At 38.5% G+C, this 55248-nt stretch overlaps 1 long non-coding RNA gene across 2 annotated transcripts; it reads left to right on the forward strand.

Moving 5' to 3' along the window:
- The first annotated feature begins 22557 nt into the window (after positions 1-22557).
- On the forward strand, positions 22558-49528 carry LOC124994457 (uncharacterized). 2 transcript variants are annotated; one of them, XR_007110499.1, is made up of 3 exons: positions 22558-22670; positions 24596-24754; positions 49379-49528. It is a non-coding gene; the product is annotated as an uncharacterized LOC124994457 (long non-coding RNA). The 2 variants fall into 2 exon arrangements; XR_007110498.1 differs by lacking the exon at positions 22558-22670 and adding an exon at positions 22971-23162.
- Positions 49529-55248: the final 5720 nt, after the last annotated feature.

Raw genomic sequence — 55248 nt, forward strand, 5'->3', positions numbered from 1 at the left:
GTCCTCTTTCCTTTCCAAGACTGTATATTGAGTTTTTGGGGTACCATCTTTCTCAGGTTACCCCTGTGAGCCCTACAACAACCCTGCTGACTTCTTCCTGGATGTCATTAGTGGAGACTCTTCTGCTGTGGGATTAAACAGAGAAGAAGAAGACTGTGAAGGTATGTGAGTCTCTTAGATTCATTTCGCCTAATTGATTTGGCTGAAGTTTAGTAATGTGATGGCTCATTAAAACCTGACTTTGTGAAGTCACATTAATGCTGTGTTCTGATGTTAGTCAACAGATAGACTTTGTTGTTCGTAAGAGCTGTGGGAATTTTTATTTTAATTTGTAATGAGTATTTATATGATACTGTCAGTTGGAAAGGGGTTCCCACTAAGAAATATTCTCATTTTATATGGTATTTTTGAAACAAACTGGGCCCTTCATGCATTTGTACAGAGTAGAAAGGAAGGGTCATATTTCTGTATTAGGAATTGTCCCTCTGTGTGGTAAGGAGTCTATTTCCTGAAATAGGGAAATAGGAAAAAATCAGTGAGTTTGCCATACCCATAGAGTATACCATATCTGGTTCACTTACTGTGTTTTTCTAATATATAAAGTAATGACAAGGCTAGTAGTTTATTTTTTGTTGTTGTTGTTGTTGGTTTTTTTTTTTTTTTATACAGTCAAGCGTTAGAATTAAAATGTTATCCAAGAAAAGAAAGGAGTTACAGAAGAATGGCTTAGTTTAGTATTAATCTGTTAATAATGTTTCCCTTCTTTACCCACTTTTATTCCAAAGCCAATGAGACTGAACAGCTTTCCCAGAGAGAAGAGTCAGTCATAGAAACATTAGTTGAATGTTATGCCAACTCCTCCTTCTGCAGAGACACAAAAGCTGAGTTAGATGAACTTTCAGGTGGTCAGAAGAAGAGGAGCTCAGCCTTCAAGGAAATCACCTATGACACCTCCTGTCATCAGCTCAAAGGGATTATCAGGCGTTTGTTCAAATATTTACTGGGAAATCCCTGGGCCTCTATAGCTCAGGTAACCTGACAGATTCTTTTCACTGGGCTGTGAAGTACTCACGTGGGAGCTCTTTGGTTCTGATGTGGTCCACTTCTGGATTATGTGTTTCTTCTGGCCACCCTTCCATCCACCTGTCATCCCTACTTCATTTGGGTTATAGAAACAGTTAATAGAACAAGTGAAACACAATCAAGATTTTACTTATGTAAAGCTTTAGTTTTTTCTTGGACTACCTAACTCAGAATTGTTGATGATTAAAATAAACTGTAATGGGTAATCTGACTGGAAAAATTTTTAATGTAAAGGGAGTATCACCCTGTTTTGGGATATTCTAGTAGCTGTCCACCATCATCCAGTGATTTACTCAACAATGTCAACACAAGATCACATGCTGCATTTTGGGACTCTGTTACAATAGTGAATAATGGGTGAAAATTAAAATCTCTGTTCTCATGGGGCTGACTTATTTTCTTATGATTGCAGAAGTCAATGATAACTGAATAAAGAAGTAAAATAGGTAACATGTCAGATGACAGAAGGGACTATGCAGAAAGTTTAAGCAGAGAAGGGATGGAGGTGGGGGAGGGAGAGAGAAGAAATAGGGAGATGAGGGTTGGTTTACAGCTGAAATCAGGCAATGAGGGAAACCTGGAGTTGTTGAATATTCCTGATGGTGGTCTGGACTGTCCACTGTCTGAAGGAAGAGCCTGCATGCAGAATGCTATTTCTTATTGTCGACCTTCCTACTTAAAGATTCTCAGCTTTGGAAAGCTCCAGATACCTCAGAGTTTACGATTTATACACAGGTGATAATCAGGCTTAAGGCTATTCACTGTGAGGCTGACTCCTTCAACTAGGATGGGATAATGTTCTTTTCTGCTTTTGTCTGGCTCTGTGGTGGTTATTGAATATCACTCCTTGAGTTTTTTCTGTTATTCACAACCTGTATGTCACACAAAACACTAGTTCTCCCAGTTCTTTGATTCATCATCTTTAAGTCACCTGATTGTTTTTGCTTGAACATTTTGAAGTATGAAACTTGTGCATGTTCACTGTCACAAAGGTTGAGAGTTCAGTTCAAGTCTAGACCACTTGGACTTTGTTTTATTTCCCAAACAACTTCCCCAGGTGCCTGTGTGGCTATGCTACCCTGTGTGGCATTTGTAGACTCAGTTCCTGAGCCAGATTAAACCCTGCACTGGCAGTGCCTGGTAGCTATTGGGAGGAATCTTAGTTTGTACAGTTATCTGCTGTGTTGTCTTGTCAGTTCCCCAAACAACAGATATGTTAATTTTCAATTTAATTTAGAAAGCATTAATAACATACACTGTTTTATATTCTCTCAGGAGCTCTGGCCAACCCATTTAAAGTGTTTATCTCAATGGAGAAATTTGATTATGTAGCCATATATCTTATAGTGATATAAATGATAAGCAAAAATTTTTACCTCTCATTTAAACTCTTTCCTTTTGCTTTCCAAAAAGATAATTGCCACAATCATACTGGGATTGGTTGTAGGTGCCACTTTCCTTGGACTGAAAAATGATTGTACGGAAGTAGAGAAAACGCAAGTAAATTTGGATCTTAATTTTGAGAAAATGTTGTTACTTTACTTATTCTTGTAGACATCAATCAATAATTTGAATTTCTAAGTATGGGTCAAATGTTATTGTTTTGTGGGGTAGAATGAGTTAGTGCATCAAAAACTGAGTTTATTTTCTTCTCCCCATATTTATACGTATGTGTGTAGTAGTAAACTACAAACACCACAAATCTTACCCTTCAACCTCTTTTTAAGCACACTGTTTAGTGAGTGGCATCAAGTGCATTTATATTGTGCAGCCACCACCATCCAACACCAGAACTTTTAGTTTTTGTTTTCTCAAATGGAATCTCCATCACCATTAAAGAGCAATTCCCCATACACACCTGTCCCAACCCCTGGCAACCACCTTCTACCTTCTGTCTTTGAATTTGACCACTATAGGAACCTCATATGCACAAATTCAGGCAGTATTTGTTTTCATGGACTGGCTATTTCCTTAGTGTGTCCTTTAAAAAAAAAAAAAATATATATATATATTCATACCCTATTTTTATTTGTTCTTTTAAAATATCCATGACAGTAGAGTGTATTTTGACATACAATACATACATGGAGTATAACTTATTCTAATTAGGATTCCATTCTTGCAGTTGCACATGAGATGGAGATTCTCTGTGATGTATTCATATATGGATATAAGAAAGTTATATCTGATTCATTCTACTGTCTTACCTATTCCCATCTCCCCTCTCTTCCCTTCATTCCCCTTTGTCTATTCCACTGAACTTCTCTTCTTCCCTCCCCAGTTAATTGTGTGTTAGCATCCTCATATCAGAGATAATGTTCAGCCTTTGGTTTTTTGAGATTGACTTATTTCACTTAGCATGATAACTCCAGCTCCGTCCATTTACCAGCAAAATTCATAAAATCATTCTTTTTTATTTGTTCTTAGCATGTCCTTAAGTTTCATCCAAGTTGTAGTATATGTTGGAATTTCTTTTTCAAGTTTAAACATTTTATTGCATGTATAATACATTCTGTTTGTCCATTCACCTGTTGATGAAAATTAGGGTAGCTTCTACCTTTTGGCTGTTGTAAAAATGCTGTTATGAGTGTGGAACTATCTCTTTGGGTCCCTGTTTTCAGTTTCTCAGGGTAGTAGAATGTCTGGGTCATATGACAATTCTGTTATCTTTTGAAGATTTGCCATGCTGTCTTCTACTGTAGCTGCATCACTTTTATTCTTACCAGCAGTAGGCAGGAGTTCCATTTTCCTCCACATCCTCACCAGATCTTGTTACTTTTTCTTTTTTTAAATAATAAAGATTCACTGAATCTTTGGGCAAATCTCTGTTCATTTGCCATTTTTAAATTGAATGTTTTCACCACTCTTTGACCCAGTTATCCCACTCCTTGGTTGGTCCTATACCCAAAGGACTTAAAATCAGCGCACTACAGTGTTGCAGTCACATCAATGTTTATAGCAGCTCAACTCACAATAGCTAACCTGTGGAACCAATCTAGATGCCCTTCAATAGATGAATGGATGAAGAAAATGTGGTATATATACACAATGGAATATTACTCAGTCTTAAAAAAGAATGAAATTATGGCATTTGCAGGTAAATGGAGGGAGTTGGAGGATATAATGCTAAGCGAAGTAAGCCAATCCCCCAAAACAAAAGGCTGAAATATTTGATAAGTGGATGCTGATTCATAGTGGGAGGTGGGCAAGGGAAGAATGGAGGAACTTTTGATAGCGTAAAGGGGAGGGAGGGAAAGGAAGAGAATATGGGGTGGGATGGTGGAATGAGAGGGACATTATTACCCTATGTACATGTATGATTGCACGAATGGTGTAACTATATCATGTACAACTAGAGAAATGAAAAATTGTACTCCATTTGTATACTATGAGTCAGAATGCATTCTGCTATCATGTATAACTAATTAGAACAAATAAAAAAATTGAATGGCTTCATTTTTGTTATCATTCACTTGCAGTTCTATTTCTGTTTTTTTAATTTCTCTCTGATATATTTGCTGTTACTTTTTAGAAGCTTTTGGCCTATGTGAAAGTGGTGTGTGTGTGTCTGTGTCTGTGTGTGTGTCTTGTCTAATCCCTCTGGGGATGACTGATCAGTGATTAATTCTTTTGATTAGAAAAAAAAAATCACTGTGTCATCTCTGGAACCAGGTTGTTAGACCTTTCTTCAGGGGTAAATATCAGTGCTGTATCATTTGAGATTGCTGGGGAGGCCAACAGTTCAGTTCTGTTTTGGGGATCAAATACTATCTTTGTACTTTCTCTATCATGTGTAACTGAGAAACTGGATTTAAATCCTGTGTAGAGTGTGAACTTCTGTGAATACCCTTTGGGGGTTGTGGTGACAGCTAAACAAATTAGGAAAAAGGCATTTAAAAATAATTGTGTCCTGTAATACCACTTCCGAGTATTTATGCAAAATATTTGAAGTGGGTTTGTGGAAGAAGTTATCTGCGCTCCCATGTTCTTTGCAGCACCCTCCACATGGCCTAGCTAGGAATCAGTGAAAGTGTCCACCAGCAGATGAATGGATAGGGAAAATGTGGTGTGTGGACACAATGGAGAACTGTTCAGCCTTAAAGAAGAAATTTTAACATTACATTTGTGACGACATGGATGGATTTGGAGAACATGATGCTAAGTAAAGTAATCCAGACACAGATAAATAAACGCCACATGTTCTCACATATGTGGATTGTAAAGTAATTGAACTCTTCAAAGCAGAGAACAGAATGGTTTTTGCCAGGGTTTGGGAGTGAGGATACTGAGGAGATGATGGTGGACAGGTACAAAGTCTCAGTTAGGATACATTTGCTAAGAATAATTTCAGATGTTCTTATGATAAGAATACTTATTCAGGGTGGTGGATATCAAACGAATCAGCTTGATTAAGTATTTCACATTATATTCATGAATTATAAAATCATTTTGTACCTCATAAACAGAAGTATAATTTATCAATTTACAATTAAAAAGTACCACCTTGAAAAGAATTTAGGATGTTTTAAATTCTTTAATAATGAACACTATTTAATATAAAATAAATCCTATGATTTATAAGAAATATCAATACTTTTATAGATTCATGAGCATTACAGTATTGTTAGATGTGAGACAACAAAGTAAACTTTGCTACATTCTGTATTTCTGAAATTAGCTTCAAACTTGATATTTAGGTTTATTCCTGGACTAAAGTTTTGTATCTGCTTGTATATGAGACCTGTTTTCCATTCATGTTAATTATCATAAGAACATATACATTTAAAATAGCCTATGCATTTGTTTCTTCATTCTTTAGATATCAAGAAAAGTTATTGTCATATTTTTCCTTTAAAGTAGTTTGGGTTACTGGGGCTTATGTTTAAAAAAAAATGTTCCGTTGTTTTTATGTCATTTAAATGAGGCACCATGTCATCTCTTCTACAGTAGCTTCAATCAACCTTTTCCATGCCGACTAAATTGTTTAGTTACAAGGGAAACCTGTCTCTTTCAAGGCTGTTGGCATGCTGTCATAAAGTCCATATTTCTTTTGAAGTGTAGATTAACTGAGCACTTCCCTTTCTACATCTCAATTATTTTACAAAAAAATAAGTGTTAAAATTCTTACTACTAGGCATGGTGGTGCACGTGTATTCTCAGAGGCTTGGGAAGCTGAGGCAGGAGGATCTCAAGTTCAAAGCCAGCCTCAGCAAAGGTGAGGCGCTAAGCAACTCAGTGAGACCCTGTCTGTAAATAAATACACAATCGAGCTGGGGATGTGGCTCAGGGGTTGAGTGCCCCTGAGTTTAAACCCTGGTACCAAAAAAAAAAGTTCATCCTTTTCACACAGGTGCACAAAAATTACTTTTTTACTTCATAAATAAGCATAACCTTGATTTCTTTTCTGAGCACCTTGGAAACCTTGAGCAATAACTTTGACTTAGAGGGTGGCTAAGTAAAAGTTCTTGGTCAGGGCTTTCTGGTGGCCTTGTGCTGGGTGTCTGCAATAAGGAGCCGAGTGGGATTCCCACTGTCTGGCATTTCCTTCCATGCCTTACCCTCTTTGCTCCACTTGAAAACCAAACGAGCTGATTAAATGTTTTTACCCTTTTGAACTTTATTTAGCTCACTGTTTCTGTGTTTATACATGGTCTAATTCTGAGGTCTTTGATCCATTTGTGTTGATTTTTGTTCTGGGTGGGAGATAAAGGTCTAGTTTCATTCTTCTACAAATAGATAACCAGTTTTCCCTGTTTGTTAAAAGACTGTCTTTTTTTCCATGTCTGTTTTTGACACTTTTATCAAACATCAGATGACTGTGTCTGTGTGAGCTTGTCTCTGTGTCCCTATTCTGTTCCACTGGTCTATATGTCTGTTTTTATGCGAGTATCATGCAGTTTTGTTGCTATAGTTCTGTCATAATTTGAGGTCAGGTATTGTGATGCCTCCAGCATTGCTTTTTTGGCTTAGAATTGCTTTTGGAATCTTGACTTTTATATTTGAATACACTGTGAAGATTGCTTTGTTGTTTTGCGTTCAGTTGCCATCACACTGTTGTCTGGTAACAATTATTTTAAGCAAAAAAATTTACAAAAATCACAATAAACTGAATTATTTGTGAAAGAACTCAAGCCCAAAATGAATGATATTATGTGTCACCAGATGAGATCTGAGGAGGTCTCCAGAAGAGAGAAGTGGCTTCAACTCAACCTGGCAGATTTTTACTTACACCACAGAAATTAATTTCAAGATGCGTCAAAAAAGACACATGTAGAGACTTGTTGAGGAAAGCCAGATTTATTCAGGAAGGCAAACAATAGCTCAGGGTACCAACTCAAAGGGAGAACAAGTATGGGTGCTGAAGAGGGAGACATATTTTGGGAATCTCAGGCTTCTTCTTTTGAAGTGAACCTTGCAAATGGTGAGCATGATAAGCATAAGGGGGTGGCGTCTGCTGAATGAGCTCGAATCTTTTGATTGTGGAGCACAGAATAGGCATGGTGTCTGGTCTTCTTAAACTCTTTAGGCTGATGTGATCTAGTTAATATGTAGAACTTGGATTGTGCTCATATCATGGGTCTTTAACAATCTCTCTCTCTAGCTTCTTTTTTTCAGTCTAAAAATATATTCCATAACCAAAACACACAAATTAACTGGACTTATGGTACTCTAAGATTTATTGGCCCTTTTGAGAATTCAACAACCGGAGGAAAATAGGCCTGGGGGTGAAGGCTAGGGCTTTCATGGAGTTCTTAGATTTAAAGTTACTGTCCCACTTTCCTTCTCTCTTGGTCTCCTTTTAACCTATCCTTGTGTCTCTGTGTGTGTGTTTCCTATATTACCTATATATTGTATATTAGTTCATTTCATCAGAAAGTAATCATGGGGAGGAAGTTCACTCTAATATATTGACCTGAAAAAGGATAATGGAATTCTAAAAATCTTGACTAGTTACTAACATCTCTGACATTAGTTTCCTCATTTCAAGATGAATAAATAGCTTTAGGACCTTTAATAGTCTACCATTTATGATCTGCTATTATTAAATAAATAACAAATGTTTATTGTATTAGAAGTATAAAGTCTAAAACATGTTGTAAAAATCAGTGTTATTTCTAGAGTAAAATAGTCATAGTGACAGAAAAACATGTCTGATGAGCTTCCTAAAGTGTTTTGGTCAGCTTTGTTGTTGCTGTGACTAAAAGAGATAACCAGAACAACTGTAGAGGAGGAAAAGTTTATTTGAGGGCTCACAGTTTCAGAGGTCTTAGTCCATAGAAGACCGGCTCCATTCCTCAGGGCTTGGGGTGAGGCAGAACATCATGGTGGAACCATGTGGCAGAGGGAAGCAGCTCGCATGATAATCAGAAAGCAAAAAGAGAGGGGTCTCCACTTGCGAGATACAAATATGTACCCCAAAACCACACCCTACCACTTCTGTAATCACTGTTAATCCCTCTGGGGGGATTAATTCACTGATTGGGTTAAGACTCTCACAGCCCAATCATTTCTCCTCTGGACCTTCTTGCATTGTCTCACATGTGAGCTTTTGGTCATACCTCATGTCCAAACCACACACTAAGTGAGGTTGGCAGGCGTTACTGGTACTTGGAGTACCAGGAGTCTTAGCTGGGGGTTATGAGCTTAAGATGGAGTAGAGGGCCAGGGCTCTGGGGATGTGGCTCTTAAGCTATTTCTGGGACATGCTTTTCTGAAGCCACTTCACTCTCCAGGATGGCTCAATTGTATATAATCTGGATGCAACAGAATCTCCTGAGGAGCTTTGCTACGACACATGTCTGGCCCTCCTGTCCTACTACAGCAGTATCTGCAAAGCCACCTCCATGAAGAACTCACCAGGGTTGGATTTTGCCATTTCCAAGGTCTTTCACCTCTAAAATCTTTATACTTTATGGTTTAGTAACTATCATATCTGTCCCTGCTCCGAAGTCAGCAAGGACTGCTCCATCCACTGGAAGAGCTAGGGAATTGCTACCTTTGTCTCAAAGTAGCTTAACAAAAAAGTCCTGCTTCCTCAGGAGGGATAATTCTGAATGGCGTGTTCTACACTGTTTTCCAGTTTCATCGTAGGAATGGGGTTTCAGCAGCTGACAGGTTGAGCCAGCTTGACAGCCTGCCCTTCATGACACCTGCCCTTTCCTATCTTTTCCAATCTACTCCTATCACCTCCACCTCCCAAATAATCTACTTGTCTTGCCTCAAATACTTGTCTTGGACTGTACTCCTTAGGAAGTCATAAAAAAAAAAAAAAAAAAAAAAAAAGACATCAAGCACGGAAATCCTGTGTTGAAAGTTTTTGAAAGTTTTGTTGGTTACCTGAAATGTGTGTTTGTGGTAATAAACATGGAAATGTGTCATGTGTTTTTGGACATAGAAAAAGAAGGTGTCTTTTTCATAGTCTATACTGATAAAAGACAAATTATTCAACTATTTGTACTGTGGAAACTAAAAACTCTTAGATTTGCTATTTTATCAAATCTTTATTATAAAGTAGAGTGCTCAGTATTGCACAATTATGAAATTCTTGATTGTTGAGAGAGACTTGCATACATAACATCTTGTACCAATCCAGAAGGGAAATTCCTCAGAAAGGGATAGGTTGAGAACTGACTATTCCATGTTTAAAGAAGAAAAATACATGGAATTATGGGTAAAAAAGAATTTTACAAAACTTTGCAAGTGAAATGAAAAAAAGTGTCAAGATAAATATCATTAAAGAGTTTCCAGTGACCATTATGTATACATAGCACACAGTCAATACATATGCTTACCACACAACGATTGCACTTCAAAATGAAGTTTGTTTACATGAAATAACATGGTACACATACTAAAACCCCTAGGATGCAAACTTACATACCTAAGAAAAAGAACTTTACACAACATGCTAAAAACAGTAGAGATGAAACGATGGGGCATGACTGTTAGAGAAACTTGATATGTTCCATTTCTGTAGAAGCTAAACTAAAAAGGCCTGTCTGCTCATCTTTCTAGTAGAGATTTCACTGACAAGGTACCAATTAAATGAACAACCTATGAATTTAAAACACAGACTAAAAATCATGACTTCCTTTTATTAGTTATTCATCAACACTGCATTATCTATTTCTTGTCCCATTAGCTCCTAATAATTGGTCACTTTAATGAATTTTTTTCTTATAATATTAGCTTTTATGTTTACTTATGTAGTTACTTTTCAATTTTTTTCATTATCAATGAAGCTTTATTTTACTTATTTATATGCGGTGCTGAGGATCAAACTCAGTGCCTCACACATGCTAGGCAAGGGCTCTTTCCCAGCCCCTTTAATGAATATTTTTGAAAAATAACATTTTAGTTTTTTATTAAGAAAGAGATTTCCCCAGAAATTTGGAGAAACCCTCCCCCAAGGATAACAACTTATGCTAACTCGAATTTGGTTGATATTTTCTGAGAATGGATGAATGTTCAATACCAAAGTCTTTTATTAAATTGAACTTCATTGAATTATAATTCCAATTTTGACAGACCTGATTAGGAATATTTGAAAACTATATTCTTCGAAGAGTGTAAAACCAAACCTTTAGTTTTAGAATGCTTTATCAATCTTAAAACTTCCTTAAAAATTTCATTACAGTGAGCATATTTGCTGATTTAGAATTTTGAGTGCATATTAAAAAAATTGTAAATGGCCCTACAAAATTAGTCATGACATTGAATTCAGTTGCAGATAAGTTGAGATACATGAGAAAGAGAAAGTGGAGACATCTTTATATTAAATTATTTAAAAGATCCAATTTAGTGACAATTTAAGGCTCCTTCGAACTTTCCTATGGTTTGGTTAGAAACACTATTTTGTAATTGTTTTAGATGGTTTGCTCAGTTTACTTCAAATAAGTGTTAAAATAACATACAAATTAAGCTATTCAGTTAGTCCCACACACATTAGGTATGAAAAAATAGTAGCAGCACCAACAACAAAAAACCCCATAGCACTTAACATTTATCTTAATGATTCATTCACATTCTAGAATGAAGGCTACATGCCCATTCTATGATTTGGAGATCTTTTCTATTTCTCTTTTTGAGAAAAGTTCATTCCAGGAAGGTAGTTGAAATCAAAGACTCTTTTCTAGGACTGGGGTTGTAGCTCAGTGGTAGAGAGCTTGCCTAGCACATGTGAGGCACTGGGTTCAATCATCTGCACCACATAAAAATTAAATTAAAAAATAAACTTAAAAAATCTATTTTCTTAAAAGAAAGCTATGTATGGAGCTCATGACCTAGCATGCATGAGGTCATGGGTTCAATCTCCAGCACTGCAAGACAGAACATATATATATTTCATACTCCTGAGTGGAAAGGGATGCCCTACTTCCCCTCCTATATTGGACACAAAAGACAATACTAATTTTTCTGGTTGCAAATCAAACTTGGAAACCCTTTGAAAGTTCTGTTTTTCTCTAAAAGGCTATCACCTTATTTCACCACATAATTATACAACTGTATGATATTCACATCCTGGTTATTTCGGTTCAAAACCAGGTTTATAATCTTTCATTGCAAAATTGTCACATGGGATAATTCTGTTGTTTGGCTACTTCTAAAGGTGAACAAAACACCAATGCATTCACCAGTGGCTTATGGATGCCCATGTGTTTTCTTGCACTGTGAACCACAAGTTTAGAATTCTCAGGGTATGTGCATTTGTCAGTATATTTCTGAACAGACTTGCATGGTTTGTTTAGAGTGCTGTAGTATTGACAGTAAACACATCTTACATGAGTGGTGCTGAAGACATGCAAGAGATAATGAAATCAATGATAACATCACAGAACAGACCCAAAAGATTAAATTTCAAGAGCTTATACTTTGCAATACCATGGTGTATTTAAGTGTAATATTTTGATAATAATGCACAGATCACTAACAACTAATGTTCTGACTTTTTTTTTCAGACTGGAAAAATGTTCCCAAAACTGTTACAAAGAAATGATGTGCATTCATGTGGACGATTCAATTTTAATGTGTATCCACAAGTATTCTATGCATCCTAATCAGCACAAAAGATGGTTTAGTAATGAATGATTTTAAAACTATTTATTACTGCATTATAGTTATACATAACAGTTGAGCTCTTTAAAACATATTTATAAATGCATATATATGATTTATTCCATTTCAATCCCTAGTACTGTCTCTTTCCCTGCTCTCTTCCCTAGCCCTAATCTTCTTCCTCTACTTTACTGGTTGTCTTTCTCGTTATTTATGTAATTATTTTTATTGGTGCATTATAGTTACACATGAAAACAGAATGAATTGTAATATATTCGTACATATGAATAGCATAATTTGCTATTATTTTCAGGTCTTCCCCTTCCTACTCTGCTAATATGCTTTTATTTTCACAAGATTCTCCTCTTTTTATTCCTTTTTTCTCATTTTCTTCCACACATGAGAGATAACATTCAACCCTTGATTTTCTGAGTCTAGCTTAATTCTTAGCACTTACCAGAAAATGGCATCATTTTATTCTTCTTTATGGCTGAGTAGGACTCCATTGCATGTATACACTGTTTATGGAAACCTAGGCTGGTTTGATAACTTGGCTATTGTGGATTGTGCTGCTATAAACATTAGTATGCATGTGTTATCATGTTATGCCGATTTTAGTTCTTCAGGATAAATATCACCAAGTGCGATAGCTGGGTCATAGGTTGGTTACATTTGTAGTCTTTTGAGGAATTGCCAGTGCTTACCAAAGTGGTTATACTAATTTTCATTCTCCCCAACAAGGTCTAAGTGTACCCTTTCCCCTACAGCATCACAGGAGATTATTGATATTGGTATTCTTGAATGATTGCCGTTCTAACTGGTGTGAGATGAAATCTCAATGTAGTTCTAATTTTCGTCTTCTTGATTGCAAAGAGTATGGAACATTTTTCATATATTTAGTGGCCATTTTATTTCTTCTTTTGAGAAAAGTCTCTTTAGATCTCTTGCCCATTTATTGAGTGGGTTATCAGGGTTTTTTTGGTGTTAAGTTTTTTGAGTTCTTTATATATTTGGGTTATTAATCCCCTTTTGAAAGAGTGACTGGCAAAGACTTTCTACCATTAATTGGACTCTCTCTTTACACTCTTGTTTCCTTTGCTGTGCAGAAGCTTTCGCATTTAGTGCCATCCCGCTTACTGATTCTTGACTACTGACTTATTGATTCTTCAGCTTTGGGAGTCTTATTACGAAAGTGCCTGCACCAATTGTTGGAGTGATGACCCTACACTTTCTTTTAGAAGTTGTACTATTTTTGGTCTAATTCCTGGGTCTTTGATATATTTTGAATTGATTTTTGTGCAGGATGAGAGATAAGGATCTAGTTCCATTCTTCTACATACAGATATCCTGTTTTCCCAGCACTATTTGTTAACATAGCTATTTTTTCTCCAAATGTATGATTTTGGTGCTTTTGTCAAGGATCAGATGACTATACTTTTGTGGATCTGTCTTTGTGACTTCTATTTGATTCCATTGGTCTTCATGTCTATTTTGGTGCTAATACCATGTTTTGATTACTATAGTTCTGTAGGATAATTTAAGATCAGGTATTATGATGCCCAGGGTCTTGCTCTTGCTTGCCTTTTCTATTCTGGGTCTTTTATCCATCCATATAAATTTTAGAACTGTTTTTTCCAGTTTTGTGAAGAACATCATTGGTGTTTATTTATTTATTTTTTAGTACCGGAGATTGAACTCAGGGGCACTCAACCACTGAGCACATCCCCACCCCTATTTTGTATTTGATTTAGAGGCAGGATCTTACTGAGTTGCTTAGCACCTCGCCATTGCTGAGGCTGGCTTTGAACTCCCCAACCTCTTGCCTCACCCTTCTGAGCCACTGGAATTACAAGGGTGCACTACCACACCCAGCATCATTGGTATTTTGATGGGGATTGAATTAAATTTGTGAATGGCTTTTGGTAATGTGACCATTTTGATGGTATTAATTCTACCTAAGAATATGGTAGAACTTTCCATCTGCTTGTGTCTTTCTTCAGTGTTTTATAATTTTAATTGTAGAGTTCTTTCACCTCAGATTTATTTATAGGTTTTTTTCTTTTTTTGAAGCTATTGTGAATGGAGTAATTTTCTTATTCCTTTTCAGTAGATTTATTATTGGAGTATAAGAAAACTATTGATTTCTGTATATTTATTCTGCTTTCTGCTACTTGGCTGAATTTATTTATCAGATCTAGAAGTCTTCTGGTGGAATTTTTAGGGTCCTCTATTTATAGAATTATGTCATCAACAGATTGTTTGCCATTCTTCTTTTCCTATTTGTATCCATTTAATTGCCTTCACTTGCCTGATTGCTCTGACTAGAGCTTAAAGGACTCTGTTGAGTAGGAGTGATAAGAATGAACATTTTTGTCTTGTTCCTGATTACAGAGGAAATGCTTTCAGTTTTTCCTCCGTATGATATGATGTTGACTTTGAGTGTGTCATATATGAACTTTATGATGTCGAGGCAAGTTCCTTCTATCCCTAGTTTCTTCAGTATTTTTTAACTGAATGTTGTCAAAGACTTTTTCTGCATCTGCTGAGACAATCATGCATTTTCTGCCCTTGATTCTGTTTAAATGATAAATTGCAATTATTTCTTTAAGTATATTGAGTCAACCTTGCATTGTTGGAATGAATCATCTTGGTCATGGTGTACAATCTTCATAATGAGTTTTTGAGTGTAGTTTGCTAATATTTTATTAAGGATTTTTATATCTGTGTTTATCAAGGATATTGGTCTATAGTTTTTTCCCTTTATGTGCCTTTATCAGGTTTTAGTATTAGGGTGGTACTTATTTCACAGATTGAGTTTGGGATATTCCCTCCCTTTCTATTTCATGGAATAATTCAAAGAAGATTGGTGTCAGTTCTTTGAGGTCTGGTAGTACCTAGTGAGAATCCATCTAGGCTCATTTTTTTGGAAGGCTTTTTATTATTCTTTCAATCTCCTTGCTTGATATTGGTCTGTTTAGATTTCCTGTATCTTCCTCATTCAAATAAAGTACCCTATATCTGTCTAGAAATTTTTCAATATCTTCTAGCTTTTCTAATTTATTGATATATAAGTTTTGAAAATAGTAATCATCCTGTGGATGTCAGAAATGTCTGTGGTGTTATCTCCTTCTTATTTCTAATTTTGTTGATTTGGGTCTTTGCTTTCATTCTTCTGGTTAGTTTAACTAGGGGTTTATCCATCTTGTTTATCTTTTCAAAGAACCAAGTTTTTGTTGTATTGATCTTTATATTATTTCTAAACTCCATTTTATTAATTTCATCTCTGATTATAATTGTTTCCTATATATTGCAGGTGTTGGAATTAGTTTGTTTCTGCTTTTCTAAGGCCTTGAGGTGCAGCATTACATTGTTTATCTGGGACTTTTCTTTTATAATTGTGAACACTTAATGCTATAAATTTTGGTATTAGTACCACATTCACAGTATCACAGAGATATTGGTATGTTGTATCACTATTCTCATTTGATTCTAGGAATGTTTTTATTTCCTCTAATTTGTTCCATGATTTGTTCCTTATTTAAAAGAGTACTGTTTGATCTTCATATGTTTATGTGCTTTCTGTAAGTTTTATTGCTGTTGAGTTCTTATTTTAATACATTATGATCAGATAAAATGCATGGGATAATATTGATTTCTTTGTATTTGCTAAGACTTGATTTATGTCCTAAAATATGATCTATTTTGGAAGAGTTTTTATGAGCTGCTATGAAGTAAGTGTGTTCATCTTTTATTGGGTGAAATATTCTATAGATTCTAAAGATTCCATTTAATTTTTGTATCATTTAGATCAGAAGTGTCTGTCTTCTTTCTTTTTATGCCTGGATGAGCTGTCTCTCACTCAGAGGGGTGTGTTGAAGTCATCAAGTGTTATTGCATTTGGGTCTATCTGGGACTTAAAGTCAAGAAGTGTATGTTTTATGTAATAAGGTGCACTGACATTTGGGACATAAATATTTACTCTAGTTATATCTTCTTGTTGAATTGCTCCCTTTAACAATATGTAGTGACTTTCCTTGTCTCTTTTGAGTAATTTTTCTCGAAATCTGTTTTGTTAGATATGAGACTAGCTACTCTTGCTTTTTTTAAGATTTCATTTGCTGGGATATCTTTTTTTTTTTTTTTTTTCATCTTTTTACTTTAAGTCTGTGGCTATCTTTACTTCTAAGATGAGTTTCTTGCAAACAGCATTTTGTTGGGTCCTGTTTTTTAATCCATTCTGCAAGTCTGCGTCTTTTAATTGGAAAGTTGAGACCATTTATATTCAGAAGTTCGTGGAGAGATGTTTATTATTTCTAGTTATTCTGGTTTGTCTCATAGATTTAATTTGTCTTTACTTTTCATTTGCTTTAGTGCTCTTCTAGGAGCTTCATCCACTTGAGAACTCTGGGGTTTGTTTTTTAGTTCTTTGTGTACTGCTTCTTTAAATATTTTCTGTAGTGCCGGTTTAGTGATCATGAATTATTTCAGTTTATCATTATCATTGAAAATTTTTATTTCTCCTTTGACTTTTAATTATAGCTTTGCCGTATGTATTACCTTGGTTGGCAATTGTTTTCTTCCAGAGCTTGGATTTTTTCATTCCAAATACTTCTGGGTTTTAGAGTCTGAGTTGAGAATTCTGAAGTGATTTTTATTGGTCTACCTCTAAATGCGTTCTGATGTTTTTCTCTTATGGCTTTTAATATTCTATCCTTATTCTCTGTGTTAGGTGTTTTAATCATAATGTGTCTTTTAGAGGTTATTTTTAAATCTTGTTTATTTGGAACTCCATATGCATCCAGCATGTAGATGACCATCTCATTCCTAAGGTTTGGAAAATTTTCAGTTATTTCACTGAAAAGGTTATTAATGCCATTAGCTTGTTTTTGTAAAATCACCTCTCGTATTCCAATGACTCTTAGTTTTGGTCTCTTAATGTCCCAGCATTCTTATGTATTCTGATCATGATCTATTTTCCCCCATTAATATCTATTGAGTGTCCCAATTCTAATATTCTTTCTTCAAGGTCCAAGGTTCTGTTTTCTGTGTAATCTAGTCTGTTGGTTACACTTTCAAATGAATTTTTATTTGATTTCTTGAGTCTTTCATTTCTAGGACTTATGATAGGTTTCATTTTAGAATTTCTATTTCTTTATTGAAATGGTCTTCAACTTCCTGTAGTTGATCTCTTTAATCCATTCCTTAGATAATCTTTTAGTGCATTAATCATTTTAATAATGAAAAGTTCATAGTCTTTGTGTGAAATTTTATCCCCTTCTATGTCTGTTCGTTCTTTTATTGTGAGATTGTAACTTTTGTTTGCTGTTTCCTCATGTTTCAGAGGTCTTGGATTTGCACATCTGTTGAGATGGCTTCCTCTTCCTCTTTTGTGAGGATCTTCTTTGGTGTATAGTTATCCCTTTTGTAATGTGGTCTCTGTTGGTGGTATCTCTTAGGCTCAACATGAATGCTCAGTGTAATTGAAATATTATTTTAAACTGCTGATCTCAGTTTACCATTGCAGAACTGCCGATTTTACTTTTTTTTAGAGCTGATGCAACACTGTGGGTTTTTCTGAGTCATTGTTTTTTAAATCTATCTCTGATTTTGATGTAGGCATTTATATCCAAGGGTGGAACTTCATGTTCCCTTCTAGTCATTCCTACTTGGTGCCTAGTTCCCCTTTTCTAGGTGCTAAAGTATTTTTGAAGGTTGAGGAGGTTAGTTTTTGTGCAGATGTATTGCACTGTCACTTTGCTGTGTTGTGTTCAGCTATGGAGTCTCTCTAACATGTGAACTCATAATGTCCTGGTTGCTTCCCAGCCCCCTCAGGAAAAGGGTAAACAAGCATAACAACAATAGTAATGATCAACATACAGCATTAGAATAAATGGGTTTGTGCCTTCTGTGGCATGTACACTAGTAGTTACCATATAAAGAGGAATGGTGGGGTCAGCATTTAGCATCAGCAATAACAATCAGAGAACATGAACTAGATCTTGCATTAAAATACAGCAGATGTCAACTATGCCCTCCCCAGTAGGAATAACCATAGCAACAAGGATGATGGGGACATGAATTATATAAATTAAATCATTCTTAAATATAGTAAAATTATAGTTCCTCAAGAGAGAAGAAGATGGGATAGGAAGGAAAAAGAAAGTTTAAAATATTCAAAAACCAAACAGAGATAATCAGGAAAAGGTAATTAGTGATGTCTATAAGGACGTAGGAAGAAATAACAAAAAAAAATAAAATAAACAATGAGAGATGAAGGAAAAAAGCATATTTGGCTATAGAAGGGGCAAGAGAGGAGAGAAGGAAGAATAAGAGAAATGAAAACAAGAACCAAAACAAACAACAAAAAACCAAATCAGAGCAAACTAACAGCAACAAAAACAAACCCTACCCCTCTAGAGTGAAAACAAGGTGAAATAAGATTGAGCAAAGACAGAGAAAGAGGGAAAAAGTAATACAAATGAAGAGAAAAAAGTATATATATATGAATATCTATAAGCCAATCAGCACAGGTAGTACACACACACACACACACACACACACACACACTCACTCACTCACTCATAAAAAGGAGATGAAAAAAGGAGAAAGGAAGAAAAAAATAAAAACAATCTTAGAGGCAGGGAATAGAGGAGGAAGAAGAGGGATGGAAAGGGGAGGAACAGTGGAATGAAATTGATGAAGTTATGCTGCATACATATTGTGTCTATATCACTGTGAATTGCATCTTTATCTACAAAGCAATTTAAAAAACTATAAGTAAATAAAAGGAAGACCAGTAGAACCGAGAAAGGGGAACAGGGTGAAGGAGAAGGGGAGGGAAAGGGGAATTACTCGAGACCAAAGTGGAACAAATTATATTTCATGCATGTAAGGTTATGTCAAAATGAACCCCAACATTATGTAGAACTAAAATGCACCAATAAAAGCATAAAAAAATGGAGGGATTATTTCTGCCGAGGTGGTCAAAACTGTTGACAAGAATGGATATTCACTGCTTATGCCTTACTATCCTTTCTGTTTCTTCTTGGGCTGTGTACCGCTTTTGAAGAACAAGCACTGTGAGTTGTTAAGCCCTTTTTCTGTGAGTTGCTTATAACTGTCAGTTGGAGTGGCCCAGGGCTGTAGGTGTTTTTATTGACTCTCAACTTCCCTTCTCACCAGTTTAAATGTGGACAAAATGGAGGTATTGATAACTGGAATTTTGTCCACTCAAATTAGATAGATGCCCTTCCAGGGTGGGGCTGATGCTGGCAATAAAAAAGACAGCTGGTCTGGGCTCCATGACGCACACCTGTAATTCCAGTGGCTCAGGAGGCTGAGGCAGGAAGATCGTAAGTTCAATCAGCCTCAGCAACTTAGTGAGGCCCTAAACAACTCAGTGAGACCCTGTTTATAAATAAAACACGAAAAAGGACTGGGGATGTGGCAAAGTGGTTAAGTGCCCCTGAGTTCAATCCTTGTTACAAAAAAAAAAAAAAAAAAAAAAAGAAAAAGAAAAAAGAAAAAAAACCAGCCAGTTCTTGGCAAGATAAGTTTTGTAATAAACCAGTCTTTCAAGCTGAGTAATGTGCTTGACATGGCACTTCATATTGAATTCTCATAAGTCATTAGCCCACCATGAGCTTAAAGAGGTCAATTTTGTTCCAAAGCTAGTGAGACTATAGTCAAAACCTACTGCATCACGATCTACACACAGAGCCTGTGTCATCAGCCTGAGTTCCCACAGCTGCCTTCCCTGGTCACTGTACTCAGAGACTACATGACTGGAGACTGCCCAGTGAATATTACAGCCAAAGGCGTCTCACAGTTCAGCCTTCGTTTTTCTGTATGAAATGGGCATGATACGATTTTCAGGTGTTTTGAGAGGAATAAACGAGATAATACATGTGTGAACAGGTAATTTATCTGGCACACAGAAGTGGCACAAAGCAGTGGCTATGAGAATGATGTAAGATTTTGGAAATGGTACTAGAGATTAAAGGTGTGCTTATGCTTTGAAGAAACAAGAAAAAGGGGCATAAGGAAGTATAATCACTTTCAGAAACTGGACAAACATCTTTCATTATTATTCAGTCTTTTCCTCTTAATACCCTGAATTTTCTATATTTGTTTCTAAATCTAGTACTAAGTAGAGTGTACACAGGGTGGCAGGTGAAAGTAACTACAGTAATTCTGAAAGTAATAATTTGTCCTTAATTAATACCCAAGATATTGAGGATATGGGTAACAAAGTATACCCTAAACCCCTGAAAATATGCACATATACTAATAAAAACTTAAAAATCATAAATATACATTTGAGAAGTATTGACTTTAAGCCAGACAGAAAGCTGCCTCAATAGGTAGCACCTTTTTTTTCGTACCAGGGATTGAACCCGTGGCGGTTAACCACTGAGCAGCATCCCTAGCCCTTTTTATTCTTTATTTTGCGACAGTCTCACTAAGTTGCTTAGGGACTCACTGAGTTGCTGAGGCTGGTTTTGAATTTTTGATCCTCCTGCCTCAACTTCCCAAGCTGCTGGAATTACAGGTGTGAGCCACCACACCCAGGAACAAATCACACTTTCAATACTTACACTTTATATGAGGGTTCTCTGAAAAAAAAACAAAATAGAACTACTGTATGTATGAGCCGCCAATCTCACTAGGTACATACATGAAGGTATTGAAATCAGTATATTAGAGAGACACTGCATTCCTAAGCTTATTGCAGTACTATTCACAGTAGCAAAGATGCAGAACCAACCTACATGTTTGTGAACTGGTATATGACAAAGAGGCAAGCTTTATCAGTTGGGGACCAGTTCTTTTAACACATGAACTTTTGGAGGATATTTAAGATCCAAATCATAACAATAGGTAAAAGAAATCAAGGTTTGACTCTTGATCATGTTCATTACTGCCTATGTGATCTGAGCAGTTGACTTAAACTTCATGAACTTCATTAGCTATCCCATGAGATTAACATAAATAAAATAACTAAAATTCATATAGTAGAGGGGGTGACATTTAACAAATGTCCAATAATGGTGCTACTTCCTATCTAACTAGGTTGCTACAAAACAACTATTGAAAATTTGCGCTCTTTAACAACTACTGTCTTATGGTGGAACCCAGTGGTTATAGGTGTAATATGCTACAATTCCTATGATTAGGATCAAATTCTTCAAGGGCAAGGGATATATTTGACATTTCTTTTGGCCACAATGCTGTATTCCATCAGGTTATTAATACTTACCTGGTTCTATAACAATATTCAGATATCATAAAATGCATATTAAATCCTGTATTAAACCAATTTAGTATTAAATAGTATTTATTTCTCTCTCATAGAGCACTTTTCCATCTTCTAATATGCAGATAATTAGAATTAGTAAAGGAGATGGGTAGGTAATAGTGATCCCAACATGTGCATATTGAATTGTAAATATACATAATACACACAAGTTGTGTAATGTATCAGGAAAAGTAAGAATGATTTTCAGTACTCTAAGTTTGGTTTCCTTAGCTGTTACCCTATGATCCTTTTAAAATAGGACAAGAACAGTCTTCTTCACGTGTTACCTGATCAACCACTTCTCAAACTATATTGGACTCAAGTTAAAGGTTTAGAATTCTAATACATTCACATTCATGGAACAAATACTGGAGATGAAGAGTATCTGGAGGTGGTTCCAGAAAAGGAATTCACATTGTCCCCAGGAAGTCTTCTCATCGTCCACCAAGGGGTGGGCACAGGTCCAATTCCAGAGCGAAATTGATGAGACAAAGCTGATGTGGAAGAGGAAAGTTTGATGCTCCCAGAGCCGTTTAGACAATTAAGTTGATCGCTTTCAGTTAACGTGAAACTAAAATGTACTTTGGATGGATTGATTAATATAGCCCCTTCTGTTTTTGCTTTTGTTTTTCCTATTATGCTTATTACCCCATATATTGAAAATTTCAGTTTCGAGATTCTCAGGATCTGGGCTATCATCCCTTCGGTAAAAGGGAAGCAACAGATTCCCTTGGTGTCAGCACCACCTGCTGGACAGACGGCGAAGCAATGCCTCCCCGTTTTGAACTGTGTTTATAGAACTTTAATTAGCAAACGTGATCTCAGTCCTCTCCTTTGCCAGGACCTGGGCTGTCTCAGATGTCTTTGAGTGACAGTTGTGCATACGCTAGGAGTCAGCGCACCTTGAGTTTCTATAGAAAATCTGGTGGTCCATTTTCAGAATGTGGTATTAAGCCTTAATTGGATCCAATTATAGCCATTTAAATTATAATCCTTCCTTTTGCCACTGAATCAGCCAATCACATAGATTGTAATCAAGGGCCTCCAATCAGGGTGAAGGGCAATACCACCTTAGGGTTATAAGCGGACGCGCCCGCTAGCCAGATGTTACTTTCTCTTCTGGCAGAAATAAAAAGTTTTGCCTTCTTCTGAGCATGCGTTTGATTTCTTGCGGGACTCCGTTCTAACACAACGACCTCTAGTTTTGGAGTCAGATGATTTGTGTCAATTTCAGGTTTGTTCCGACCTTTAAAAATCTGCCTATGGTGTTCGTGAGTATAAGTCTTGGGGTCTTGAGATTTTGAATAGCTGAGTTTAAATTCTTTTATCTAGGAAACGAGCACAGCTAGGGCTTTTATAAGACCGAACTAAAGAATTAAATGGGAAGACTGTGCACACTGCAAAATGCCATGGACGGGTTGCAACCATCTCTAGTTCACACGCGCGCGTTTGCGCACTTTCTCTCTGTCCCTCCTTCCTTCCGCTCTGCTCTGGTCAGGGCTGGGCTGGGGTGGTGGTGACTTCTAGCCTCGGAAAGGCAGCGAGGCGCTCTGGTCCCCGCAACCCCAGTCTCGCGGTGAGTGCCCCGCCCCAGGGCCGCGGGCCTGGTGACATCTTCCGGGTCCCGGGAAGGGCTTCGTCGCGGCTGCGGGCGGTGTCCAGGGTGGGTACACATCGTGTCCCCGGAGCGCAGGAGGGAAGGGGAACCCCGTACGCTACGACTGAGGTAGGCACGATGCTTTGACTTTTTGTCTGGAGAATCAAAAGTGAATCAAGAGATTTACACATGGAGGCTGTATTGGGTCCTCTCCTGAAACCAGAAGGTAGATGAAGCTCTGACCAAGGGTTATCAGGCTGGCTCTTGGAAAAAGGAAAGGGGCCAGTTTTTATCATGTGTAGGGGTTGCAGGCATGGGCTCTGGGGAGTCTAGGAACTGTCACTGGTTTTGGGCTCAGTTTCAAAGGGTGTTCTTTTCCTATGCAAACACTGGGGCCTGGAGGTTTGGAACCAGGGGCATTCCTCCAATCTCCTGCACAGCCTGTACAAACCTTGTGGTGTGTGTGAAGTCCCTGAAGCTGTTAAGAGAACGCGCAGATGGGGTAGAAGAGCACAGATCATGCTGAGTAACAGGTTAAAGGCGCTGGGAGTTTCTTTGCCTTTAGCCTTTTGTGGCTAAAGTTTTCAATTTTGAACCAACAGTGTCCAGCGGTTTCATTCTTTTGTGCTGTTTATTCTTGGAGATATGATGGAGAAGGATCCTGACTTTAAAGCATTTGGAAATGGTGGCAGTGCTGTGGAGGGAACCCAGGGGCTCCTGCACATAGCAAGTGTTCCACCACTGAGCTGCACCCCCAGCCATGCATCTAGTTTTTGTGGTCCATAAGATTGATTGAAAGAATTGTTAGGGAAGAACACCATACTTTTAATGGCTATGAGTTAACGTCCCAGAGTGTTTTTTTTTTTTTTTTTTTTGGTGGTCATGGTGGTGGGGGTGTGACTGTCTCATTTCCATCCTCAGAGCTTCTACACCTTTAACTCTTAAAGTGCACTGTTTATCCTGGGGGTTGATGATTGTCTCAGGGAGACTCAGAAAGCAGGCAACCTGGAAAGGAGCCAGGGTTATTTGGGGAAAGATCTCCAGGAATTGCATGGTGCAGATGCTTGACATCCTTGTGGAGAAGAAGCTCCTTCTTGGGGCCTGTTTGGAAGGCCTGCGAGATTCCTCTCAATGCTTTTATCAAGGACTGTTAATGCTCAACCTCTGAGCACACATCCTGCAACTGGAACTGGAACCGTGCATAATTAAGCTGAGTGAGGAAATTTGTGTGGCTGGAAAGGTGGGAGGTATTGTGTGCACATATTGTTAGAAAATAACACGTGGAAAGATTAATGGTGAAAAATAGGAAAGTAACTTTAATTAGCATAGCTATACTGGAAAAGCAGAGAAGACCAGCATTTCTAGCCCTGCTTTGGGTACTGACATGAGTTTCTAGATTGTATAGACAAGTCCTGGTCACACTGTGGTCTGGTTGATCATTATCTCAGGATTGGTCAGGTGGACCAATCCTTACCTTGTCTGAGATACGAAAGTTGCTGTGCTGGGGGAGTGTAGTTTCCATTCATTGCAAGACATTTATTGTTTAAACCTCTTGTTCCCAGAATCCACGGTGACTGACCCAGAGAAAAGGCACAGATACAAGCTGGAGGAAGAGATGCCAAGATTTTTATCCTGCTTTTAGTTGCCTATTGAATACTTTCAGGTGGAAAGGAAGTCTAAGTGCTTGTTATATCTGGAAACTCTGGCAGCTTCTATTGAAAGTGAGTATGAAATACAAACTGATAGTTCAGAGTTGTTTTTCAGAAAATGATGTGGAGGTGCAACTGATTGCCATTCTGGAAGTGTGTTATGAGTGACTTGGTGAGGGTAAAAACCTTGCCTATCTCCAAATTTGGGAAGATAGAATGAATATGGGATGGATAAAAACTTCCCAAGCATAGGTGTTACTACAAGTGGAGGAGAAATTTTGTTAATATTTCCTTAAAGGTATTTGAGGAGAATCCTGGGGTGTACCAGGCATGGATCCAAGGTATGGACTGGGCTTGAGCACAGAACACTGAGCTCTCTTCATGTCACATGAGAACACTGTGTGATGACCCAATGCCTCTTGGGCCTTCCTGGTCCCCAGTAGAAGTCTGTTGTTCCCTGTAGTACGGTATTGTAAACATGTAACCTGAGTAGTGGCCTGGCTATCTCATTAAAATGATTGGTTCTCACTCCATATATAAACTATTGCATTTCCTGAATAAATTGAGTCTGCGTCACAGAACCTGGCTCCTGGTGTCTGAGTTAAGGGGCACCGTCGCACTCACTCCCTTCCCGAGAGGCCAACCCACATTTGACAACAGGTATTGATGAATGTATTCTGGTTATTTTAACTTAGAAAGGTATTGAAAACTAAGATCTGGATACTAGGAGTGCTGCTTGAAGTTACTTTTGAGAGACCCCCGCCCAGATCCTCAGATATGCTAGGCAAGCACTCTACCCCTATGCTGCACTCATAGCCAGTGCATCTCTGGGAAGACTGGTATTGCCTTTAGTTTTATACACCAAAGAGACCCGACTGTAGTTGCCAATTTGGATTCCATCTTTTATGGAAAAGAGTTTACATTGGCAGGATTTAGAGTTTATTTGTTTTCTTCCTCATATAATAGTACACATATGAGTATGTATTTATTAGGCTCTGATAAGAAACCAGGACAATTTTATTAGCTTAGTAGTTTAATTAAACTGTATTCTGATTAATAAATGAATGCATGTGTTGGGAAGATATTTCAAACATCTTTGAGATGTTTGAATTGCCCTGTGAATTACAAAGTTTTCTCCCCTTACTGTCATCTCAGGGCAAGTGAGCCCTGTTCTAAATATTTGTGTTTCCCATTTCTTAAAAATTTAATTAAAAAAATTTTTTTTTTTTACTTTGTTTAAACTCAAAGTAGCCCTTAATATCCAGAATATTTGGGACACTCTTCCTTTATTTTAGTTAAAATTTACTTTCTGCTGATTGAATTCACAGTTGTAAATGGGTTCAGTTGAATTTCAAATCCATATTTATGTTAGTCATGAGTAATAATGTTATTACCCGGCAGTGCTACTAACACCTGGGGAAAGAGGTCAGGCTGCACCAATACTCAGAGTCAAATTGGTAGGGAATTAGCTTTCATTCAAAACCAGTTTTGAAGGAAGGCAGAAAAAGCTTTTTTTGTTTGTTTGTTTCAGATTTCCATCTTTCGTAGTCTTCAGGGTGAAGAAAGATTAAGAGAAGAGGTGGCAATGTGAAAAAAGGCAGGAAATATAAATATGCAGATTGGGTCAATCTTGTGCCGGACAGGCCTGGGCAGGGGGACAATTTCCGTACTCTACTTCCTTGGTGCCCCCCAGGCCAGGGGTGGGGGCAGCCCCTCAGCCTTTAGTCTCAGTATGAGGAAGTTGTTGTCAATTTTAGAGGAGTCCCTGACTTTAGACTTTTTCAAATCCCCCTGATTAGTTCTCAGTCTTGTGGGAATTGGGCTCCATGTGATCTGGCTGGCAGTCTAGTTTTGAGTCAGTGTGTAGAACTTGAACATTAGGATTCAGATCTTATTCCTGCAGGATGCCAGTTCTGAAATGTTTAATAGTTCATTTATGGGAAGAGCCTTGGCATTTCTCTGTCTAAGAACTCTTTTCCATAAGTCTTTGACTGTTTATTTTTAGTGCTGTTTGGCAAATGACTCCATGGATTCCCCCATCTCTGAATGATTTCCTCTGAAGTCATAGCTGCTTATTTGCCAAACATCTTTTTTCCAAAAATGGGGACCTCGTTCTGTTCTTTGATCTAAGAAGTCCCATGTAAGTGATACAGTTTGAGTCAACATCAGAAGACCCGTTTTTAGTTGATTTTAAGAAACAAATGGTTTTGGGAAAGATTAGCTTTTAGGCCAGAAAAACAAAAAACAAACACCACAAACATTAGTAAGAGCAAAGAAATGCAGTCTGTACTAGATACTGTACTGTAATAGATGTGAACTAATAAACACAATATCTTTAGTTCTATCACCTTCATCCAAAGAAACAACTTGTCTATAAAAAGAAGTCCTGTCCCATCTGCAGTAGATAGTGCTTGTCTGCTGGAATCCTTCATATGGAAATCAAGGTTAACCACTATCTGCATAGAAATTTTAATTCACATTCCATAACACATTTAGAATTTAGGTGTATTTTACAATATTGTTAAAACTTTGAACACAGCCTACATAAGTTAATGTCATGACACCAATTAAGAACATACATATATTCTTAGAGGTATTTCGTACCTGTCACAATGCAAACTTTACAACTGAAAAAAAATTTAAATTATCTAGTCTTATTATCATGTCCTATATCAAAATCTTTAATCTCAAATTTGTCTTGAGATGAGAGATGAATAAAGCAGAATTGCTTCATATTGACCAGAGATATAGATCACATATCTAAAATAACTACAAACAATATATAAGATATTATTAATTAGAGAATTTAGCAACTTAGTGAGACAACTTAGTGACCTCTATGATATGCAAACAACAATTATAATGTAATGATATAAAACAAGTCCTCATCAAGTTCACATTACTTTGAAACGGCAGTTATTTAAATCACATATTCATTAAATCTTGTTATTGATAGGAGAGACATGTCAAACCAGAAAAAAAAAAATCCTTCAAGGTAAAATTTTGACTTAAAAGCTCTCATTTTTGTCCTATTTCTTTAAGTAATTAAAAATGGAGAAAATAAAAGATTTAAAATAATATAAATCCTGAAGGAACAAAACGAGGTATGATGACATATTAGAAAGATAGATCAGACATATATTATCAAAAGAAATAATGCTTTTAGTGTAAAAGGTTCTACAGTATTTTATTGAAGCAAACTAGACTTTTGACATCAAACATAGTGTAAGATCCATTTAACAGCTCTTCGAGACATCTTAAGAAGTCAGTCAAGCATCTTGCATTTTAGAATACCATATAAATTCATTTTAACAGCTATCTTTAGATTACCCATGGACATATAGAGCATTGCACTATTATATCTTAAATATCTAGAGACAATTATATCAATTGGTTAAAAAAAAAGAAAAAAGAATCACCAGATTTTAAGACATCCTTATTATTAACAAGTTCAGATTACTTGTCCTACATTTATTAAAGTCATGTGGATCAAAAGGGAGCTGTGATAACTTAGCAGGTTATAAGTTATGTCTTACTTATCCACAAGTAAATTTAGTACCATGCAAACAATGTATAATCATGTAAACACATAGGTGCATACAAGAAGATTTTAAAAATCTTATATTTATTATTTGCTAGTTTTGAAAGTGAGATTTTTTTATCTGATTTAGGAAACAGTTTATAAGTCATAGAGTTACATGTTTAAAGTTGAGTCCCAATAAAATTATTGAAAAATTTTCATCTGAATTTCATCTTATTAACCAGTAAGTACTCCAAAAGTAAATGACTTTGTCCTAGCCCCAAACTGCTCCCTGAAGCACCAGACGGCTCTCAAACCCAAATGATGAATAGAAAAATGACCCATTTAGGTTCAAAGCTACACATGGCAGAGATAAAATCCTCAGTGTGTACGCGTGTGGGACAACCCAATATGGCTTATGAACCTCAGCCGATAATCTTATTTTCCTTACCAATAAAGCAATTTAGGGCTGGTTAAGATGGCACAGGCCTGTAATACCAGTGGCTCAGGAGGTTGAGGCAGGAGGGTTACAAATTCAAAGCTAGCCTCAGCAACTTAGTGAGGTCCTAAGCAACTCAGTGAGATCCTGTCTCTAAAAATATAAAAGGGTTTAGGGATGTGGCTTAGTCGTTAAGCATCCCTGGGTTCAATCCCTGGTACTGGGGGAGTCGGGGCGGGGTGGGGCAGCGGGGGGAGCATTTCAGGTAGTCAAGGTTGAGATAGGAAGGAAAGGATAATCCCCAAATTCCCAAGGTTCAAATATCTCTAGCAGCTGCTGCGGTTTTCCTTAAGACCCCTGCCATAGGTTCAGCTAGGTGTGAGTATTTGAGCTGCCTCTTCCTCAGAGATGGCTGCCAGTTTGAGTTATGTTGCTCAAGGGCAGGATATTTCCTCCTGGAATGACTTGCCAAAAACTGTCTATGAGGAAACTTCCAAAAGAGAAGCGATGACAAGGCGAGACAAAGTCATCTCACAATATATGTATGCAGACTCAATTAGCCCATGCTGGGTAGGCCTAGGTGGGGGTCAGGCTTCATTCTCCGCCTCTTTGGCTTCCCCTAGGCTGGGGCAGGGGCAGGGGCAGGGTCAGCATTTCAGCCTTTACTCTCAGTATGAGCAAGTTGCTGTCAAGTTTAGAGGGGTTCCCAACTTCAGTCTTTTTCATTGTTAGTCATACTAGCAATGATATGGTCCTTTGTATATAATGAGACACCATTTGGCCTGAGACAATGCTGTGCTCATTTCAATAATTATGAGCCCTCTATGATTCTATGGAGCATATGCACACACACACACACACACACACACACACACACACACTCATACACGTTCTGTACTTTTATATCCTGGGCTATGATGGAAAATCTATTTCTCACTGCAGGTCTCATCAGAATTTTTGAGAAGTAGTGTTACTATTCCACCTGTGATTTCTGTTCACAATTGTTAGTATCTGATTGTGATTATGATTATTGAACTATAAACTAGAAGGAAAGAGGAATATTGACCTTAATGTGGTAGATATTCCTTAGAAACATATTACACCCAGTGCTGTGTGGTTTCTAGTAAGTTCTGAGAGATTCAACTTGACATTTGTTTTTTCTTGGACTTCTGGATTATAAAATTCTCAGATAACCCCTCTCCCCTGCTATTCATCTTCCCACAGTGCCAATTTGGTAGTGCTGGCCTTGTGATGGAGGAAATAAAGAGTGGTGACTCTCCTGGGCCCCTGTCCACCTCCACACCTCACTTTACAACCACCCTCAAATCCTGTTTACCTACTACTCTTTTTTTAAGTTCATTGGAGTTCCTTGGTCAGTTTGCTCTTAAATAAGCTGATCTTCAGTTTCTCTGGTCCTGAAGGAAATCATTATTCTTTTCCTGTTTTTCCCAAATGTGTTTGGTTGGGAGAGCTGGGGAAGTGGGATTGTTTGAGTCCACTTAAAACCGTCAAGAATTCTTGGCAGGCTAGGCGTGCATGTATCCTTAGCATGCATGGGCCCTGGGTCCAGTCTCCAGCAAGTCCCACCCCCACAGTAAAGCAACCCTTACAAATTTCAATTTGGTTTTGACCTTGCTTTCCTTGCTTTGGAAATGAGGATCCTCCTCCTGCTAGAGTCCTGTGCCGACTCCACCTCCACCCTCACCTTCTCAATAAGGAGTCCAGGAGCTCTCACGTGTGATGGAGGAGGGGTTCAGGACAGTGTCCCCGTCTTACCTCTTGGATTATTACATTAGTCTTCTATATGGTCTCCTTGCTTCACCCCCATCCCAACCTAAATCGTGTGATTCCTTTTTTTTTTTTTTTGGTGGTGCTGGGGATTGAACCCAGGGCCTTGTGCTTGCAAGGCAAGCACTCTACTGACTGAACTATATCCCCAGCCCTTGTGTGATCCTTGTAAATGTAATTACATCACTCAGAACTTTCTGGTGCCTCCCAGTCTCATTTGGAGTCAAAGCCGAAGTAATTATGGTGGTCAGTTGTGGGCTGTGCTTAGCTGTCCTTCCTCTGACCTTATCCCCTGTCCTCTTGACTTCCATCACTCTTCAGGCCCTCTGGCCCCTTTGCTGGTCCTTAGACTAGCACTTGGACTTGCACTGCTACTCCACATGGCTACCCTCAGGTGACTGCTCAAAAGCCTCACTTGACAACCCTTTCCTGACCACCTACCTGTACTCTTGATATTTTTTCCCCACCATTTTATCTTTGGCTGACATTTTTCATAAGTAATCTTAGGACATTGAATTTAAGGACAACTTCCTGCTAAGTTTTTCTGCATCCTGTATGTCTCCATAGTGAGAGTGAAGCTGAGTGCTGCCCTGCCCACACCTGGAGGTTGCGACCGAAGCTGAGAATGAAGATTTCCCCGTTTCTAGACTGGTCTAGCCTAGGCTAACTAGATCTGCAGATGTGTATTTCTCACCTTTTGTCTAATTTTGCTGCATTTTTTCCTTTAAAATCATTCTTCACCTGAGTCTCCAAAGATGGAAATTTTGAAACAAAAGTTTCTCCTATCTGCTTTCAAAGCTGAATAAAACCAATTTTCCTGCCTGATTGACCCCATGCATTTATGGGGTGCTGCGAATGGGAAAGCCTAACCTCTTCCCTGCACCCTTCATAGTGTCGCCCTGTTCCAACCACATGGACTGCTGGGATGTTTTGTGTTGTTCATTCCTGTACCTCCAGAGCTGCCGTGCAGAGCAGGCATAGTATATTCTAAACTGGTTTTATAGGCAAGAAGTAGATTTGGAGAGGCTCAAAGAGGTAGGCTTCTTGCAAGGTCACTTGCCTAGTAAACTTAAAGGACAGAAGAAACTCAAACCCCAAACCTGGTTTAGGTAGCATTTTCTGAGCAGCTTCAGGAAAGGAGCATCTCAGTGTCCTCTGGAGAATCGCTGACCAAGCTGTAGATGAGATTAAGAACATTGGAGGTGCATCGTACATGTAAACTGTGCTCGGTCTGAGGCCTTTTAATTATAATTGGACTATGTATTTTCTGAAGTTTTGATTTTCCTAAAAGGAAAAGGAAAAGGAAAACAGAATAGTCGTGGAATGTTTTGTTCATTTGCATCTATTTAAAGAGGTGATATAAGTTAAGTTGAAAAAGGGACAGGAAAGAGACCAGTCATTTTCACAGACTGTGGTAGAAAGAGGTGTTTTCTTTTTCCTTCACCTTCTTTTTTTGTTTTTCTTTCATTTTTTAGTAGATTTTTTTAATTTTTAAAATTTAAGATTATTTTCATAAATAACATCGCAACATAAATGTTATACATGTTAGTGGGCAAGAAGATGAGGTTTCAATACGTGGACATGTTGTGTAATGTTTAGATCAGGTTAAACATGTCCATTTCCCTAACATTTATAATTTTTTGTTGAAAACATTTAAAATTCTAACTTTTTGAAGCACACAGTGACCATGTGTTGTCTGTGGTCTCTGCACTGCACCTTAACTGGGAAAGGGGTTTCTTTGGGGTGATGGCAATGGTCTGTATCTTGATGATGGAACTCACGTGACTATTGTCCAAAGTTGGAAAACTGCACTTGAAGAGGGTGAATTTTACTATCTGCCGTACTTTTTACTGTTGTTATATTTCCAATAAACATGACAAAAATAGTAAAGATTAATCTAAACTGTGAGTAGAGGGCATAAATGCCCTACAAAAACACACTTTTATCTTCTTTGATAATAAGTCCTCAATGTATTTGAGTCACCAATTTCCCATAGGTCCTCTGCTGGCTCTCTTGAGTACATTGTCAGTGCTGGAAGGATCAGGTTGTCCTGGTTGTGTGAGGAGAAGGTAGGGATGGACCTTGTGGTCCAGGGCCAATGTCAAGACTTAGCTCCTGGGCAGGCATGCCACCCTCGGTAGCCTTTGCTGACCTCGATGGCCTCACTTTCTTACTATCTCTGAAAACCAAACTCCAGCATGATGAAATGCAGGCATTTCCCAACATTTCTTTCACTTTATGAACTTTGCACTGATTTACTGCATCAACCTTATCTCTTCTCCTTTCTCCTCTTTCTTTCTATTTGCTTTGTCTCCTCTAGAAAGTGTAGACACTCCTGCCACCCAGGTTTTGCGCTCCACCAGGAATGGAACCGTGTCTCCATCTCTGTTTTTAAATGAATGTGAGGTGGTAGGAATTGAGATGGGTAGGATGTTCATAGCTGGAAGTGATGCAGGAACTTTGATTTGGTTTTGATAGATATAAGAACAAGTTAGCCTTGTACTTAGAGAAGAGAGACACAGCACTGACCAGAGTGTCAGACTGGCTCCCAGGACAAAGGGAGGGAGTTAATTTCATTCATGTGAATAAAAGGACCCTACTTGGTCCTTTCTGGATCTGTTATAGCAATGATTCCATTCAGGTGGGCTCCAAGTTTTATTTAATAGAAAGAGAGAGAGAGAGAGAGAGAGAGAGAGAGAGAGAGAGAGAGAGAGAGAGAGAGAGAGAGAGAGAGAGAGAAACACAGGCACCCCTCTGAAGAGGAGGGATTCAGATGTGCCCGTGGGAATGGCCGGTGTTGTGTCCCCCTTATAGATTTTAGGTTTTCTTTCTTCTCATGCCCCCTCCTCCTCTTATTTTGCCTATGTGGAGACCAAAATTCAGAAAGAGAGCCATCCAGGGGTGACTGCTTGTGTTGGAAAGTGCGATCCTCCCCCACTCCCAGAGGTTGGTAGTAACTGGGTGACAGGGGTGTTACCTACCCATTTCCTTTTTGGCTAATCAGCTACCTGTCCTTTTGCCTCATCTTACTATGTCTGTAAACCCTCAACCCTCTGGAGCTGAAAAACTGACTTGTGAGCAAAGCTGCTTCTTCTCCTTCTTTGGCCACTGAATAAAGCCTTTCTTTCTCCCCAACACTCATCTTTAGGACTTTAGTTTTTCTGGGGGATGTGCTTCCAAGCCTAGGTTCAGTAACACTACCAGAGTTGAACACCTGCAGAGGAGTTTTAGAAGTGTACTCCTTAACATGATCGCTAGTGACTTCTTGCTAGTGATAATAAAAACTGTGAATTATCATGATTTAATTTTTCTCTTTATATGAATCATTCAGAATAAAGTATGAAGAGATCTGAAGGATTGAAAAATAGTGGACAATATGAATGCTTTTATGATAGCTGACATCTGCTAGCACATTCAATTTTCAAATGCTAATACAATTTTTTTGAAAGTATGTTTTTTTGGTAAAATATATGAATTCTGTTCATAGACATGGTTTAATTTTTGGGGAGTCACCTCATTTGTTTTGCTTAAGGAAAAGATTGTTTAGCTAATAAAGGACAGTTGTGCAAAAACAGAAGAATTTTCTTTTATACTTTGCCACACTTCCTTTTTTTATAGATTTATTTTTCCAAAACTGAAGCATATGGCACTTTTGTTACTGATCCTGCAGCCTTTTGTTTTCTCCAGAATAAGAATCAAGCGGGAACACTCTTGCAGGAACAAGACTTTTATTCTTATGCTCAAAATCCAGGGAAGCAGCAGGTGGGGACAGAATTTCCAGGCAGAGCCCCTCAGAGAAAGAAGTGCCCAGCTTTTATAGCATCTGTAGGGCAGGCAGGGACTTGGTCCTCATTGTGGCATTACATGCAGATGTGGAGTCTCAGTTGCACCTGAGCTCACTTCATCAGGGTCTTCATGAGAGATTTGTGTCATCATCACTGTATGTCTCTGTACCAGGATGTGCTTTTTACTACACTAATTAAGTAAGGTTCTCATAGGTTATTAATAGTGAGTACTTTGTGTGTGCTTTCCAACTTGTAATCAATATAGCCCCCAGAATTGCATTAGAGGAAGATAAGCAATTCTTCATAAGTCTTCCTGTATTTGACTGATAGTTAATTAATGATCATTTCTTTCAGTCTTTTCTGTTGTGATATGTTTGTTGATTGTCTTGAGGACTGGCCTGACTTTCTCACTTTTGTAGTTTATTTTATTTTCTTAGCACTTTCTTATTTTTGAAAGAAAGATTATACTACTGCAGTTTTGTGCTCTTTTGAAACCCAGAAAAGAATTTGTTACAAGATATGACAAATGTATATATCTTTTATGTCTTTACAAAATGCTTTATTTATAAGTTACCTGATAATGAGTACAATTTAAAATTGTCACCAGCATCACTAATATGGTAGGCCCAGCCATATGTGAAAGTTGAATTGAAATCAAGTTATGTTAAAATTTGAATTGCTCCATCACATTACCTACATCTCAAGTGCCGAGGATCTATTGAATGTATCTAGGTAGTGAACAGAACCTCGTTTCCCTTATTTTCTTTCCCTATTGTTTACTGAAGAAAGTAGAAAGGTGCACAGGTACTTTTTATCCTGACACATAACATTATGTTGAGCTGGTTTGGCAGTTATTTTTTATAGACTCTTTTACAAATAAAGAACCATATTATTATAAGTGATTTGTTGTGTACTTTGTAGATAGAAGGGAATTGATAATTTTTAACTTTGCAAGTTCCATACCTCTAGCAGGGGCTGCCTAATCTCTATAGTTTCAGACTTAGCTCACAGACTCAGTCCTTGACCTTCTTTGTCTGTACTGCAGTACAGAAAAAAAAATTGGTTTTTCCCTCTTGAGAGTTTGTAGGCATGTAAATTTAACTGACAGAAACCAGGTTGCTTCCACGTTATGGATCCCTCAGTTCTTGTCTTCCTGAAAGAAAGATTTCACTCAGGAGATACAGCAAGAATAAGCAAGTACAAAGGTGTGGGGAGCCATCCATGTCTAGTGGAACCAGGCTTGGCTGAGCCATGGAATACAGAGGTCTGACTCCCAGGAACTGGTGGTCATCAGAGACTGTTTCAGATAGCCTAGGAGGAAGTGGCCCTGTTTGAAATGGTTCCCTGTCTGAGGATATGCTAGTTCCCTAAGCAAATGGCTTCCCTAACTCCATCCCATCCTGTTCCTCACAAAAAAGCCCCTCCTGACCTGGGCCCTTTACCTGTGTAACTATAAATAGAGGTGAAGGTGGGGTTCTCCATCTTGTTGGAGGCCAGATCTGGTATGACCCGATCCACCACACCCGCTTCCAACTGAAATGAGTATTGGCTCTTGTGTGTTTATTGCTTAGATACATTTATTAGTAATTGATTTATTGCTGACACCACCGCCCTCTGAACAGTTAACCCTTCCCTCATTCACACTGGATGTTGCTGGAAACCTCCTACATAAAGGACTTATTTAATGAAATTAATAATAATAATAATAATAATAATAATAATAGTAGTAGTAATCAGAGAATGTAGAGTGGGCTGTCCCAGGAAAGGGAGGCTTGGCCTTTTTTCTTCTGCATTGTGGGTTTTTATAGTCTGCCACTCATGAATCCTCCCACCACATGAATTATTCTTTTGGGATGGATATAGTCATTTCCTTCCATGGCTCAGTGGGCTTCCATCAACTCTGCCATGTCAGAAGTTTTCCCATGAGTACTTAAGGGAAAACCATGGGGAGGTCAAAATCACAATATGAACAGTATTGCTGTGAATCAGGGACATCCAAAGGACAGAGTCTCAGTGCTCTGCACATTATGACAAGTTGGACAGTCCTTTAATATGGTAACCTCCAGTTCTTTTTAGTTTTAAGAAGGTAGCATCTGATGTGAAGGAAATGGTTTATGAGTAGGGTTCTCAATGTGAAGTCACTTGAGATGTAGTGAGCCCTCGTCTTGCTCCCCTCAATTTCCGGCTGGTGTCTGCCTAACTATCTGCTCTAATATGATTAGTTAGAAAACCTAATCATAGGTTCAAAGAAAAGTATGACTCAAAGTATGACTCAAAGTAGTGTTTAGAATTTGGGGCCATTATCATCTTAATAGTGAAGGGGTGCTGGGAGGAGGGCACTTACAGGAAAACAAATCACTTCCGTACTGAAAGCTCTGCCCTTGTCCCTGATGCTGATCCAATAATAAGGGAAGAGTTTTGGGGAAATGAAATCCTATAGTTTTGCTATCAAAGAATACATGGTGGACTCCTGTCCTAGAAGCTGTGATTCTAGGAGAAACAGGCTGTGTGCCAGGAGAAACAGGGCTTTTACAAGGGGGACACAAAGGCTACACTCCAGCTTTGCCCTGTCAGGAGTCAAAATTCATTTGTAGCCTTGAGAGGTAGCCATTTCTTCGATCCTGCAGTGCCAGTCCCTGAGACTGAATTCCTCCATTCCTGGTGGTCTGTGAGCCGAAGTACAGAAAACTCAGCCTTGGATAGGAAGAAGGCTAATCTCGCTTCCTCTATGGTTAGGGAGGGGAAGAGAATAAAGAGGAGGGGAAAACACATCACTTTAAAAATGAACTGCACTGGCAGAGCAGCAGGAAATGGACATCTCTATGACTTTAAGATGAATGGATCCTTAGGAGAGTAGATGCGAGTAGTTTGGTGAAAAAGTCTGTGAAGAGAGTTACTCTTCCTGATTACTCCTGAGGGCAGGGATTTATGATGACTGGGTTATTTGTGGAGGCTCTACTTGTAGGCAGATCAAGGATTTTTGGAATATGAGTGCCTTAATCACAAAATAACAGTTACTCCCAAACTTACCCTTCCTGGACTAAGGACAAAAGGCCCTGTAGTCCTCTCTGAGATGTATCCGATGATCTCTAGACCATGTGACAATCTATCTCTGTCCTATTGTCTAAAACCATTGAGTGTAAGAGAGGGTGCCTGTTAATTAGAACATCTTACTGGAAGGAGCAAGCTGGAAAGATAGGGGTGACAGGAGGGTGTCTTTATTTACAGTGAAAAGTTGGGACAAGGCTTGACTGAGGTGGGGGGTTACGATCCTTATTGGAGACAAGGTCAAGGGTTGGAAAGTCACTGACAAAGATCTTCCATATGGGTTTTAAATCACCATAACTTCCAGAATGTTAAAACTTTAACATTGTGTGTGACAGTGTCAATCCATCAAGCAGCTCTGAAAACAGTGTGCACTTTGGTGCTCTATCAAATGTGGGTCTGCGCTGACAGTTTCCAGAGAATTCCACCTCAAAATATATCTCCTTGGTATTTGGGTTTTATGTGAGATAGGAATTTAAGAAATACAGAAAAGAAAACTAGATTGAGTCTCAAAAGAGAAACACCCATGAACTTTTGGAATGCAGGAAATACCCATGAGCCACTGAAGTGCAGACATTGCCCAAGAACCCTTGCAACTCATGAGCAACCCAGACCATGAACTTGGCCTGTGCCCTTGACCTATATCCTTACTTTAAAAAGTAACATTAGGGCCATGTGCAAAGACAGGGAAAACTGGTGCAAAATTGTGTAACTGCTCACCTCTAGTCTAGCCCAGCCCCTTAGCAATTGTCCCTCTAAGAATAGACCCCTACTATGGCCGGAGGTTGCTGCTTCTCTCTCTGGAGATGGCCTATATTCTTCCTTTGAATGTGTGTTCCCTGCTTTACTCCATAAGCTTCTCAGTCTTGAGAAAGCCCACATCCTTTCTTGATGTGCCTCTGCTTCCTTTTATGAAAGTTTATCTGTGTCTCTGACTGGCACTTGCTGAACTTCTTTGCCATCATGTAAGCCAAGATCCCCACTAGTCCTGAGTGGAGGTCACCTTTTTTTGGAACTCCTTGAACCTCTGATGACATTTGAAGTTTAAGGCAATTGAGAGCTCTTTACCTTTCTCTAATTATTGTACAAATATAGTATAAATTTAAACTTTTCTAAAAGATACTTACATTTATAAAGGAAGTTTCCATTTCTAATGGTGACTTTCCAAGACAGTCCTTGCCTAACCATACATGTCCTCCTTGATTTTCCCAAACTTTCTGCCAGAGACCAAACTAATTCCTATGTGCATACAAAATTCCTGTGACCTTACATAAAGTAGACTTTTTTCTTTTGTTAATCTGTTATCAGTTTGTTTTTTCTTTTTTGTACCTCCAACATGCAAACCTGTGCTGTACCACTGAACTCACTGCACACACCCTCTCCTCAGTTTAATTTCCAGGACGGTAGCAGGAGAATTTAGAGGGCAAGGGGAAAGAACTTTTGCTTTCCTAAAACAGTATTAAGAAAATCTAAGAGCACATTATTGCATAACAAAAACTCTGAGAGGGTGGAGAGGTTTACCATAAGGAGCATCTTATTCATAGTTCTTTGTTTTAATAAAAGTTCATCCCTCTGAGCCCTTGAATTTGATGTCCTTCCTGCCCCATCCCAGGACCATGTCCCTTGTCCTAGCATGCCTGCCCAGGTTTTTGGCACTAGCCCCCTACCTGGCCCTCATGTCCACGCTTGCCTCCTCTTCCCTAGCATTCTCCATATACAGTAGCCCATGTGTTCTTTTAAAAACATAATTGATGTCATGAACCTTTCCTGATTAAAAGACCTCAACCTCTTACTGAGTATATGTATCTTCCCTGATGGAGTCTCTTCCAACCTGTTCAAAATCTTGTCTCCAAATGACAGTTAGAATCATATGAGGCCCTAGAGCACCTGAGTGAACTGACTTCAAAACTACTTTACCAGCAGCCTTGAAGTGCATAGTCAACTCCGAATGCTTTAGGTTGGATCTGTCAAATGAGAGGCAACATGAACACCTTTGGCGAACGGAAGACATTTTAAATGCAAGGGATAAATTTTGGAATTTAAATTTACATTTTGTATTCCTTTTCCTTTCTATTTACAAGTTGAAGGAGCCACCTGACAGTGACTTGAGGCCCCTAGCTCCTTGTCAGGATTATAATCTATTGACTTTGACCTCAATCAATACTTTAAGGAGGTTTGTGTTTAAGCAGGAACCCAATGGCTATGAGGCAGAATTCAACTCTCCCTGTACTAGAATCATCTGTAGGGAGGAAAAAGGGAAGGCCCTGAGCTCATGGCCTGAGGTGAACCTCCTTTATTGAAACTTGTACAGTAGGTCTAACTGGTGTTATGGTTTAGATATGAGGTCCTACTGAGGCTCATGTGTTAGACAATGCAAGAAAGTTTAGAGGTAAATTGTTCAGGTTATGAAGACCTTAATATAATCAGTACATCAGTCCTCTGAAGTGGGTTAACTGGGTGGTAACTATAAGTAGGTAAGGTGACAGGAGGAGGTAGGTCACTGGGGGTGTGGTTTGGGATGTATATTTTGTTCCTGGCGAGCCAAGCTCTGTCTGCTTGCTGATGGCAATATCTGGGGTCTAGAGCTGCTTTCCTCTCCATACCCTTCTGTCTCGATGTTCTGCCTCATCTCCAGCCCAGAGCAATGGAGTTGGCCAGCTGTGGCCTGAGACCTCTGAACCCATGAGCATCAAACATTTCCTCCTCTCAATTCTTGTCATTGTGTTTAGCTAAGAACTTAAAATCTACCTGGTTTTATTTTTTAACCTATGTGTTGTTTTCATTGTACCTGAATTTTGCACCCTGGGTAGAGAAGAGTGCATAATTTGGAATGTGGTAGAGAGTAAAATGTAGAAAAAAATAGATATTTTTAATGCAGATTATTATTATGATAGATATAGCAGGATGTAGTGAAGGAAATGGTTTAAACTTTAAAAACAAGAAAGTGTGACTTCACTGTTTAGAATGTGACAAGAGGAGAGGAGATGGTGGTATAAATAAACCACCAGAAAAGGTGTAACAGCCCATTTAAGATTAGAGAATTTCAAAGAAGCCCCAAATTGTTTTTTCCTTAGCCGCTAACTATTTCTTGCTGACTTGTTCTTTAGAGTATTTTCTCCACCCCAGCTCCCTACAGGCAGGTATCCTGTGCTGAGAATGGAAGCGCAAAGTGCTGCCAGAGTGCTGACCTGGCCCCAGTGTTACCAAACTCCTAGGCGAGAGCCCTGACTCCAGAGGTCTAAGAGATCAGACTTGGTCCTCTGTCATAATATGCCAATCAGAGTGATCAGAAGTAGAATGGGGCAGGAAAGGGACATTAATTAGTGTGACCATGCTGAGAAAAATACATGTATCGAGTACAGTGACCAAAGCTCTGTCTTTAAAGGGATGGTGGAAATTTTGAGATTTCATAGAAAATTGTTACAAGGAAAGAGTTGGAGGCTTGTACAGCTGATGGGTGTGCATAGCTGGAAGAGTCAGACATCCTGGTCAGGCTGTGGTCTGGTTAATCATTATCCCAGAATTGCTTCTGTGCAGCTCTGGAAAGGTCATGATCACTTGGGGTGGTGATTCCGTTTTTATCATGAAGTGATTACTCCTGCTTATGGGGAAAGTCTTATCATGGGGTGATGGTTCCTGCTTAGGGAGCAGTCTCAGCACAGGGTGACTTGTTCTGGGAGTCTCACTATTGCTTGCCCCCATAGTCTCAGTCCTTTGTCACAGAGGTTCTTAAAAATCAGGTCTATTTTTCCTGGAATCCAAGGTAAATGTAGAAGGAAGTGACTCAGGAAAAAAGTTTAAGAGGCAAATAGAGCCAGAGAAGAACAAAATGGAGTTAGTTAGGGATAATAAATCTTGAATTATCAGTTCTTAGATGAGCTTTCCTTGAGTGATTAAAAATGACTGCTTGCAGAGCAGAGAAGGAACCTGACCCAAAGTTGAAGGTGATGAAGGAGACAGAGAGGAAGTGAAAGCAGAGGTGCTTAGCCTTTTTCTTGCTTTTAGTTACCTTACTGGGTATCTGTTTGCCCAAGGGAAGAATCACTGCTCTTAGCAGAAGCAGCTTCCGATTCTCTGTTACCCTAGGAGGTTGCGGCCAAAGTTAGAGCACAAGAATTGTAAAGTATCCCTTGGCTCCCACAGCCCAGCTGAATCTCTATGTACCTATTTCCTGGCTTTTTGTGCCCATAAATTGTAATGCTTCTATAAGATGAATGAAGATAGCTTAGCTGTCTTTCCAGCTTTGGTTAAACTGTTGTTAAATTCATTTTTCCTTTTTACAGGGTTTTCTCTTATGTCTGATGGACTTGGTAGGTGACCAAATCCAGTCAATCAGAACCCAGATTCCGGCCTCTATTCTGGCCACCAGCAACAAAGGGACAGCAGGAAAGGGGAAGGACATCTCATTCCATTTGGAAGGGCTTTTCAACTTGGCTAAGCTCTATAATCAACACAGATAGTATGAGTAGGCTTCAGGGGTCAGCAGGTGTTGTGAAGTCCTTTGAAGGCTTTTATAGGACAAAAAGTGAGAAAAATTCAATTAGGATGAGCAGGAACTCTGGAAGCCAGGAAGCAACAAAAAGGGGGGCAGCTAATATCTGTCACAGAGAAATCTTGATGTGATGAATGTTCATCTTTATATAAAAAGATTACTCTAATCCAATGAGAGTTGTGTCTGTGACCAGAAAGCTGCAACCACAGGAGAGATTACTGTGCATTTGAAGGCAGTTATTACTTTTTATGAGTCACCTAAACCCAGTGTATTGGATTAATTGGAGTTTGGGTACTTCAAAGTTAGCATGATGCTGAGATACTGTATTTTCTTTATTTTTTAACCCTTTCTTTATTTTTTGTTTTATCTTAGATTAACCCATTCTTCTGTATTAGTGAGAGAAATGCAATTTGTTCCTTTCTTTTATATATATTTTTCCTGGTATAGAGCATTTCAACTGGATGTTGTGCCTTTGTTAGACCAATTTCATCACTTGTTTTTTTTTTTTAATTTAATTATTTATTTATTTTTTAATTTTTTACAGACTGCATTTTGATTCATTGTACACAAATGGGGTACATCATTTCGTTTCTATGGTGGTACATGATGTAGATTCATACCATTTGTGCAATCATACATGTACGTAGGGTAATGATATCTGTCTCATTCCACCATTTTTCATAACCCCACCCCCTCCTCCCTCTCATTTCCTTCTACATAATCTAAAGTTCCTCCATTCTTCTCTCACTCCCCACACCCTCCACCCCCATTATATATCATTCTTTACTTATCAGGGAAAACATTCGGCCTTTGGTTTTTTGGAGAATTATAAAGGCCCCACATCTCTTTGAGGAAGATCGTTAGAACCCTGGCCAGGAACTGAGCAGCGCTCAGCATAAATTTCATCTGATCACAGGGAGGGAAACTCCACACACTTCTAACATTGTTACTCTGTTTATGTAAGTTTCAGCCCACTGCCTTGCAACAGCACGGGTGATCTTTCTTGGGTACTTTAGTTCCAGTTGTTGCCTTTTATTAGTGGGAAACCTCAAAAAGTTTCATTTCCATCTTGAGTCAATGAGCTGTTTAAAGTCAACAATATGTTGCATCTTATTAGATCATAATGGAATGAAATTAGAAATTAATATGACAAAATCCTACAGAAACTACATAAGTAACACATGGAGATTGAACAGTACTCTTTTGAATGACGAGTGGGTGATAGAAGAAATCAAGAAAAAAAAAAGTTGAAAGAAATTTTTTCAACTCACATGAGACTAGTGATACAAAATACCAGAACCTCTAGGACACAACGAAGGCAGTTCTGGGAGGAAAGTTTACAGCTGAGAAAATCAGGAACATCCCAAATAAATAGCCTAATGATGCATCTCAAGGCCCTTGAAAAGAAGAACACAGCAATTCCCAAAGCAGTAGAAGGAAGGAAATAATTAATATCAGAGCCAAAATCAATGAACTTGAGAATGAAAGGAACAATACAAAGGATCAGTGAAACAGAGTTTGTTCCTTGAAAAATTAAACAAGATTGATAAGCCCTTCACCAAACTCACCAAAAGGAAAAGAGAGAAAATGGAAATTAATAAAATTAGAGATGAAAAAAGGAGAAATCACCACATGACATCTCAGATCCAGTAGATCTTTAGGGACTATTTTGAAAATGTATACTCTAATAAATTGGAAATCCTCAAAAAAATGGATACATTTCTAAACAAATACAATCTGCCAAAACCGAGGACACAGAAAACCTAAAATAATCAATAACTTGTTATAAGGTACAAGCAGTAATAAAATGTCTTCCAACAAAGAAAACCCCAGGACCAGATGAATTCTCAACTGAATTCTACCAAACCTTTAAAGAAGAACTAGTGCCAATACTCCTCAAATTATTCTGTGAAATAGAAAAAGAAATAACATCTCCAGATTTATTCTATGAAGCCATTATCACACTCATAGCAAACTAGATAAGGACACATCAAGGAAAACTAAACAAACTGCAGACCAATATTCCTGTTGAATGTGGATGCAAGAATTCTTAATACAATATCAGCAAATTGTGTTCAACAACATATTAAGAAGATTGCACACCATGACCAAGTGTTTTTATTCCATAGATGCAAGGATAGTTTAATATATGCAAATCAATAAATGTAATTTATTTACGTAAATAAAATTAAGGACAAAAATCACTTGTTATCTCAGTAGATGTAAAGAAGGTCTTTGACAAAATTCAGACCCATTCATGATAAAAGCACTGAAGAAACTAGGAATAGAAGGGACCTATCCCCATCTATAAAGTTTACATGTGAAAAAAACCCCAAACCAGGGGTTTTTCAAGATGGTGGACTAGAGGGTGGCTGCATTTCATGTTGCTCCAGGACTCAGGATTCAAAAGAGGAGATATTGAGAGACTTGGGACCAACTCAAAGCCGCCGGGTGAGTCTCTCCCGTTGGGTAGGTAGTACCGGAACACAGGGAACTTTGTGAAGTAGAGTTGCTCGGCGAGACGCCCCTCCCCCTGCTGGAGCAGTGAACACGGACAACTGGGAGCTTTGCAGAGGAGGCCACTCAGCACAGCACTTGGTTTCAGAGCAACCCGCTGGGACTCCGGCGGCTGCCCAGAGGAGGGGCTGCATAGCCAGGCGATTAGGTGCAGAGCAGGGTCCCAGACCTAGGTGGCTTCTGGGTGGAAGAGCTGCAGAGACAAGCTGAGGGGCAGAGCGAAGGTTCCAGGCCTGTGGGCAGCTTCTCTGAGGAGGGGCAGCCTAAGGAGACTCGTCTGCGAAGGGCAAGGTTCCCAGACCCAAGAGGTAGGTCCAGCCCCTGGGAACATTGCAGAGGAAGACTGCCCAGCCCAGGTGGCAAGATACCCCTCCCCCCACTGGAGCAGTGAACACGGACAACTGGGAGCTTTGTAGAGAAGGCCGCTCAACACAATGCTTGGTTTCGGAGCAACCCGCCGGGACTCCAGCGGCTGCCCAGAGGAGGAGCTGCGTGGCGAGCTGTTTGGACTCAGAGCAACTGCTCCTGAAGCTGCCTGGAGGAGGAGGAGGTGCGCAGTGAGTTGCTTGGTTTCGAAGTGACCACACAAAACACCGGGTGGCTGCCTGGAGGAAGAGGCGGGCGGCGGGTCGCTGGGGATCCGAGCGTCTGTATGGGGCTCCAGGTTGCTGCTCAGAGGAGGGGCCACATAGCCAGGCGATTAGGTGCAAAGCACGGTCCTGGGACCTAGGCGGCTTCTCGATGGAAGGGCTGCACAGAGACAAGCTGAGGGGTGGAGTGAAGGTTCCAGGATTGTGGGCAGTTTCTCTGAGGAGGGGCAGCCTAAGGAGACTTGTCTGTGAAGGGTGAGGCTCCCAGGTCCAGGAGGTAGGTCCGGACCCCTGGGAACGTTGCCTAGGAAGGCAGCCCAGCCCAAGTGGTAGTTGTGGATTGAGGGGAACTGCCAGGAGGGGAACTGATCAGCGAGACCTCCCCACCGGGTGAGTCTTCCCCGCCAGGTGAGGTTTTCCCACAAAGATGGTAAAACCAGAGACACAGGCACAAACAGACATTGCCTCAGCCCGCAGCCTAGTTCCCCTGTGGTTGGCCATTGATCAACAAGTGGAGGCACCTCTGCCCACTAGCAGGGCATATACCCCACCTGAAGGCCACCACCCTTAGAGAGGCAGCTTCCTTGTGGAGCACCGCATTATCAACTTCCTCCAAGACTTCAGGCTACTGAAGGCTAAAAGGGGATATACTAGAAATCTTCAGGGACATTATAAGTCATTAGAGGAAATCTGCAACATTCTCAGCAGTCCACTGATACCTGAACAATATGAGAAAACAAGGGAAGAAAATGCCCCAAACAAATCTAGATGTTACATCAATAAAATCCAATGACAGCATGGCAGAAGAAATGACAGAAAGGGAGTTCAGAATGTACATAATTAACATGATAAGGGAAGCAAATGATGAAATGAAAGAGCAAATGCAGGCATTGAAGGATGAGATGAAAGAGCAAATGCAGGCATTGAATGATCACACCAATCGACAGTTAAAAGAGCAAATACAGGAAGCAAAAGATCATTTCAATAAAGAGTTAGAGATACTGAAAAAAAAACAAACAGAAATCCTTGAAATGAAGGAAACAATAAACCAAATTAAGAACTCCATAGAAAGCACAACCAATAGGATAGAACACCTGGAAGACAGAACCTCAGATATTGAAGACAAAATATTTAATCTTGAAAATAAAGTTGACCAAACAGAGAAGATGGTAAGAAATCATGAATAGAATCTACAAGAACTATGGGATATCATGAAAAGGCCAAATTTAAGAATTATTGGGATTGAGGAAGGCTTAGAGAAACAAACCAAAGGAATGAACAATCTATTCAATGAAATAATATCAGAAAATTTCCTAAATCTGAAGAATGAAATGGAAAACCAAGTTCAAGAGGCTTATAGGATTCCAAATACACAAAATTACAACAGACCCACACCAAGGCACATTATAATGAAAATACCTAACATACAAAATAAAGACAGAATTTTAAAGGCTGTGAGAGAAAAGAACCAAATTACATTCAGGGGGAAACCAATATGGATATCAGCAGATTTTTCAATCCAGACCTTAAAAGCTAGAAGGGCCTGGAACAACATTTTTCAAGCCCTGAAAGAAAATGGATGCCAACCAAGAATCTTATACCCAGCAAAACTTACCTTCAGATTTGACGATGAAATAAAATCCTTCCATGATAAACAAAAAGAATTTACAAAAAGAAAGCCAGCATTGCAGAACATTCTCAGCAAAATATTCCATGAGGAAGAGATGAAAAACAAAGAAGCAAATCAGCAAAGGGAGGAGCTATCCTAAAGGAACTGTCAAATAAAGGAGGAACCAAGTCATGTCAAAAATAAATAAATAAATAAATAAATAAAATGAGTCAAATGACTGGGATTACAAATCATATCTCCATAGTAACCCTGAATATTAATGGCCTGAATTCATCAATCAAAAGACATAGACTGGCAGATTGGATTAAAAAGAAAGATCCAACAATATGTTGCCTGCAAGAGACTCACCTCATAGAAAGAGATACCCATAGACTAAAGGTGAAAGGATGGGGAAAAACATACCATGCACATGGACTCAGCAAAAAAGCTGGGGTATCCATCCTCATTTCAGATAATGTGAACTTCAAGCCAAAGTTAGTCAGAAGGGATAAAGAAGGACATTTCATACTGCTTAAGGGAAGCATAAACCAGCAAGATATAACAATCATAAACATCTTTGCCCTAACAGTGGCTCATCCATGTATATTAAACAAATCCTTCTCAATTTTAGAAACCAAATAGACCATAACACAATAATACTAGGTGATTTTAACACGCCTCTCTCACCACTGGACAGATCTTCCAAACAAAAATTGAACAAAGAAACTATAGAACTCAATAACACAATCAATAATTTAGACTTGACATTTATAGAATATACCATCCAATGAAGAGTGAATACACTTTCTTCTCAGCAGCACATGGATCCTTCTCTAAGATAGACCATATATTATGCCACAAAGCTAATGTTAGCAAATACAAGAAGATAGAGACACTACCTTGTATTCTATCAGATCATAATGGATTGAAATTAGAAATATATACAAGAGTAAAAAACAGAAACTACTCCAACACCTGGAGATTAAACAGTATGCTATTATATGATGAATGGATAACAAAAGATATTAGGAAGGAAATTATAAAATTCTTAGAGGTAAATGAGAACAAAGAAACATCATATCAAAATCTCTGGGACACTATGAAAGCAGTACTTAGAGGAAAATTTATTTTATGCAGCGCATTCAATAAAAGAAGTAAAACTCAACAAATCAACGACCTAACATTACAGCTCAAAGCCCTAGAAAAAGAACAGACCAACACCAAAAGTAGTAGAAGACAGGAAATAGTTAAACTCAGAGCTGAAATCAACGAAATTGAAACAAAAGAAACAATACAAAAAATTGAAAAATAAATAGTTGGTTCTTGGAAAAAATAAACAAAATTGATAAACCTTTAGCCACACTAACAAAGACAAGATGAGAGAGAACCCACATAACTAAAATTCAGAATGAACAAGGAACTATCACAACAGACACGACTGAAATACAAAACATAATTAGAAGCTATTTTGAAAAATCTATACTCCAACAAAACAGAAAACCTCGAAGACATCAACATGTTTCTAGAGACATATGAATTGCCTAAACTGAACGAGGAGGACATACACAATTTAAATAGACCAATTTCAAGTAATGAAATAGAAGTCATCAAAAGCCTACCAACAAAGAAAAGTCCAGGACCAGATGGTTTCTCAGCGGAGTTCTACAAAACCTTTAAAGAAGAGCTCATTCCAATACTTTTCAAAGTATTCCATGAAATAGAAGAGGAGGGAACCCCCCCAAACTCATTCTATGAAGCCAATATCACCCTGATACCTAAACCAGACAGAGACACATCAAGGAAAGAAAATTTCAGACCAATATCCTTAATGAACATCGACACAAAAATTCTTAACAAAATTTTAGCAAATCACATACAAAAACATATTAAAAAGATAGTGCACCACGATCAAGTGGGTTTCATCCCATGGATGCAAGGTTGGTTCAACATTAGGAAATCAATAAATGTAATTCACCATATCAACAGACTTAAAGTCAAGAATCACATGATTATTTCAATAGATGCAGAAAAAGCATTTGATAAAATACAGCACCCCTTCATGCTCAAAACACTAGAAAAAATAGGGATAGTGGGAAAATCCCTTAACATTGTAAAGCCCATCTATGCTAAGCCCGTGGCTAATATCATTCTCAATGGTGAAAAACTGAAAGCATTCCCCCTAAAATCTGGAACAAGGCAGGGATGCCCTCTTTAACCACTCTTATTCAATATCGTCCTTGAAACTCTAGCCACACCCTCAGTGGCCCATCTCCTCCAACCAGGCCCTGCCTATCAGAGTTTCCTCCACTCCCCTCTAGCACCATAGGCTGGCCATAAAGCATTACTACATGGCCTTCGGGGACATTAAATATCTAAATCATAATAGCTTCTTAGCTAATATGAATAGCAACCAGAGATGTAAAGCCTGGGACTATAAATTAAGAGAAGTTTCTCCTGTCTGACTGCTTGGCTAAACTCCTTTTGGTAAAAACAGTATTATAATCTCCAAAAATTAAAGTAAAAATACAGGGCATATGAGCATGATCTTGTCCCCGAACTTCGGTTATTTTATGACATGCATTTTCACCTTACTTGTGTTTTTTCTTGATTTGTAAGTTATGAGTAATTTTCATACTCCTAACCTTTACTTATTAGGAATTTATTCAACATTTAAATGGAGTGCAGGTATTCAAAGTGTGTCTATCCACACTGTAGGTTCTAAGGTCGTTCTTATCACAGAGTTGTGGGCTGTTCTCTGAAAAGGAATCTACTCAACCGTACCACAGTTCAAAACAGTCTTGCTTTAATTATTAATTGTATCATTAGTTTAATTGTTTAATTGTATTTTTATCTAGTATTTATAATCTCATTTATGTGGACAATCAACTTACTATTATTTTTTTGTCTATAGAAAAGCAGAAATTTTCCAGATGACTTCCAGTAACGACCAGAGTTGGATTTCAGTGTTACAAAGTAAATCCAATGACCTGCCTCGGATGACATCTGGTGACCTGCAGACATTTTCTGAAGGGCCTGTGTTGAGTTTTCATAACATCTCCTATGGAGTAAAAGAGAAGAGCCACTTTCTCCTGTTTTGGAAAACAAATGAGAAAAAAATACTATCAAATATCAAGTATGTGCTTGAACCTTTTAAAAGGCCATTTTATTGACCTACAGTGAGCTGCACAGGTTTCGATGCTGTGAGCATTTGTGTTCAAGTCTTCATACATGTTGACACATGCTTTCATTGCTTTTGTCTAAACTAGGACTGAAATGATTAGATCCCTAACTAAGTATGTTTAACTCTGAAAGGAACTGACAAACTTTGTAAAAATGGTTGTATCATGTGTTTGAGAGACTGAGCAATTTTGTGTCATTTAGTTTTTTTAAGTGTGGCAAGAGGAGCGTTGTATAGAACCCACTATCAGGTGTCTCTGTGAGTCTGCAAATGTTACCATTAGGCTTGTTAATTTTTTTTCTTTTCTAGAGAATAGAGCTGATACTTTTCCTCTATGGGAATAGGAAGTGAATTTGGGTTAGCTCAGTTGGCATGGCCACTGTGTCAGGTTTTTTTTTTTTTTTTTCTTTCATTGGGGAAATACTTACTGATAGAACAAGCAACCAACCTTTTCTGAGTCTCCACGGAAAGAGTGGGGGAAGTAGTTATAAAAGGGTCCCTTGACCAGTGTGGCTGTGGATCTATAGAGTCAGAGGTTCTTTCTCTTCTTGGTGTCTTGTATACTATACCACTGTGGTCTTTCATGTTAGTTGCAGTGAACATCCTTCAGAGGACAAGGAAATGACAAGTTGGGTAAAATGTTTGTACTTGGGTGAGAGAAATGATGACAATCTGAACTGACTGGGCTGAGGCCAGGAGCACCGTGCAGAACCAGAACTCTCTGTGCTGCCCGCCTGCTGACATGCTCCTTCCCATCTCTTTCTTGTGTTGGTTATGAAATTCTGACCAGAAGAAGGAGAAGAATGGTGGATGCAAAACCCTCCTCTTCTGCTGCATGACTCACTAGAATTGTTAATGAAAAGTGGACACATACTTTGTGAAACATAATCAAGTACATATTGGTTCCTTCAGATTTTGTACTAAAAGAGGTGGAATTGGAATATGTGCAGGTTTGAAAAATGTAAAGTGCCTACTGTGTGAGGGTGCACTTACTTTGCTTATCTTCTCAAGCTAACTCATGACTCACTACACTAAACGTCTCTTCTGCTCAAGGCTTCTCAATGTGTTTATTTCTGAGTGAATAGTGTATGTCTCACTGAAGGAGGAGATCACTGTCTTATGTTTTCCTAGGCTCATAAAAGTACAATCAATTCTTACAATTCTTTGAAATTTTATAGTTAAAAAAATAGGAAGGATTGATATTCATGCTTACGTATATTTATGATTTAGATATCCCTGAGACTTTGGGATAGGAAAAGGGTTGCTCTCATTTTCTTATTTTTTTTATTAATATTTGAAGCATCATCTGAATTCAAAATGGTAACTTTATTTCCCAAACTGTGAAGAATGTTTATTTTCTTTGCATTTTTTTCTTTCCTTTTCTAAGAAGAAAATAAACAAAATTCTGTTCATGAGAATTCAAAAGATTTTCTTACCTTATGAAAGCCCTTTATCTTATGCACAGTTTGTCTCCATAATGAGTACTTGAGTTTTCCCTTACCAGTGCTAAAAGTCTATGGGGAAAAAATCATCCATTTCAGCAGATGTTGATATCCTGTATTTATAAATGAAATTTGTTGTATTCTTTGGGAGATTTAAAAATTGATGATTAAACATTGAAATCATCTTGAACATAAACCTGCATGCACATAACCCTTTCACCAGAGTCCCTGACTGTTCACACTGCGCTGTTTCCTCCCATTACTGTGTCTTTTTCGTATCCATTGTCATAACTGGTTTTGGGGAACTATTTGAAAGCAGGCTGCCCACATGATGTTTCTTTATCCCTAGATCCTTCAGTATTGCTTTCCAGAAAGCTGGCCTTTCATCTGCATAATCCCTCAATTATTGTCTGGCAGCAGCCAAGGGGACATGTAGCCTCAGAATGAAGGCAGAAGTGGTCCCGAAGGCTGCCTGTCTCTGTGCTCCTCACATAGGTGACTGACCACCTCATCATGTCTCTTCAGTCTCAACCAGCCTGGTACTTTCTAGTCCCAACCCATTCGAGGTAATGTTAAAATTGATCACCTGGTCATTTTCTGTCTGCCAAACTTCACCATAATGCCACCATTGTCTCTTTGTGCTTGATTATTATGAGGGAAGACACTTTGACATTGTCCCAGCATCTTCATCCTCATTAAATCTAACTCACCAGTGTCAGCCCCAGCGGTGACTCCTGTTTGATCAGCAACAACTAGAAGAGTTGCAAAGGGTGGTTTTCCATTGTATCCTCTCATAGTTTGCATTCTAGGAAATAGCTTCAGCCATGGTCTCTTCTTTCATTTCCTGTATTGACTCATGGATTTCTATTTCATTCAATAGTATTCAGCAGTTATTGTTATACATGTTGATACTCCTGGTATCCCTTATTTGGACAGTGGAACACCTTTCAAAATGAGTTCTTTTTGTCCCTCATTATTTTGACTCATTCTCTGATTCTTTGAAGACTTCTTCCTTGACACAGTTAGAAGTTCCAGATTCTCATGGGCATGTTGATGCTGACCTGTAATCCCAGTCACTTAGGAGGCAGAGGCAGGAGGATTACAAGTTTGAGTCCTGCCTGGCAACTTAGCTTTCTGAAAAGGGTTGAGGATGTCGTTCTGTGGTAGCCTGCTTGTCCAGCATGCAAAAGGCCCTGGTTCCATCCTCAGTACCCCATTTGCTCCAAATAAAGAAATTTCCGATTCACTCTGTAGTTATCCTGCCACTCCTGGAGTCAGCTGATGTTCATTTGTGTGGAGGATGGTTTTTACAAAGCAACAGTGCTATTATACATCATTGTATTGTATTGCTTATTGCTATTGTACATCATTGTTCCTAGGCCTTCTCAATGAACTTGCCTAGGGAATATATGTATGTATGTACACACGAACATGTGCACACACATGTCTATTTTTGTTCAAAAGAAAAAAACAACTGCCTCTCTATGCAGGTGCATATGGATCTCGCAGAAAGAGTAAGAGGAGTAGTGGGTGGTAGGCAGCTGTTCCTGCAGGACCCTGGGAGTTGTCCCTGTTAACTTCTATAGCTGTCTATGTTGATTATAACTCATGACTTCTCATTAATGCAGCAATGACAATTCCATACTTTGGATTCTTTCTATATTTCCATGTTTGTCAAATCTTTTCAAAAAAGTGAAAAACTTGCTTTCATTATTTTTGTGATACTTACTGCTTTGCTAACTCATTTCTCTTATTCCCTAATGGAAGCATCTGCCCAGCCTCTGACTCACTTCTCTTTTCCTCTCAACTCCTTTACAGCCTGCGTTCCTGGGTGCTGGTGGTTTCTCTCCTCCACCCAGAACTCCATCCTCTTTCTATTAGGAAAGGAAGGGGAAGGGCAAGTCTAATAGAAACATAAATTCACAAGTGGGAATGTAACTGAGTTTTCTTTCCAGTTAGTATATTCTTATTTTTGGTAAGCTATTTCCTATTTCTTTTTTAATTAATTGAATTTATTTATTATTATTTATTTTTGTGATACTGGGCATTGAATTCAGGGCCTTGCAGATGCTGGGCAAGAGCTCTATCACTGAGCTACATTCCCAGGCTTTTTTTGATTTGTTTTTGAGACAGTGTCTCCTTATGTTGCCCATACTGGCCTCAAACTTGTGATCCTCCTGCTTCAGCTGCCAAAAACCTGGGATCACAGTTGTGCGCCAGCACAGCTGGCTCGAATTTATTTTTTAACTCACACATAGAAATGTAAAAATTGCACATCTTAATCGGGTTGTTTCCTACTTTTTGAGTTGTGTTTTTTTTTTTCTTCATAAAAAGAGTGTTTTGTTATCTTCAGAGTAATTTCCGTTTACAAAAATGAAGTCATTCAGTTAGTCAACATAGATATGACCTCTGTTCTCTTAAATATCATAAGGTTCTTAAATGCATTTGGCAATAAGAACATTTTTACTGTGTTGCTCTGGTGAGATAGAAGGATTAAAAGGTATAGTATAAGCCTCCCACTTTGAATTGGAAGTTCTAGGCTCATGGAGTTTGAGAAAATGAATCCACTGTGTGAGCCTATGTGTAAGGAGGTGAGTCATGTTCCAGGAAGGGCATGGATGCCTCTTGTCCATAAACAAAGAAAAATGAAGGAGTGGGCCATTATCCATTAAAATGGTCTAGGTAAGACAGGAATGCTTCAGGGAAGTTCCATTCCACACATTTGTATTCAGTCTGTTGCCTGTTATGGGAGATAGAAGAAAGGGAAAGAGGGGACATTGTGACACAGTTCTTGTTGGCAGTGCTTTTCAGCATACAGCAAGGAGAACTTTGTACACAAGAAATAAATGACAATGAGGAATTATTTTCCTTTCCTTCTTATTTTTTTCATTTTGAGGGTTTCACTAAGGTTCCCAAGTTAGCCAAAAACTGGGATCCTCCTCCCTCAGCCTCTGAAGTACCTGGGATTTCAGGCCTGGGACACTGCCTGACTGGAAGTAGCTTTTTGTGGATAATAGAAAGGTGGCGATGCCAGAAAATTGTGGAGCATATACTAAAACAGGGGTCAGTAAACATTTTCTACAAAGGGCCAAATTGCAAATATTTTTTCTCTCTCTTTTTTTAAATGTTACCAGGGACTGAACCCTGGGGCATGCTACCATTGAGCTACATTCCCAGTCTGTTATTATTTTATATTTTGAGACAAGGTCTCACTAAATTGCTTCAATTCTCACTAAGTTGCCCAGGCTGACTTTGAACTTGGAATCTTTCTGCCTCAGCCTCCCAAGTTGCTGGAATTATAGGTGTACATGGCAATTTTACTTCCAACTTTCTGCATCATACCTCCATGTTGCAACTAAACTGTCTTTGAAGCATAAAAGCAGCTATAAACACTGTGTAAATCAACGGGCATGGCTCTGTCCTAGTCACAGGAGAGGCGATCACCTCAGTGTGATCCTGGACTAGAATGTGAACTTTAGGAGGGTTAAGATGTTGTTTTTTCATTTCTTTATCTGCTTACTTTGTTCTCAGCTCTATCTCAGGTCCTAGAAGAACGTCTTGTCTTTATATCATGGACACTTAATGTTGTGTTGAAAGTCATGGAGGTGGAATTGGTCATTGCTCTATGCTGGAACCTTTGCATATGTGATTGTACATTATTATTTATTATTGTTATTATTGAACATTATTGTTTTTAGAATGATAGGGTTTAGTGTCAAAGCAAGCAGACTTCTTTGTCTTAACATATTCAAATTTAGTTTGTGGTCAAATAATTCAGGATTGCTTGGTCATCATTTGAGTAGGTATTATAAAAACCTGGAAAACTCTTCTGGATATGAAGCCTTAGTGAATACCAAGCTCATTTCTGGTCATTTCAGTAACAGATACTAGGTAGCTAGTAACAGAAAAGGTGCATCAAGCACTGTAGATAAATGTCCCTTACAGTTTACCCAATCACCGGTATGTTTTTTTCCTTGGGAAACGAAAGGTCACAAGAACAATAAGAGATTTCTTGTGTTCCAGTTTGCTCGAGTTTTATGGAATTCTATCTTTGATGTTTCAGGGAGAGGTCCCTCAGTTAATGAACAAAGCAAAAGGTACATTTCGCATCAGCCCCACTGGTCACAGTATACTTGTGACAGTTCGGGTAGTGAGTGCTGA

This window comes from Sciurus carolinensis, chromosome 10 (assembly GCF_902686445.1).
Source record: "Sciurus carolinensis chromosome 10, mSciCar1.2, whole genome shotgun sequence".
Lineage (NCBI taxonomy): Eukaryota > Metazoa > Chordata > Mammalia > Rodentia > Sciuridae > Sciurus > Sciurus carolinensis.